Consider the following 71113-nt stretch of genomic DNA (forward strand, 5'->3'; position numbering starts at 1 on the left):
GAAGCGTGACCATCCCACAGCCGTGAACACGCGGTTCATGTCCTGGCAGAGTCCCGTCATCATGAGGCTGTATCGAACCGCTTGGCGTGGCCGTACGACTGCTTCTTCAACAGCTCGAGGGCATCCCGCTCATAATCAGTCTGGACGATGATCTGATTGACCGACGTCAGAACTCTGATTTTGAGACGGGGCCTCGGGATTGCTGGAGAGGCGGGGGGCTTCCTTCTCTTCTTCCTGGGATCGTGACGGTCGGCGGACAGAGTCCACCACCTTGCCTTTGATATTCCCCCATAGTGACACTCCTGCAAAAGATTAGTACAGAGAATATGCAGGGAAAAATAATCGGAGGGGTCAGTGGTTAGTCGTTCTTGTGGGGATCAGTCCACCACAAACGTTCTTCGTTCAGAGCTTGATTATTCTACAAGGACATATTTTTGTGTCTTTCATTTTTAGGAGAAAGTTACTGTTAATGTTATTGCATTAGTATTGAGCTAATCTCAGCACTACTACTATTTTTGCGGGACTAGCACCTAGGTTACTTGGCTTAATTAACTCCTAAGAGCTTCATTAAGCAAGAAAACTCAGTGAGAGGAAGAGAAAAAGTGTGCTCGGGTGAGTGACCTGCGTACTCAGAGCGGTGGTGCGACGAACGACGATGGTGTGGTGGCCTTTTATAGAGGGGCGCAGGGGCCAGGCCGGCCGGCCTGCATGGCGCCGGGCGGCACCTCCCGCGGCCCTCCTTGCTCCACGTCGAAGTCTATCTCGTAGCTTTGTAGGTATGAGTGCTCCGGTTGGCGACAACGGGACACGAGCGGAGGAGAGGCGCCGGGTGGCCATGATGAGGCCGGCTGGCCTACTCCCCCTCTGCATGTTGATCATGGCCACTTTGCTTTGCTCCCTAGGCACTCAAAGTTTCTGGTTCATGCTGTCCCTTGGCGAAATGAGAGAGAGTGGGGCCGGCCGGCCTAGGTGGGGCCGGCCGGCCTACACTTGGCCATTTTTTTATATGCAATGTAATAATTCTTGATGCAAAACAAAAATTTAAACTTTAGTTTAGAATTGTAAACATGCCATGACTTTGAAAAGAAAGACTATGCAAGAAATTTAAACTGTCCTATATGCAAATGCAAGAATGGATACGTACCATGATTCTCATGGCGATAGCTCGGATTTTGAGTCCGGAACGGGACTCTCCATACCTCGGGTTCTGTTGTCGTTGCCAGATGGATTTCCAGACGAAGACACTTTTCTCCGCTATTCCTTCTTGGTGGCGGGTTTTGTTTTGATCGCTTTCGCCTCTGATTCCTCAAATTCTCTACGAAGGATTCATCGTCTTGCATTCCTGTAGTTATGCACTCTGATTTCCCTATCGATTCTCAGCTGTTCCAAGAGCTTGGCAAGGATATCGATTGTGGGTTGATGGCTTCTCCTGCTCTTTCTCGGATTTCTTCTGGTTGAATGTTTTGACCTGGGAACATTGTTCGACCTTCGGTCGGAAGGTGAACCTCTCTGTCTGCCCATTGATATTGAGCTGAATTTCTCCGGCTCCAACATCAATGTGTGCGTTTGCGGTACTCAAGAACAGCCTTCCCAGAATGAGGGGCATCTTGGCGTCGACTTCCATGTCGAGGATGACGAAATCAACGGGAATAAAGAAGTTCTGGATTTTTATCGGAACATTCTCTGCAATTCCCGCGGGATAACGGACCATCTGATCCGCTAGCTGCAAGCTCATAGCAGTAGGGGCAAGCTCATGATAGTTTAGTTTATCATAAACTACCTTAGGCATGACACTGACGCTTGCTCCCAGATCGCATAGAGCATGTGAGAAATGTTGACTCCCGATTGAACATGTGATTGTGGGGCATCCTGGATCTTTCTTCTTCTCCAGGAGAGGATCGAGTATAGCTGCGCTACACTCCTCTGTGAGATGCACGACCTCGGTGGTGGGCAGGCTTCTCTTGTTACCAAGTATATCTTTGATAAACTTGGCGTAGGTTGGAACCTGCATAGTGTTAAGAAGCGGTATATTGACATACAACTTCCGTCTTAACTCGACGAACTTGCCGAATTGCTCATCGGCCACCGGCTTCCTTATCCGTTCCGAAAACAGTAAGGCAGTAGTGTCATGAAACTCCCATGAAGTTCTAGGGGGTTCCACGGTTTCCTCCTGGGCAGCAGTTGTGTTGGACTCTTCTGCCTCCTCCTGGTCTTCGTCTGCAGCAGAGGTATTGCTAGCGGGTACGACTTTCCGCCAAGATCCTGCATCTTTAGGGTATGGTGGTTCTTGTGTGGACTTACATGTCCGCGTAGTCACCGCACTAACACTTTCCTTGGGAGGAACTTCCGATTGCCCAGGAAGTTTTCCCGAGTTATTGTTAGGACAAGATGAGGCTAGCAGAGCAACCTGAGTCTCTATCATTTTATTGAAGCTCAACTAATTTTTAATGACTGAATTTAAGCCCTCTAGTTGTCCGGCCAAAGATTCCAAAATTTTATCATTAGCAAGGAATTTCTTACTAAAGTTGTCATTAATTTATTTCTGGCCATAAACTAGGTCCTTTAAAGTGGGCTGAAAATTGTTATTAAAATTCATACCTTGCTGCTAACTGAAGGGGAGGTTGGGTTTGGAATTCCAACCCTGCTGAGGACGGAAGCCAGAGCTGTTGGAGTTGTTCGCTCCAACGAAGTGAGCTTCCTCCTGAGTGATTGGGCAAGAGTTGCCCATGTGTCCAGTTTCTTCATAGATCTCGCATGTCATGCGAGAATCCATAACTTGGTTAGCCTCCTGGTGCGGAGACTCTAGTCTCTTCATGAGAAGGTCCATCTTGGCGGCAAGCATATCGATGCTGTCGATATGATGAATTCCCTTGCGGGGTTGTTGCTGCCTTTCACCTTTCCAACTTTGGTTGGAAGCAATCTTCTCTACCAGCGCTTTTGCTGCAGCGACGCTGAGCGAAAGGAAGGAACCACCTGATGCTGCATCGATGTGGTTTTGAGTTGGTGTGTTCAGGCCATTGAAGAAACTCTGAATAATCAGCCATTCCTCCATGCCGTGGTGGCGGTATGCTGCGATGTACTCCTGGAATTTCTCCCAAGCTTCTGGAATGGCTTCATCTGGGAGCTGTTGAAATTCAGAGATCTTACCTCGGAGGGCATTGGTTTTGCCCACTGGGAAATATTTCGTCAGGAATGCATTGGAGCAAGCTTTCTGTTGACGCTCCTTAGAGCGCCAATTTACGTATCGCAAGCGCACGGATCGTGTAGCTTTTCCCTTAGAGTATTCCCTCAAGATTTATCAATCCACGTAACAAGTGTATTACTATGCTTAACTAAGCACTAATGATGTTGGTAAAAGATCTATATTGAGTGATTGAGTGTGAAATAGATCTAATCTGACCAATCTAATCCAATCTAGACTAGTGAGCAATGATAGGTTTGTGCACAAGATATGAAGTGCATTTGTCCATAGGGTCTAGGATCACTAGAGATGTAATCGCCAAGCAACGAAGAACGGATCTAATCTACCAAAGGTGTGTTCCAAGATCAAAATCTTTCCCTCCCGCATACTGTCACTACACGAGGATAATCGGTAACGAATCAACAAGAACATGATAGTTGATGTAATCTAAGTAAACCATGCAAGAGCAAAGCAAACCCAAAGCCAAGTCGCGAACTATTAGGCATCAAAGCATCATCAACAAGGATCGTGATAGATCAGTCTCATAAAGGATTCGGCAATTATAACTCAAGATCTCCTTACAACCCCATGAACAAACGAGGACTTTACCCCATGAAGCTAAGCGAAGCGTAGTCGATCATGGTGACGAAATCTCCGGCAAGGGATGGATCCCTTGCTGTCCTCCAACTTGCAGCGGCGCCGAGGGACAATGAGGCCTCCGGTGTCGCCTTTCTCTTGTGTCTAACTCGAATGGATCTCTGAAACTCGTCTCTGGATGCTCTCTTTTTGCTCTCTCTGCGATCCTCTTTTTGATGGCGGCTTCGGGGTATATATAGGCGGTTCTGGTCGGCGGTTTTGGTAAAACACAGATTAGGGTTGACGCATACTTCGCGCTGAAGAAAATTGAGGCCGATTGGGCCCCGAAATGGGCTAGGCCGGCCGGCCTGGGCCCTTTCTGGCCCCCTTTCGGTCCCATCTTTCGCGTGCGGCCTCTTCTTCTTATTCCTCATCTTAGCCCAATTGTGACCATGCGTCAAAACATCTCCGAAAATGTCCAATTTCCTGCCAAAACACAACTTGCTCCAAAATCCAGGACAAAATCGAAAACGGTCAAGTTCGGGTGCCAAGTGGCGGGTTAGTACATGAATCATCCCGAAGAATTTACCAAAACCTCTCCTAATTGTATAATAAAATGGGTACTTAAGGAGCGCCAACACTTTCCATGTGGTGAAGTCTGCTTTGTTGGTGTAAAACCACGTCTTCGCCTTGCCTAGCAAGGAGAACTGGAACAGTCGAAGACGAACATTATCCATGGTGGTACCTCTGGGGTTGATGGTACTGCTCACTTCCAAGAAGTTTTGAAGGTGAGTGTTGGCATCCTCTGATGTCTTGCCACAGAATGGACTCGCTTGAACCATGTTCACCAGTCCCGACTTTCGCTCAAAGCCATCATTGCCTTGGTTATTGTTCAGTCTAGTAGGGGTGTGGCTGCTGGACGGGGCCGAGTACTGCCTGAGAGTCTTGGCCATGTTCACCAGTCCTCATAATTGGGTTGTGGTCAAGGAGGAGGATAATAAACAAGATAATCTCAGGTTCGGGTTTTGGAATCCGGTAGATTTCATGAGTTGTTCCAATGAGGAATTCTCATTACCAAATATTGACGTGGCTAGCAATTCAGAGATGAAAAATACGGACATGATCATTGCTCAAAATTAAAACTCCCAAGAGAAAGAAATCCTAACTCAACTCAATGTACATCCAATGCTTATGGTGGAACGAATATAGCTTGTGGATGATAGGATTTTTACTCTCATCTTGCCAAGAACTTGATCAACCTTATGTTTGTAGGGGTTTTATTATTTTTATGAAATTAAAGTCCTCCAAATCATGCCTTACTCACAAGCGTAATCAAAACCAAGCGCTAGATCAAAGCTCAAGTGTGGGTGTTAACATGGACGAATAATTTACTAAGCTCCACAAATACGAATTAATTTTCATGACAATGCTCGTGAACAATTGCTTTAAAGAAAATAAAGTAAAACTGAATGCATAAATAAAATTGCACGATCCAACAAAAAACAAAGACTCTTTTTATTTTGTTTTCATGACTCAACACTAATTTAAGAGTCACTCTCACACAAGCGAAAAATAAAGCACACAACGCTAAATTATGACTCTCACACATGCGGAATTAAAGACACACACTCGACGAACTTTCGAGTAAACAAAGACTAACAAAATTCAATCTACGAGTCGTCACACCTTCCCCACCATGCTTAGATTATGCAGTGTCCTCATCGCAATGATATAAAAGACGGGTGTGACGCTCGTCGGCGTTCTCAACGGCACCTAGGGCAATTGCATCTAGGGCGCCCTACTCCTTGCTTTTGTAGATCTCCGACCATCCCGAATAACTTCCTTATGTTGCGGACAAGGAAGTTGTAGTCTCTCTCAACCAAGCTCTCGATGTCGTCCATCCTTCGATCCATTGCCACGATTCGATGGTGGCTCGGAGATCCGCGATTTCATTGCGCCACTTGAAACAGCACCCGAAGTGATGCCCGCTGCGGTTGGGGCTGTCGTCCTCGGGCTCGTCGTCGTCCTTCTTCTTCTTCTTCTTGCCGCTGTCACCTTCGGAGGGGTCGTCTTCCTCCCTTCTCTCCTCTTCGGCCCACCCCGGCCAATCATCATCGTAGTCACGACCGGTGGCGCCCATGAACTAGGCGAGAAGCGACAAGACAAAAAGTCACCCGAACCAAGTGTACGACGTATGGTTCATCCCATTTGCTTTGTAATTTTCCTTTGCCAAAAAGTTTGAATCTTGAATTATAGAGTAGGACCTTATCTCCTTCTTTGAATTCCTTGTTTTGTAATCACTTGTCGTACCACCTCTTCATCCTTTCTTTGTAAATTGATGCACTATTGTACGCTTTCAATCTTAACTCCTCCAATTTGCTTATTTGGATTCTCCTTTTAATTCTAGCGGCTTCCGCATCAAAGTTCATCTCCTTCATCGCCCAATACGCCTTATGTTCTAGATCAACCGGCAAGTGACATGTTTTTTCATAAACAAATTGATAAGGAGTCATACCAATCGGTGTTTTGTGTGCCATACGATATGCCCATAGTGCATCATCTAGTCTCTTCGACCAATCTTTTCCTCCTTTTACCACGGTCTTCTTTAAGATATCCTTCAATTGCTTGTTCGAAGTTTCTGCTTTTCCGTTTGTTTGGGGGTGATAAGCCATGGACACTCTATGTTCGATTCCCAATTTCTTCAAGCATTTACCAAAGTCTTTTGCCCGTGAAGTGTGTTCCTCCGTCGCTTATCAAGATTCTCGGGACGCCATATCGAGGGAAGATAACTGATTTAATCATGTGTATGGACTCCTCTGTTGATGCCTTCCGACATGGCATATCTTCAACCCACTTTGAAACATAGTCCACCATCACCAATATATGCTCAAATCCATGTGAGTTCACAAATGGTCCCATGAAATCGATTCCCCAGACATCAAATAGATCTATTTCCAAGTTGTAGTTCAATGGCATGGCATTCCTTTGCGAGATATTCCCCGTCCTTTGGCATTCCGGACAAGTCGAAACAAATCTTTTCGCGTCTTCATGCATCTCGGGTCAATAGAATCCACTAGCCCATACCTTAGCTTGAGTTCTAAAGTGCCCATAATGTCCTCCATATCCCGACGAGTGACACTTTCTTAGAACTTCACGTTCCTCCTTCGGTATGCATCTTCTTAGGACTCCATCTTCTCCATATCTATATAAGTATGGTGGATCCCAATAGTATTTTCTTCTTTCCGCGATCACTCTTTTCTTTGCATTCTTGTCCAAGTGATCTAAGGGCATCCCTTTTATTGCCCTTATTATTTCATTCATCCAGCTATCTTTGTTGAGAATTCTATATAGGTGATCATCTCTCATTTGATCCTCGATAGGTTCTTTTCCATCATCTCCATGGTTCATCCTTGATAGATGGTCGGCCACAACATTTTCTGCCCCTTTCTTGTCCCTTATCTCCACATCGAATTCTTGTAGCAATAGGATCCATCGAATCAAGCATGGCTTAGCATCTTTCTTGGACAAGAGATACTTGATTGCCGCATGGTCGGTATAAACTATCACCTTTGAATTTACTATGTATGATCTGAATTTTTCGAAGGCGAATACCACGGCAAGCAATTCTTTCTCCGTTGTTGCATAATTAACTTGGGCTTCATTGAGAGTCTTGCTTGCGTAGTAGATAGCATTTACCTTCCCCTCTTTCCTTTGTCCAAGAACGGCTCCTACGGCGTAGTCGCTTGTATCACACATGATATCAAAAGGTAGATTCCAATCCGGAGGTTGCATGATAGGAGCACTTATGAGAGATTGCTTGAGTGTTCGAAAGGCGTGAAGACAATCACTATCGAAGGTGTATTCCACATCTTTTTGGAGAAGTTGTGTCAATGGCTTGGTGATTTTTGAAAAATCCTTTATGAACCTTCTATAGAATCCGGCATGACCGAGGAAGCTCCTCAAAGATTTGATATCCGTAGGTGGTGGCAATTTCTCCACGGTTTCTATCTTTGCTTTGTCCACCTCTATCCCTCTCTCGGAGATAACATGACCGAGAACAATTCCTTCTTTCACCATGAAATGACACTTCTCCCAATTGAGCACAAGATCAACCTCTCCACATCTTTTAAGAACTTTCTCCAAATTTGCCAAGCAATTATCAAAGCTAGTACCATGCACCGAGAAATCATCCATGAATACCTCCATAATCTCTTTTATGAAATCTGAAAATATAGCCATCATGCACCTTTGAAAAGAAGCGGGCGCATTGCACAATCCAAAAGGCATCCTCCAATATGCAAAAGTTCCATACGGGCAAGTAAATGTGGTCTTATGTTGATCATCCGGATGAATAGGTATTTGGAAGAATCCCGAGTATCCATCAAGGTAATAAAAGTGTGAATGCTTTGCCAACCTTTCTAGCATCTCGTCAATGAATGGTAGTGGAAAATGATCCTTCCTCGTTGCCTTATTCAATTTTCTATAATCGATGCACATCCTCCATCCCATGATGGTTCTTTGCGGTATCAATTGCTCCTTCTCATTATTCACAACCGTGAGTCCTCCTTTCTTTGGGACACAATGAACGGGGCTTACCCATTCACTATGTGGCACGGGGTATATTATTCCAGCATTCAACAATTTGATAGCATCCTTCTTCACCACATCACGCATAGCCTGGCTCAACCTTCTTTGATGCTCTACGACCGGCTTGTATTGCTTCTCGAGTTGTATACGATGTGTGCAAAAAGCGGGGCTAATACCTTTCAAGTCGTTAATCGAGTAGCTGATCACATTTTTGTGCTTCTTCAATAAATTCAGCAACTTCTCCGTCTCTTCCCGGCTCAATTCATCGCTAATAATCACCGGAAAAGTCTTGTCATCTCCCAAAAATTCATATTTCAATCACTTGGGGAGTGGCTTCATCTCAACATCGGGCGCACCATCCTCTTTTTGATCTAACTCTCCAATGTCTTCAAATTTTTCTTCCTCCAAATTCCCGTGTTGCGGCTTCAACTCTTCCATTGTTTCCACTAGTTCTCCGTCTTGATCATCTTGAGCGTCTCCATTCTCCAAAGCGCGTTGGAGAGGATCCCTGAAAGAATCAATGGAACGAATGCTCTCTACCTCTTCGTTATCAAGAGGTAGAGGTAAAGCACGAGACGGTTTTGAATGAAATTTGAAAGTGTGCTTCTCTCCATCTAGATCAAAAGTGACAATCCCTTTTCCAACATCTAGAATAGCATTTACTAATTTGAGAAAGGGTTTTCCAAGAATTATGCTTTCATGTTCATCATCACTAGCATTAATCACACAAAAGTCGGTAGGAATTTCTTTACCCGCTATGGCAACATTTAGATTTTCTAAGCACTCCTAGAGGTTTGATTAATCTACCATCTCCCATGATCAATTTAATGATTGTAGCTTCTTGGTTCGGTGTTTTGTTAAAAAGCTCAACATAAACCTTGGAACTCATCACACTAACATGGGCGCCAACGTCACATAAAACATTGTAACATTTTATTCCGTCTATCTTGCAATCAATACGAGGTGTGGGTGATGGATTACCTTCGCCTTGATTGCTTCCAATCGCATATACTTGGGCTATGTGTGTGTAGGGTGATGATTCCGATTTTACTCCCATGATCCTTTTGACCTCCAGCACTTCGTCCAAGTCAATCTCTTCCTCTTTTTCTTCAAAAAGTTTCCGAATAATATCACCGGCCGATTCTTTGCCAAATGTATATCCCGTGTGATTATCCGGCGGGAAGTCTTCCGCTATCACCTTCGCCATTCCTCGCTGATTTGGATGCGGTCTTGCTTTGTCGAATAATCTTCCGAAGTCAATTCGTATCCAATCCATTTGCTCGAATTCCCTTAGCGATTTGGCGGTGCCCAAGGTTCTTCCTTTCTTTTCCGGGTCGTCTTTTGTTGCACCCCGGATCGATGCTTCTTCATCGTGGTTTGTCTCTATGACTTTCCCATGCTTCGGTTGTTCTTCCCTCACTTCCGATGCCTCTTTTCTGAAAATTCCAGCAAGTACCCGCACTTGAGATTCTTCCTCGGAGCTTGCCGAACATCGTTGTTTTCTCTTGCTTATTTTTTGTAGGAGTTGGGCGGCTTCCGTGAGTGTTTTCTCCATGAGATCTCCTCCTGCACACATTTGAACAAACTGCATGCACTCAGGGGTTAGGGAAAAATAAAAGGTATGCAAGAGTACTTCACCGGAAAATCCGAGCTTCGGTCCTTGTTCAATCAATCCATTGAATCTATCCCATACTTGATCTATCCCTTCTTTTTCTCCTTGCGCGAACTTGATCACTTGCTTCCGAATATGTTTAACCTTGCTTAACGGAAAGAACCGCTCGCAAAATTTCTTCATCTAGTCATCCCAATTTCCTTTTACCTCGAAGGATGCAAGTGCAAACCATCTTCTCGCTTCTTCCGCAAGTGAGTATGGGAAAAGATTCCATCTAAACCAATCTAGCGGAACTCCGTCTTGTTGTACCGTGTTGCATAGTATTGTGAACCACTTGATATGTCTATATGGGTTGTCCGTCTCATCTCCTCTAAAGGGGTTTGCCGCCGCCATCTTGATGATTTGAGGCTTGATCTCGTACTCGGTGGCTCGCAACACCGAATCTGATTTTTGCATGTCGAAGTCCTCCGATCGCGGGCTTGCATAATCCCTTAATGATTTTTCTCCTTCCTCCACGTGTTGAATGAGATGGGCCATCTAGACAATCAAAACAAAAACAAGAAAACAAAAAATTTCTAGGGAAAAGGTTAGGTGTTAGTAACCAACAAAATTAATACAAAGTTAAACGTAGCAAAATCGCTTGTTCCCCGGCAACGGCGCCAGAAAAGCTTGTTGACGCTCCTTAAAGCGCCAATTTATGTACCGCAAGCGCACGGATCGTGTAGCTTTTCCCTTAGAGTATTCCCCCAAGGTTTATCAATCCACGGAACAAGTGTATTACTATGCTTAACTAAGCACTAATGATGTGGGTAAAAGATCTATATTGAGTGATTGAGTGTGAAATAGATCTAATCTAACCAATCTAATCCAATCTAGACTAGTGAGCAATGATAGGTTTGTCCACAAGATATGAAGAGCATTTGTCCATAGGGTCTAGGATCACTAGAGATGTAATCACCAAGCAACGAAGAACGGATCTAATCTACCAAAGGTGTATTCCAAGATCAAAACATTTCCCTCCCGCATACTGTCACTACAAGAGTATAATCGGTAACGAATCAACAAGAACACGATAGTTGATGTAATCTAAGTAAACCATGCAAGAGCAAAGCAAACCCAAAGCCAAGTCGCGAACTATTAGGCATCAAAGCATCATCAACAAGGATCGTGATAGATCAGTCTCATAAAGCATTTGGCAATTACAACTCAAGATCTCCGTACAACCCCATGAACAAACGAGGACTTTACCCCATGAAGCTAAGCGAAGCGTAGTCGATCATGGTGACGAAATCTCCGGCAAGGGATGGATCCCTTGCTGTCCTCCAACTTGCAGCGGCGCCGAGGGACGATGAGGCCTCCGGTGTCGCCTTTCTCTTGTGTCTAACTCGAATGGATCTCTGAAACTCGTCTCTGGATGCTCTCTTTTTGCTCTCTCTGCGATCCTCTTTTTGACGGCGGCTTCGGGGTATATATAGGCGGTTCTGGTCGGCGGTTTTGGTAAAACACAGATTAGGGTTGACGCATACTTCGCGCTGAAGAAAATTGAGGCCGATTGGGCCCCGAAATGGGCTAGGCCGGCCGGCCTGGGCCCTTTCTGGCCCCCTTTCGGTCCCATCTTTCGCGTGCGGCCTCTTCTTCTTATTCCTCATCTTAGCCCAATTGTGACCATGCATCAAAACATCTCCGAAAATGTCCAATTTCCTGCCAAAACACAACATGCTCCAAAATCCAGGACAAAATCGAAAACGGTCAAGTTCGGGTGCCAAGTGGCGGGTTAGTACATGAATCATCCCGAAGAATTTACCAAAACCTCTCCTAATTGTATAATAAAATGGTAACTTAAGGAGCGCCAACACTTTCCATGTGGTGAAGTCTGCTTTGTTGGTGTAAAACCACGTCTTCGCCTTGCCTAGCAAGGAGAACGGGAACAGTCGAAGACGAACATTATCCATGGTGGTACCTCTGGGGTTGATGGTACTGCTCACTTCCAAGAAGTTTTGAAGGTGAGTGTTGGCATCCTCTGATGTCTTGCCACAGAATGGACTCGCTTGAACCATGTTCACCAGTCCCGACTTTCGCTCAAAGCCATCATTGCCTTGGTCATTGTTCAGTTTAGTAGGGATGTGGCTGCTGGACGGGGCCGAGTACTGCCTGAGAGTCTTGGCCATGGGTGGTTCTGAGACTGACAAACGAGAATTCCAAGTGGGTTTCTTCTAGGGTGGGACGATGCGGCGTCTCACAATTCGCCCAATTCTCTGAGGATTCGGATCGAAGTTGGATGGTAGATCAAAACCGGTCATGCACTGCTCTGCATTGAATAAACGAGAGAGAGAGAGAGAGAGAGCAATGGTAAGCCCGCTAAAACTAGCGGTGATAGAACAATAAGGTTTTCCACTCAATTATACGATAACTTTAGCCAATTACTTCCCCGGCAACGGCGCCAAAAATGCTTGTTGGTGTCTCTTATGCTCAATCTGAATAGGTATTCTACAAGCGCAACGTCATCGACCCTCCGACTTGGTGTGGAGCGGCGACGATATCTTTGTGCGGGGGACGTGGAGACCCCCATCCTTTGTGGAGAAGCTCCTTAGTGGAACCCGGGGGCAAGGTGACCGTGATTGTGTTCACGGAAGAGATTTGGTGGCCGAGTAGCAATACTCTTAGTGAGTGCTACAACAACGTGGATGTAGGTGTGCCTTTGTGGCTAACCGAACCACGGGATAAACACCCGCGTCAAGAGTTTGCTATCTCCTATCCCGCTCATTAAGCTTCCGCATTCCATACTAGCAATTTGTGTGCCTTTACTTTCATAGAATAGTTTCTTGATAGGAAAGGCTATAGGTTGCTAAACTCTTTTGGGATAGGGGTTTCACAATAGAACAACCTAGTTGCACATCTAGATAGCATGTTTTAGTTTAAGTTTTGTGCAAACTAGTTGGAGCCATAGGTCTAAGTTTTTATTAGTGTCTAATTCACCCCCTCCCCCTCTTAGGCTAGAGCACCCGATCACTTTCAATGAGCAGCAACTGAAGAACCCCTTGTGGAATCAGTTGTGCTTTTAGAGAATGCTAGTTATAGAAGTAATGTTATATGGACATGCAAGTATTGCACATCTGAGTATAGGGGAAGTTACTCAAGAGTAAAATCTCACTTGCTGAATATCTATGTGATATTTATATATAATTATTAATTATCCTAGCCGTATCCCCGTATCAGTGTTTTTTGGGAAAGTGCGTATCCGCGTATCCGATACGTATCGTATCCGATACCCATACCAGTATCCGTGTAACATAGCACAGGAGAACTATGAATCAAGGAGTATAAATAGTTGATGATGATGTACCTGTTGGTGTCTTAACCTTGTTGTTCCTTAAAAGTGACTGGCAGGGATAACTTCATGGAGAATGATTGTTGACCTAGGATTGATTTTCAAAGAATTCTGACACAAAAGCTCCAGTTTTGTTCTGTTATCATCCATCAGAAGAGAGATTTGCCAAAGAAGGATTGGTCTTCACGTGTGCTATGCTCTGTTACGCGGATACTCCTAGGAGGTGGCGTATCCGTATCCGATACGTATCGGATATGGATACGCCCCGGATACATCTCGGATACGTTTCTAGCCGTATCCTGAAAAAACGGATACATATTTGCTTGGATACGCGTATCCGATACTTTTGGGCCAGATGGGATACAGCCCAAAGCAGTAATCAGCCCACCCAAATACTGTTTTGGTAGTAAGAGATGATACAAAATGATGAACTTGCTGCAATAGAACTGTAGAACTAGATGAGCAGCAACTGAAGAACCCCTTGTGGAATCAGTTGTGCTTTTAGAGAATGCTAGTTATAGAGGTAATGTTATATGGACATGCAAGTATTGCACATCTGAGTATAGAGGAAGTTACTCAAGAGTAAAATCTCACTTGCTGAATATCTATGTGATATTTATATATAATTATTAATTATCCTAGCCGTATCCCCGTATCAGTATTTTTTGGGAAAGTGCGTATCCGCGTATCCGATACGTATCGTATTCGATACCCGTACCAGTATCCGTGTAACATAGGTGCCATGTTACTTGAAAGTTGAACCATCCAGGAAAAGATTTCTTTGTGGAAAATGTAACTGTGTCAATCCCATTGGGAGGCATACTACCACTGTTTCTGCCACCACATATGACGCATATTTGGTGGCGCCAACATAATTAGAACTCACAATGCTAGATTTGGTTGTGATACTGCAAAGATGTGTTAAGCATTATGCATTGTTGAAGCAAATAAAGCTGGAAATGTTTTTTGACACTGAAGTCTTGGAATTATTTTCCTTTTAGACAAAAAAGCAAGAAATGTGTACTAACCAATAAATTTTATTTTGTATACCTATTTTGTGCTTTTTGGCATCTGCATGTAGTCCATATGGCTGAGTGACAGAGATGGGATACTTAACTATCAGATACTGTTAGTCCTAATAAAATTTTTTACTGTTATGTTAAAGGGCACTTCCAGATCACTTGTTTACCTTTTTTTACATCACTGTTAATCTATTTATGGATTCTCTAGTTTTTTTTTTCTTTTGCACAACCATTTTTATATTGGCTTCTATTGGCCATTTGCCTATTTGGGTTCGAGAACTTTTGCACTTGTTTTATTTTTCTTAAGCAGACTTATGCCCTTGTCAATGAATATAATTTTGCTCTTTCCTTTTTGGATACAAACTCTCTCTTGTTAGTGAATAAGAATTTCTGTATACTCTGACTTCTGTGCATATGCATGCCTTGGTTTATGTTACCGTCAGTCCACTGATTTCCATGTGCAATACAATTTGGGGAACATGGGATGCCTTCATGGCAGCGTGTTACTTTGCATATGCCTTCTGCTTGAGCATGTACCAGCCCTTGCCCAGTGCATGATTGTTCATGCAACGTGCGTCTGTCACTGTCTGTTGTTACTTCTGAATTCTGATCATCGTGCATGAAAAAATGCGGACTGACAAAAACTCTCTTCTGGTCAGTGCACTACAGAGTGGAGTTTGCGTGTCAATGCATGCATGTGGTTGTACCCTGCACTCTGCCTGTATTTCTTGTCCATGTGGCTGGTCTGATTTGTATCTTGTTGCATAGTCATTTTCTAGATGTGCAAAACAGCTAGGCTAGGCATTACTGTAATCACTTGCAAATATTTTGTATTTTAGCTAGAAGATACCTAAATTAGATTGTAGTCTTGCATTCTGGACATTCTACCTTCAGATTCACGACTTGGGTTCAGTCCTTGATCAATGTTGATCAATATTGATTGCTTCTTCTAAAGATGTCAATAGTTGATTTCAGCTATTATTGGAATCTAGAAGCCAAATCAACACGAATTACATAAAAGTTGTTGGAATCTAGAAGCCAATCAATATTGACATCAAGGACTGAAATGTCATAACAACTATTGACATCTTTAGAAGAAGCAATCAATATTTGCCTTTCATTATGTTAAGCCGCTGAGGTGACAAGAGTGCTTTCCTTTCATCAATGTGTTGCCTGACCAATTGAAGGAACTTGTATTGTTAAACATGAGCTCATTCTTACTTTTTTTAGGGAATTGAAAGCCTAATTGAAGAAGTTTATCATCTATACCCTGCGTATTAAGCTAATTTGGTACTTTTTTTAGGGAATTGAAAGCCACTACCATTGAAGCAGTTTATCATCTACCCTGCATATTAAGGTAAAAGTCTTACTCCTCTCTTCTTGCATTAGTATCTCCATTGTATTTGCTTCAGATTTTGCAATCAGTGTCCATCCATATTTTCGGAATCAGTTGGCAGTTGGCATTCGGTAATTCAGTGGGTGCCTGAAGCCAGAGACGTATGGGTAGCTGGCTTCTGTATCAGTTCAAAACCACAGAAGCCAAATGACACTTCTATTATAATTTGAAAATTGATCTTCCAAAAGAATACAGGAGCATCCGATGGCTTTCTACATCAATTTCCTAGTAAACCTATGATACCTATATCCTCTCTATATCATTCCTATTGACAAGGACACATTTTACAAGCACCAATGGCTGTTCTAATATTTTCAAGAAGCCAGCAGCATCAGCATCGCAGAGTTATTCTATCTGAGTCTAAATCCTATCTAAATTTGCAAAATGTCTCGCAAGTTCAGTAATCTTGAACTCGGATATGTAGCCCGTTGGGAGCTGCCACTCTCGGAAACTTCGATATAGTGTTGTTTCCTTCTTCCTCCCATCTGCAGGACAAAATCAGTGCCACGATGTCGTCAGTAAATTGTTCTCGAGGTTTTTTAAGCTTTCAAGGATTTTATGAGAAACATACCTGTATTGCGTGACGAAATAGTGAAGGAAAGTTGCAATTTCAACAGTTCCTACTTCCTTCCCTGGGCACATGCGGGAACCTCCTCCAAACAACATGAAGTGGGGATGTGATTCCAGGCCCTTCTCCTATTGTCAGCAAGCATCATCAGGTTAGAATATGTGACAGATCTTGTTCCTTGTTTGTTATCTGGAACATTTTCTTGCTTTATTCCTTACCAGCCATCTCCATGGGTTGAAAACCATCGGTTCTGGGTACAGGAATGGGTCATAATTTATCTCCCTTGTGTAAACATAAATTCTCCAACCTTTTGGAATAACATACCCTGAAAGAAATACATAATATTGCATCAGAACTAGCTTGCAATTTACATAGAAATGCTACTAGTAGAAGTATGGATCCCTTAGGATTCTCACCATTCATTTCGACATCCTGGGTAGTTTTCCTCAGCAGCCCATTGACAACCGTTGCTAATCTTAGGGTCTCATAGATGACCTGCATATTAGAGGAACCAATTAGTTTATCATGTCCAGAGTACAGTTCTACTCTGGTTACTTTTTGGGTGTGTCATCTCCAACTTACAGCTTTGGTGAAGGTCATTGACTTATAATCATTCCAGTCAAGGGCATCCCCTGGCGATTTTCCCTTCCTGATGTCAAGGTGTTCTTTCTGCAACAGCCAACAGATCACCGACCGGTTAGCTCAAGGATTATAGGACTTATTATTTGGATTTGAACATGGTTGTGAAGTATATATGTACCCTGATTTGTTCAAGAGCTTTTGGATTGTCTGACAGGTACTTGACCGCCATCATGGATGTCGTCGACACAGTCTCATATCCAGAGTATATGAGGGTGATGAGCAGGTCAATGATCTGGTCGTCGCTGAGTTTGGCCCTGGTACCCTCGTTGCCACTCAAAAGCGAATCCAGCATGTCATCTTGAGTGCAACCAGAGGACCTCCGGTCTATGATCATCTGCCTCAGCATTGCTACAAGCTTCTTCCTTGCCTGAAAGACAGCATCGCTGTTGTTAGAGGGCTCAGTTCAGCTCAACTTTCCTCTGATGCTTTCAGGCATGCAAGGAGGAAACCGTACCTGAAGCCCTTTGCTGTAGTTGGTTCCTGGGATGTTGATTGGCAGGGAGAAGGTACCAAGTACAAGGGTGTACAGCTCTGCCTTGAGGGCATCAGAGAGTGGGCCAGCCGAGATGCCAGCAATCTGCCTGAGAGCTGAGAGCAAGGCCATCTGATGGAAAGAAAAAAAAAAGAAGAAGAAGAGGCAGATAAGATTCTGTAATAATTCAGCACCCATGTAATAAGTTTCCATGCCATGCAAGGAGTATGAAATTGAGGCCATGTTTGGTTACATGTCCCATCAAAATTTCACAAAAGACAAATGTCCGCATGGAGTACTAAATGAAGTCTATTTGAAAAACATGTGTGTAACTTTTCGAGACGAATCTAATGAGCCAAGTTTTATCATGATTGGATACAGTGATACCGCGCTCAATCATCCCCTAATCATGCGGTCAAAGGCCTCATTAGCTAGAGCATCTGCTACAGTACCATAGTTGTGGAGGTAATTTTGTAATTAGACTTTATTTAATACCCTTAATTAGTGGTCAAAGCATCAAAAAATTTTCCTGAAAACTTTTTCACAAAGTAACCAAACACGGCCTGAGCACCCAAAAGCAAGAAACAATGCCAAGTGTTCTTTTGCATTGAGACATGTGATGGTGATGATGTGCATGGAGTGTTTGTTGTGCACTTTGGAATATGTAGAGAGAGATGCAGATGGCGTTCCCCCCTGTCTGGCCCCTTTTCTTCAGCTCATAAATTTTTTCGGCTATCCAGCAGTGCAGTACAGGTTCTAGAAAGCCAAAGATTTCCCTTTTGGTAGAGAGAGGAAAGGAGGGGAAAGATCCCTCCTTTTGCTCTCTACTCTTTTCTCAGCAGTCCATGAATTTCAGTTTTCAAAGGGGCACCATCATTCTGCCGTGTCGGCCTGTGGCATTGCCTCACTGGATTGGAGGGCAAGTGAGAGTGAAAATTGGCAAATACAGTGAAAAGGTTAGAAGAAACGTCAACTCTCAGATTTGTTGCCAAGTTGCCAACCAGCGGCAACAACAAAATGGGGCTGGTGTTTTAGGTCTCAAAATGCGGCACTCAAGGTAAACCAAGATTTTCCACCGTGGGGCCCACGGAGTTATTGCTCACTCTCCTCTGCTTTAGCAGTATGTGATTGTTTTTTCTCTGTCAGCAGGCAGGCTCTCAGGCAGCAAGCAACAGGAGCAGAGGCAAGGCAAGCCTGAGGTGTCCCTTACCTCCTTGGTCATCTCCTGGATGTCGACGCGGCGGCCGGCCCAGCCGTGGAGGTGCGCGCGCATGAAGGCGTCGATCTTGGGGAGGAGCGCGGCGCGGATCATGCTGGGGCGGGTGAGCGCGAGCATGGCGCCGCGCATGGCGCGGTGGAGCGGCCCGTGCACGGCGGCGATGTTGTTGGGCCCCAGGATGTCGAGCATGGACTGCGGGTAGCCCGGGACGAAGCCGGCGCCGTCGCTGGCCAGCGTCCGCCGGTTCAGCTCCGGGTCCATGCACACCACCGTGGGGCACCCCAGGATGTGCGTCCGGAACAGGCTCCCGTACCTGCACGTCGGCATCAGCAGCGGCAGCTCCACCGTGAGAAAAACAATGGCGCCATGAAGTTCTCCAAAAGATGGGAGATTAAAAAGAAAAAACTTTGGAGCAGGTGGGGACAGGGCCTCTCAGGAGTTGTTTATTGGGAGTGAGGTGGTGGTGCTTTAGGAGGACTGGAGGAAGATGATGGATGGCATGGTATCTTAGAGCTGGAACAGTGGGGGTGCTGCGAGCTTTTGGGGAACACGGCACTGATGTTCCTCCCCTTCTCCGGATCACTTTTCCCCCCACAGCAAACTCATCCCTCACTTTCCACCAAATGATTGATCCGATGAGGCGGCACGGCACCCAGGACGACATCGACATGGCTGGGGTCCGGCGAGAGCAGAGCAGAGCACGTTGCTCCGCCGTGTTCTGTTCTGGTCTGGTCCGTTCATGGCGTGGGACGAGAGAGCAAGAAGAGTAAGGTTGGCGGCGGAATGCGCCGGCGGCCACCGCCGCGGTGGGAGCCGGAGGAGGAAACGGGGTGGGCGGGTACCTGAGCCTCCTGGCCTTCATGAAGCTGGGCCCCTGCTTGAGGAACTCGGTTGTCTCGCCGAAGAGCGGCCACCCCATTGTGCCCGGCGGCAGGCCCCGGCGGCGGCTGTACCGCACCTCGTTCCACCGCAGCAGCAGGCTGCTCGCCACCACCGCCGCCGCGGCGAGGACCACGAACAGAAGCAGCAGCGCCATCTTTCTCGCTCGCGCTCTCTCCCCCCGGTGTGCCTCGAAGAGGGAGGAGGAGGGCCAATGGTGGTGGTGCCTCGGCACTCGGCAGCAGAGCAAGGAGAGAGGGGGCGCTTGCTTGCTGTTGTACCGGGAGCCAAGCAGGCCTTTATATAGGCCGCGGCCACCACGGCCGGTCACTGGACGGGGAGAGGGCAGGAATTATTGCCACCCGGCCGCTTTCAATTTTTATTCTATTTACCTGCTTCAAAAAGAAAGAAAAAGGAAAAGTTTTTATTTGTGTATTTACCGCTCTCTCTCTCCCTCTCTTAAATTGCAAGCTGCAGGCTGCAGATAGTAGAGGAGGGAGGGTCCACATTCCAAGGCGGGGCGAGGCCTGGCCTTGACCGTGGGGTCGCGACAAGGGTCAGAGCTCTGAACGAGCTCGGGCATCTCCCACGTGTGCCATGCGCGCGCGTGTGAACCCTGCCGGGGCTGGCGGAAATGGTCATGGCCTGCTACGGAGAGAATCGTGAGATCATCCAACGGCAAAGAAAAAATGGAGCCCCAGCCTGCTCCAGTGTCTCCGGCCGCCGTGGCCTGCAGCGGCCGCGCCTGCCCGGCCTCGGGAGCGACGCCGGCGGGGGGCGGTGCGCGGCGCGGCGCCCGTCATCCTCCTTGGCGCCGTGCCGCTCCGGTCAAAGGCAGCCGAACCGAACCCCATGTGTGCGCCTGCGCTGCGCACGCTCGCTTGTTGTTTTCTTCAGGCCGTGCGTGCACACATGCTGGTGGCTGGTGCGGATGCGACGCTCACTGTCACTGCTCCCGGCTCACCTCACTCCTGCCGCTACACGGCACCCAGCACCAGCAGCAGCCTGCCCTCCGAGGCCCTCACGGTCCTGCTGGTGGCAGGTGCCGTATCCATGCCAAACACGGGCAGAGCAAGGCCTGTTTGGCTGTTCCCCGTAATTACTTTGACCGTTAATTACGATGTCAAACAAAGTCAGTTAACAAAATCAACTTCAGAATCCCCGCACTAGAAATCCTGAAGAATCTAATGAGGTCTTTAACTGCGTGATTAGAAGATAGTCACTGTAGTATCACTGTAGCAACCATTGATTAGTTACCGCCATTAAATTCGTCGCGAAAAGTTACACCCATCCCTAAAAAGATTTTGCAAATAAACTTCATTTAGTCTACCATGCATGCAAGATTTTCTTTTCGAAAAGCGTGCGCGCTAGGAGAGAAAAATAACCAAACAGGACCCAAGAGATCTATTATTATTATTGCTCGGAAATAATCACGCGTATTTCGTTTCATATACTCAGTACTAGATTGCAGAGCTATAGCAAGATTTTCATAAAGTTCGTTTTAGAAAAGCATATATTTACAAGCAGTGAACTCGTTTATCTTCGCTACCCATTTATTTAGTAGCACATAACCTCGTTTGGCTGTCCTTGGTGGCCTTCTTACTTAGAAGGACAGCCTGTGCTAAAACCAAATAGAGAGAGTCTGCACTAAAACCAAATACAGGGACGGTCATAGAAGAAACTGCCAAACAAAGGCAAAAGCCTAGTAATACCACGTCATACAAACGTTATTGGTTCCTTGATCTCCGGGATCATAGCGAAGAAAGCCAAGGTTGGAAATAAAATAGAAGAGTACGTACTGCATACTCTTCTCTTTTGTGTACATAGTTGACATATAATTGTTCCTAGAACCCTTTTTTGTTCTGTGAATAGAAATCTACTCAAAGATCTCTACAAAACCAGTCCCTATGTTCATGAATTTAATGTGCATTTGATTTTGACTCGGTCTTTGAGGATGCAAAAATACAGGTATAGACTCGTAGCTACAAAATTGTTATAGAGGGCCTGTTTGTTAGTGCTCTGGATCCTAATATAATAGCTCCGGCTTTGACTACAATGGTGAAGCAGATTTTATTTTCTTGGAGTTGAAATTTAGGGGAAAAAATATCTGGCAAAATGTTTCTTAGTGGTAGCGTGGGTAATTTTTGGAACAATTAATATCCTTCATTTTAGTGTAAGCCGTTTTCGAGCGTCAGAGGGCTTTTTCCATGAAGACAGTTTCATTTTGCCTGTTTGGCGGGGCTCCACCAAAAAATTAAAAAAAAATCTTACTAAGCACACCCTAAATAAAGTGAGAATATTTTAAAATACAAATATACTAATTGTATAGTTTCTATACATTGCACATGCTTGCAATGAGACTGATATTGGTTAAAAATTGTATGATTTTCCTCGCATCCAATTCCCTTTGTATCGATAGATAAACGGCTCGAGATCCCTCCACTCCTTCATTCCCAAGTTCCTCAACTGCCCAACACACAGAACTTTGCAACCTCAACACCGGGACATGATCACTACTACAGAAACGCTAATTTGTCCCGGTTGGGAAACCCTTGTTGTCCCGATTTCCCAACCGGGAACGCCAGGCAGGGACAAAAAGGGGGTCCTTTTGTCCCGAGTCTGGCAACCAGGACAAAAGTTCCCCTTTTTTCTGTTTTTCTTTTCTCAATTCTTTTTCTATTTCAATTATACTTTTGCATTTCAATTAAACTTATGTATTGGAATTCAGTGTGTATGATCTCCACTAATATATATATATACACACACACACGGCGAGGCTAAAATGCACCTTGTTGCATTTGCTACAGCAAATGCACAGACCCCCTACCGGCCTGTGCTAACCCCCCCCCCCCCCCCCCCGCGCCTCCTAGCCTGCGCGCCTCCGCGCGCGCGCCCTGGCCCGACACGGCCCACCCGCCCGCACGTGGGCCAAACCCGAGCCCCCCACCCCGCTCCCCAGTATATGGGTCCGCCTGGCGTGGCCCACCGCGATTGATCGACAAATTGCAACATTTTGTGTTACCAGTTGCACTGATTACAGCTATCCAATTGCAACCTTGAGCGATGACTTCGAAAAAGGGGTGTCCGGACAAAATAAATGAGGGGGGTGAGTTTTTTTGAATAGATCGAGGAACATTCGAATCGCCCAGGTAGGGGGGACCGCCGCGGCCGCCACAGCTGCTGCTGCCGCCACCTCCAACGAGGGCGCCCCCCGATCTGGTTATGCGGGAGAGGGTGAGGATCCACCTGGGGGCATGGCGCCGCCGTCGCTGATCCAGCCTCCATCGCCGGCCCCAGTGCCCCACCGCGATTCCCAGGCACATGTTGCGCTTGGGGATTATACGGCAGCGTTCAGAACTCGATGCTCCTCGGATGGGGGAGCAAATGCGCCGTTGTCAATGGTCCACTGTTGCCGCCCCAACGACAACCCCTGCTGCTGCACAAGCTCCTGCGCAAAACTCTGAAGCTGAATCTGCTGATCCGCTTCATCATGTGACGACGCTGACGCCACCCGCCGCCCTGCCTCCAGGATCGCTGCAGACTTCGGACGCTGCGCAGGTTGTCTACCCAGTAAGCACTCTGTAAATAAAAAAAAGCTATGCTGGCCCGTGCAAAGTTGAGACAAAAAAAAGGTGTGATTCGAGTTGCAAGTTTAGATACTGGGTAATTGCAAATTAGGTTCATATGGATTGCGAACTCAATTTTTGTCTGTAAAAAAATGTGATTCGAGTTGCATAATGTAATTTAGTTTTGTCTGGTAATGTGATACTAGGTAATTGCAACTTAGATTGACATGGATTGCAAACTCAATTTTGTGCCCCCCCGCAGGATCCAAATATAGCCCCTATGTTTGTGCCAATAGTGAGGCAGGTGTTCCCTACAAAAGACGATGCTTACATGTTTTATAGAGACTATGAGAGGCTAGCTGAGTTCAGTCTAAGGACAGCGAGGACTAGCAAAGAGACCAATCATTGGGTGTGTTCCAGGGAGGGGTGGCATGAAGGCAAGAGGGGGGAGGAGCCCCACAAAACTGAAAAGGGATCGAAAAGATGCGGATGCCCTGCATATGTCAAAGTGAAGCATGACAAGAAGCGGGGGCTATGGTAGTTTGATCATGTACAGCAAGCCCACAACCACAAACTGGAACCGTCCCCTAGGATGACCAGATACATGCATGCACACAAGAACATGGAAGAAGGCATGTGTGACATATTCAATATAATGATAAGAAATAGTGTTCCGCATCAAGCAGCATTAAATGTGATGGCGGATCTGTATGATGGTAGGTATATGTGGGGTTTTACAGAGAAGGACATAAAAAACATGTAGGTGCTGCTGGTTTTTTTCCCACCATATCTGAATTGCAAACATTCCCGTGCTGGAATTTTTTTTACATTACTGAGGCTTTTTTTAAAAAAAATGCTTGCAGGAAGGCGGAGAAGGTTAGAGAAGAAAGAGACGATGATCTTAACAAGCTTCTCCAATTTTTTAGGGAGTGTAAGGAGAACAACGAGCACTTCTACTGGGATGTGGATGCAGATCAAAAAACTGGGGTGGTGAGGAACATATTCTGGAGTCATGCAAGCCAAAGGGCTGAGTACAAAGACTTTGGAGATGTCATTACATTTGACACAACTCACAAAACAAACAGCAGGCGCATGCCACTAGCCATGTTTGTTGGGGCCAACAATAACTTGAAGAATGTGACATTCGGACAAGCGCTGATTGGTGATGAGTCAACTGGATCATTCAGGTGGTTGTTTGAGACTTTCAAGAGCTGCATGGGTGGTCGGCAGCCCCATGTAATCCTAACAGGTGTGCCATATTTCTTATCCAACACAATGATTGCAAACTTCATTCTATCTGGTTGTAATATTAATTCCTTCTGGATTGCAAACTGCATGTGTCTGACACTGTCTCCCCCCTGGTTTACTGTGTACTGCCAGATGAAGATCCAGCTATGAGGCAAGCGATAAAAGTGGTGTTTGACAAGACACATCACAGAAACTGTCGCTGGCACATCCTAAGGCCGTGGGAGTTTGAGCTGGACCAGCTCTACACCCAACACAAGGATATGAAACTGAAAGAAAAATTGGAATCTTTGATAAATTATCCACTTGGGCTAACGCAATTCGAAGTCGAATGGAATAGGCTAGTTGATGAATGTGGCATTGCTGAACACCCTGCAATAAAAGCTCTGTGGGAAAAAAGGGAGAGGTGGATTTCAGCTTACTTCAAGGGGATGTACTGTGGCAGAATGACATCAACACAGAGATCGGAAAGCCAGAACAGGGTGCTCAAAGATGGCTATGTTAATGAAAGTACAAGCCTGCACATGTTTGCTAAAAGGATGCTAGACTCACTTCAGCACGCAGACCACATGGACGCCGGGAGACACTACGCCAGGTGAGTGCAAGAAAAAGAAACTAAAGATTAGCTTAAAAATATGATAATTGCAAATATTACTACTTCACAGTTGGTGCTATGTCCATATACTGACTGCAAAACAAAAACATGGGTGGTGCAGGCTGAAGTGGTGCGAGCATGCAAAGCAAAGTCTGATGAGCAGCTGAGCAAGGTGTACACGAGGGCCGTATACCAAGAGTACAAGAAGCAGTACAATAACAGCACAACGTTTGTGATTGAACCCGATCCAGATCCAAGGGTGAAAAATGGATGGTTGGTGAAGCATGAAAATGGTGAGGGCAGCTTCTGCTGGGCCCAACATGCATTCAGGGTGGTTGCGGATAAAGATGCTGGTGAATATAGCTGCGAGTGCAAACAATGGGAACATACAGGTATGGTGGTGCTACTGCTCCTGCTGCTGCTGCTATTGATATTGCTCAATAATACAACTCTGATTGATGGATAAAAGAATGCATAAACTCTGGTAGATCAAATAAAAAAATGCAAAAACTCTGGTAGTCAACAAAATTGCAACCCTAGTAGTCCACCATTGCACCCTCCAGTAGTCCACAATTGCAAACTATGGGTAGTCTACAATTGCAACCCTTAGTAGTCTACAAATGCAATCCTTAGTAGTCCACAATTGCAAGCTATGGTAGTCCACAATTGCAACCCTAGTAGTCCGCAATTACAAACTCTGGTAGACTACAGTTGCAAAAAAACTGATTGACTCCACTGTCAATTGCAGGTCTGTTCTGCATGCACATCATCAGAGCTTTCACACACCTTCAAGTGAGGAGAATCCCTCAGAGATACATATTGAATAGATATACTCGTGATGCAAGAGAAGAAGTTACATGGGATAGACACGACGGTGTGCGAATCGGTGCGCAAGCAAGCAAAGAGCAATGCAGGATGTCGAAGCTGCTGCCTAAGTTGATGAGGCTTGGAAGAGCTGGAAGTAATTCAGACCATGCCTTTGAGGAAGCAAACAGGCAGCTGGACAAGATTACTCCAGGCAATGAATTGTTCCCGAGAAGTGCAGACGATGAATCATCAGGTCCTGCCCCACCAGCTAGTGGATCGGTTGAGCAATCTAGTAGTGCTGGCACTAATTCAACACCATCTTCAACTCCGATGCATGCTGGGATGTTGCTAATTGAGCCGCCAATGTCACGCACAAAGGGCCGGGGGCCTGGGAAACATAAGAAAAATGATGTTCAGGCTCCGCTTAATGGCACCTCGCTGAGCACATACACAAAGGTGAACTATGGTGACAGACAATGCAGCATATGTGGAGTACGAGGTACACATTACAGCACAACATGCCCGATGAACCCTGATCGAAGCAAATCAGCAGAGATGCGTGCAGCTAGGAAAAGTACCAAAAAGAATGATGGGCCCCCAAGGAAAAGAGGCCGGCCAAAGATCGTAGAGGATCTGCATGATGAAAGTGATCTGAGTCAGGATGAACTGAGTGAAGATGAGCTGCCCGTGACGCGGGCTCGCAGCGCTGCAACTGATGGACGTGTGGGACAAGTAGGCGCAGAAAACAGTGGCTGTCGGCGGAGAGCTAAGCATGTAAAATACCAGGAGTAACGTGATTGCGTTGGGCAAAAAACACAAAAGTAGTGATTTATTCAGTCCCTGTGCGTGTTATCTTGGACTGTAAAAAAACATGTTGCAACTATGATCAATAAAAACATTGTTATGTTTCTTAATTACAACTGTCACGCACTGCTAGATAGTTTGTGGTGTGCAGTATTGTTATGTGCAGTATGAGATGAGCAACTGTGATCAAATAAAAAATGGTGCCTTAAAACGTGTTTTAACGAAATTGCAAACAATGTGTACACCAGATTGCAACCATGTATGTATATCGGTTGCGACATTGACGACAAACCAATATAAAAATGGGCACAAACATTATAGCTACTTTGATTACATCTAAAGTGCACTTATAGCTACTCATAGAATTGCGAAGCATGTGTGTACACCGATTGCAAAAAAATGTGTATAAAATGCAGATTGCAACATCAGTTCGGGGTGATTGCAACATCAGTTCGGGGTGATTGCAAAATATGTATGGATGCCGGTTGCAAAAAAATCAGTGATGACGACCAGATCACAGATATTGCGAAGAAAAGATGAATAATATGAGCATAAACTGGAAAATGGATGAATATCATGTTAGATATATTTACATATCACGATTTGCGACACTGCTGCGTTACAGTTGCACAGCGAGAGGTTTTTTGTACAGCTGATACTACGTCATGGCACGCAACACAATTCTAGAGAAAGACAAAAGAAAAGAGAGGAGTCATCAATAGGATCCGCTCTAGTCAATCTTCCTCCCGCCAAGCCTGTAGACATCCAGTTCATCGGGCAGGTTGGCTTGGTTCAGGGGGTGGAAAATGCTATAGTGCATCAGCTCAACCCTGTATATCATCCCCTTGAACTGCAAACACAAAAAAATGCAATAAAGGAAATGAGAAACACACACATGGCTAGAGGCCGAAAAAAAGATAGAAAGAAAGGGCTCACCGGATTGATGTCAATGTTGAGATGCTCGCCATCCCAATATTCCATGTATTTCCAAAGGAAGAACATGCAATCGCAGGGGCCAGCTTGCTTGTGCAGATCAATCATCAGCATGCTCCAGCGCTCAAAACAAGGGAATTTGTTATTGGTGACCCTCTGGAATGCAACACTTATGATTGGTATCTTGTTGTAGACCGGACGGTGGCGAGTTTTAGGAGAGGTGTTGCCCCAAACGTAGTCAATTGAGTCCATAATATCAATACAATTGTGTATGAGATTGATGCAGTACACAAAGTAGTGTTTCTCTGAGCATGCAGGCATGAATACCTGTATGAAAAAAAGAGACTAAGCCCCCAATTGCAAATAACTTACAGAACAGTTGCAAAAGCATAGTGAAAAAGCAACAGCAAAAAAGTGGTGGCTCACAAATCACTTGCAATGTGGGGGGCTGATGTGAATGTGAAAAAATAGTTGACCAATTGCAAAGTAAGCTGGCAGCAGTTGCAAGTGAATAGTTGGCCAATTGCAAGTAAACTAACAGCAGTTGCAAGTAATAGTTAACCAATTGCAAAATAAACTTACAGCAGTTGCAAGTGGATAGTTAAACAAATGCAAAAGTAAACTAACCAGCTTTGCCTTCAATATGTCCTCATAATGCTCAATTTCTAATTCCAGGCACTGCCACAACGTCTTGAAATCGTCGGTCTCGGTTACTCCATCGTCCATGTAGATGCTCTGAACAGACATTGCCTGACACTAGGATATATAATTTGAATCACAATGGGCAGAGAGAGAAAAAAAGACTAGTGAGATAAAAAAAGAGGTTAAAACAGCAGGTGAAAAAAATGTTATATAATCAGGGGGCTGGGTAGGGGACTTACAAAGAACCCGGTTGTCAAAAACACCTTGTATCCCACCGAGTCTTCCTTGTGGACAATGTCATCGTAGCGAAGGCAATGCACAATAAAGTCAAGTACGGAAGAGTCTCCATCTTTGTCATCAACAAAACTGGTCGGTAGATCATTCCCATCAAAAGAGCAAAAAATGCTGAAGTCAATCAAAACTTTCCTGAAAAACACAAAAGCAAAAAAAATGTATTAGCAACTGTATGTGCAGGATTGTACTGCTGCTTGCAGGCAAAAAAAAGAAAAAATGCCAGTTGATTTGTGTTTATGCTTACTCTTTCAACGCTGGATCAGCAGCAATCTTGTTCCGCAATGCAAGTGCCTTAGTCAATGGAACATTCGTGCGACACCCTGGCAGTTTGAAGGGTGATATGTACTTCTTTGGCCTCTTCTTCAACCTCTGGCCAATGTGCTTGTAGATCATCCTCTGGAACTGGTTGAAATCCTGTGAACTTTGTTCCATTTCCTCTTGAGACAGCCGAACAGGTGGGGTCTGGGAGTTAATTTCGTCAATTGGATCCTCTGGGAACTCTAGAGCACCTGCGGCACTGGGGCCTGCCTCTGCATCAACTACACTGCTCTTCAACCTTTGAATTTCTTCATCAGCGTGCTGGCGCAACAAGATCAACTTTTTCTCGTGTTCATCGCGTAAAGCTTGGTTATCTTTTGCTAGCTGGGCCTTCGCCCTCTTGTTCTTTATAGCCTCTTTTGCCCTTTGTTGTTTCAGCTTCCTGGTTTCCTCCATCTTGTTCTTTTCAGCCTCAGCCTCAGCGATCTTTTTTGCTACATCATCACCTTCCTTGTTTTGAGCTTCGCTAGTGGAGCGCACGCTTCTTCTGCTGTATGCTATTGGACCAGTGTGAATGTTTCCTGCAGACTGAATGCCATATATTGAAGAAAAAAAGAAGGATTAGCTGCATCAAAAATTACAAAAATGAAACTTGTAAGTTGCTGACAACAAAAAAAAAGAATAGTGTGTGATGGGGGGGGGCAAAAGTAACTTACGTCTGAAGTGCCGCCACTTGCAGATCTCTGGGCTTTGGATGCGTCCTGGGGGGCGCGTTCATCTGTCGTCTTGTTATGGGATGACTCATCCTCATTCTCATTTGTTTTCTCCTGTAGACACACAGATTGCAACACTGTAAGTCACAAAAATGCAAACACGTCCGCTGCGAATTGCTACAAATGTGAAAAAGGGGCCCATGTTGTGTTACTTCAGATGTGGCCCCAAGTACAGAACTCTGGGGGTTGGGTGCATGCTGTGGGGCACTTGAGTCTGCACCCTTGTTCTGGAGTGCCTCCTCTTCAGTGTCATCTCTTTTCTCCTGTACACGTATAGATAAATTGCAAACACTATAAGTCATGAATTGCAAAAAAAAATCCTGATTTTGCAAAAAATATAAAAAAGCATAATACTTACAGCATGGTCCCTCTTCTCGTCGTTGCCATCTTTGTGGATGCGTGTGTCGCTGAGACCATCTCCATCTGGCACTTGTGTTCCATCACTGGATTCCTGATTTTGATTTTGAAACCACAAATTGCAACTCATTATGTATAGGAATTGCAAAATGTGTGGTAGACAGATTGCAAAAAAAGCTGTCAGAGTATTACATTTGATTTTGGACTATCATCAACGAAGTGAGTCCTCAATTGTGAGGGGTTCTGGGGGGGTTGCGTTGAAGAAACAAAGTCACAAAAAATGGTGCGTGGGAAGAAAAAAAGAAATAACTGTTGCATTAATGCGTACCAGGGCATCCGGGGCGATAAGCAGTGAGCTGTAAAACATGTCACATGTATTATCCACATCATGCATAATGTCTCTGTCTTCGGCTTCATCATTTCCGTGGCTGGGCGCTGGAGAGCTGTGATAAGAATCCTCTGGCGGTGATTCCGGAACTTCATCTTCTGGATCTTCACATTCCAGTGGGATCTCGTCCAGGGGGCAATCACGTCCATCACTGGTTTCTGGATCATCATCGTCTACTGCGCTGTCATCATCTGATTAAGCCCTCCTGCTTCTGGCTCTTCGCTCCTTGGTCTAGCCCACCTCCTAGCCTTATTGAAAGAAGCTTTATCGGCATGGGCATCAACAAGTAGCTTCAGCATGGAGGTGAAGCACTCGTGGTGGGCTTTTGCCATGAGCTCATTTGCCCTTGATATATACTCGACAGCCTTCTGCATGAAATCCTGGGCCTGCCTGGTGCTGTCATCAAATGCATTCAAGATACTAAGCGCATCTGACTTCCTGCTTCTTCCAACTACATCAACAATGCTTTGGCCGAAAGAACTACTGAAACTAGGGTACCAGTACATGGGTGGAGGCTCCGCGTTGGCAGTGGCATGACCGCCAGGGGCATCAGAGGTGCCAGCCCTCCTGCTGGGAGCAACTGGTGCTGGCCGGGAAGAAGCTGCCAATGGCGCAATAGGAGGGACACCATAGCATGTGTCAGGCAAGCTCCTCAGCTGCCAATTTTTTTTTTGTAAAAAATAATATAAAAGTTAACCAACTTGTGAATGGATGGGTAACAAATTGCAATGATGTATGTACACAAATAACAACTTTGCCTTCAATGCAGTTGCAAAAAGGAAAGCTGAAAAAAGAACAAAAAAAAGAAAAGGGATGTGTGCCAAGAGGGTGTGAGTCCTTACCATAAGTTTACCAAACTCAACAGTCTCACTGGAAACATCTCGCCTGCGATCCATGTTTGCTATAGAATCAATGGTACTCGTGTCGAGGAAGCCACATCGAGGCAGCGAGAACGGGTTTGTATTTAATCCATGCTGCAGGTTGTCAACATATAGCATCTGCAAAAAAAATAGAAACAAAAAAGTTAGAAAAAAAGTACTGCCTATCATTGAAGAAAAGCATGAGAAAAAAATGTGTGCCAGTTGCAAACTAAAAAGGTGACAACAGTTGCAACATGATAGCTGCTCTGGTTGCAAACACATGCATTATGGGAGGTTAAAATGAAGCACAAAACATGATAGCTACTATGGTTGCAACATGATAGCTACTCTGTTTGCAACATGATAGCTACTCTAATTGCAAACACAGACATTATAGAAGGCTAAAATGGGCACAAAACATTATAGCTACTCTAGTTGCAACATCATATCTACTGTGGTTGCAACATGATAAATACTCTGATTGCAACATGATAAGTAAATGGACACAGTTACACAAAAAACAGAAAAAAAAGAGAAGAAAAAGTATGGGGGAAACACTAACCATTAGGAAGATTCCACAGCCACTTATTGGTGCCATAATACCTTTCTCCGGGAAATCCTTTCTATACAAACGAGCAGCTTTCCGAAGACGATCAACTACTGCTTTGCACCAGTTCCTATTGCCAATGTTCTCCAAATCTTCGGTGTACTTTACATCCTCCAGCCTGATGTAGGCGTCAGTGTTGGAGAATAGCAGCGACTGGAATGCACACATGAAGAACGCTCTAAGCCCCAAACTTCCTCTGAGCGTCTTTTTGTTCAAACCATCCAAAATGTCTCCAGCACTGAACCCCCACCTTGGGTTATACGCATTACCACAAATTTGCAATCCCAACTCCCTCTGAATAATACGAGCTTCATCGTCCGTCATATGGGGTGGGTCACTTCCAGCATTGGGGATCTGGAACACACACCATACACTGTGCTCGGTGATTGCTATCTCTTTTCCACCACCAATCTCTAATTTCATTGTTTCTGGGTTCAGCTTCCGCATAAGCCAGCTAAGCAAATGCCTATCAAGTTCATGAGGCTTGAACTGTAGCAGGCCCCCGAAATTCTTTGCCACAACTTGACCATTCAGAGTATCGCCGAGAGCTGCGACAATTTCTTTGAATTTCATGGGGGAGCATCGAATGGAAACATGCCTCCTCTTCGGCGCGTCTTGCCCACCAACAACACCGCGAGGGGCTGCAGCGGCGTCAGCGGGGGCGTGATGGCGAGCCTGTTTGCGACGCCTCTTCCTATTACTGCCCTCTGCTGCAATGACAGCCTGGACAGGAGAGGATGGCACATAATCTGAGTCATGTCTATCACTCTCATCACTGCCTCCGTTGGGTGGAGCAGGACTGTTCAGCCTTAATACTTTCCTCCTGTTCTTGAACTTCATTCTATCGTTGCTCTTATCTGTACCACGATCTTCACCATGATTGCCACTACGCTGATGATCTGAATCTGCATCCATTTGTAAACACTGCAACAGAAAAACACAAAAAAAAAGCCATGAGAAACCTTTGGATAGACAAATTGCAACCAGTGCTTAGGTATAAAATACATCACATCGTTAGCTAAAAATGCAGCACATGCTGATTTCTGAATTCTGATGACACAAAAGCCAATCAAAGATATTATTCTTACGCAAAAAAAGATATCCCAAAAATAAATAAACACAGACATGTTTGTTGTTCTCTAGACTAGGTTAACTAGGCCAAAAATACAAGTCAAACTGGAAATACTCTACACTTTTTAATACTCTGCTCACAGTGTTGCAATCATTTAATCTCCTATAGACATATAACCAGACATAGGACAGCACAAACTAACCAAAGACAAAAAGAAAAACACAAACATTCATAGGCCAGACAAAAATTGCAACCAGTACTTAACTTTAATTGCAACAAAAAGTTAGGCTAAAAAAAAGGATGCAAAACTAGCTGATAACACAAAAGCCTTCAGAGAAACTGAATTGCCAACCATTGCTAACTGCAAAAATGCAACACATCATGGACTAAAATTGTAAAAAGGTTTAAAAACACTAGCTGATAATTATTACTGCATGGATGTCATTCCCACCCTCAATGTATTATACTTCATCGTAAAAAAATCTGAAAAAAGTGCATCAAGGGGCAAACCCGTCTGCCTAGTTGCAGAGTTGCAACCCCCCCCCCCCCCCGACTGCGCCCCGTTGACTAAATTGCATCGTTAGCTAACAAATTGCAAAGGTGGGCGAAGAGCAATTGCAAAAAATGTACGACCCCCATCGCATAATCCATCAATAAACCGCAACACAAAAAACTCCCCATGCGCACGGCATCACTGGGGCCCATCCCCCCTCCCCTCCCTCCCCCTATATGCACCAGTGAAACACTAGGATGTAGCGCGAAGATGAAATTACGCGATATTTGTGTGATTTTTTGGTGTGGAATGTGCAACGAAAATGTGGGGGCACAACAAATGCGGAGGAGGAGGGGGAGATATAGAGGGGTAGGATGGTGTTCAAATCACTTACCACGCTGGCGATGGAGGGCGCGGCACGCGGAATCCTGTGTCTCGATGCAGTACGCGTGATTGTGAGCCCAAATGTGGTTGAGGTTCGAGGTGAGGGGGGGCATTGGAGCAGTGGAAAGGCGAATTAATTTTAAGCAGGGGGTGAGGGGGGATGGGAGCGCAAGACTTACCACGCCGGCGAAGCCTCGACGAGCGCGGACCGGCAAACAAAGCAAATGCGGTGAGGAGCAGTGCGCAGAATCCCCCCTCGCGGCCGCGCTTCCTCCACCCCTGCTTGCTCCGCTCCTGCTTGCTCCACACCAGGAATCAGCAGCGTGGGGAAGCACTCGGCGGCGGCCACCCTCGGCAGTGCTTCGACGCCGGCGGACAAGGCGGCACGGCGATGCGGCAGAACGGCGGAATCAGCAAGGGTGGATGCGGCGGTGAGGCGGAGCGGACGAAACAAAAAGCAACACAACTGTGTTTCGAAAAAAAGGAAAGTGGGGGTGCGGTTAATTCGGGGCGATGGCGTGCGGTTAATTGGGGGGAGCGGGGGGCGACGGGGTGCGCTGAATCAGACGGGGTGCGCGGGGGGCGGTTGGTCCGGCTCGGACCAGACGTGCCGGTTGGCCTTGGTGCATTCTCTGTATAGAATGCACCCAGGTGTAATATATATATATATATATATATATATATATATAGTTACTTATATAATATTTGTCCTAGATAGTTTTTATATATAAATTAATTCACTTATATATATATGTATACACATATCTATACATGTGAATTCCTTTACATATGAAAATGAATAGGACCAATATTATATAAATATATATATATATATATACACATATATATTATTGGAGTGCTTATATATATAATACATACATACTCATAAATAGAAATTTAATACATACACACACATATATATTTACATAGGTATATTCATTCTTAATTACATAGTATAAGCATATATTATCATATTTGCTACGATTGTCAATATTAGATAGTCCATCATAGTAGAATTCGCCTTTTGGATCGAGGACTTGCTCAACAATAAATCCGGACAATTGTTCTTGAATCGCCATAATCTTTTCCTCTGGTATGAGTTTATGGCGCATCTCCTCGACTTATGGAAAAATGAGATAATTAATTTCAACTAATTAAAATACGAGTTCAAATATTAACAAGTTTAAGAGAGAACCTTGGAGGACCTACCAGACCATGGATGTTCTCGCATACATAGTATGCGCATAAATTAGTGCCTTGTTTCTGCCTCATACACTTTAAGAGAGAAGAAATTATTCAGGTATTTACATGAATATATAATAAAACTAATGAATCGTGCAACGAATCATCCAAGTGCGTACCGCAAAATCTGTCTTGATCTTCAATTCCTTGTCAAATTTGCCTGAATGATTTTTAGCGAATTGTTTCCAAATCCTGTGCATGATTAGAACAATTATGTTAAGAAGATTTTTAACAAAGTGATTCAAATTATCGGTCATCGACGGAGTAGTGGTAGAATTACTTTTTCATCATATTAAGAAGATTTTCGTATTGTTCTAGGATTTCTCCTCAATGAGTCCATAACCACGAGTAGGCTCTTCTCGGGAATTATGACAATTAGGACCCAGTGTTCACTGCAAGATTATACGGAGGCAGTTCTTGGTAGTTAAGGTTTAAACAATTCGATTACAGAATAGAAAGAGTTAGACGGAAGGAATCACTCCGCAAAGTTGTAAGGAAACAATATCATTTGCTTGTTGTGATGAACGCTTATGTACTTGAATAAGTTTTGGAATAGCTCATCGGAAGTGCCGCGTAGAATCCTCCAATTACAAGTAATTGGGTCGATGAAGCCGAGGTGAGAGTATCCCTTTCTCCTGCAAGTTTGTATCTCCATTCTACATGATACCGAATAAATCAAGGGATCAGTATGTTGAGATCATGCAAAACAATACGTAAGGAGAGTAAAATACTTACAGAACCCACAAGCCCGACCATAGAGATGTCGAGGTCCTCCTGATCGAATAGTTGGTAAATTTCTTCCCTAGTTTATCCATATAATGGCCGCCCCCCGTAAGAAATCGTCATCTTTAATCTTTGCGTCCTGCATGAAGATGCAATCGGCCATCGCACGCATGTAGTACTGGTGCAAGCTTATACATTTGCGTTGGAAGCACAGGACACTACTTCGGGGGGTACAAGAGATTTGCCCAGCTCATACGTCCATTTGACGACCACATCGGCCTTTGAAATATCTTCTCCCCCTGCAATCTGAGCCACCATCAGGTTTGATTCTTTCAAAAATGTAACAAAGTCTTGTTGTTGCGTCGTCTGTCCCACTACGAGAGGCTCTATTGATTGTTTCTTTTGGTCTCCGAGCTGTGGAACGTCGGACGACTGACGACTTTGATTGTCTCTTCTTTTTCTCAGTAGTTTTGATAATTGTGTGTTCGTAGTCTGAAGGGGGATCTCTCGGAATGAATTTTCTCTTATTTGCTTCGCATATTCCCTTAAAAAATTTCAAATCTATCAGATTTATCACTTTCTCGGGCTCCGGCTTCGGCTTCGGCTTGAAGTGCTCTTTAACTCTTTCTTGAGTTATCCGATCGCATTCTTCAAGGCTCATGTCCCAGGGTTTAATACGGAGCCTCCTTGGTTTTCTTCTCCTTTTTCCTTCTTCTTTGGAGGCTCCTTAGCCTGGTGCAGCTACCTTCTTTGCCGGCGGCTATTTCTGCTTCTTTGCCGGCGGCGGAGGGGGTGACCATGGAGGCGACTGTGAAGCTTGAGTGTTCATCAGTGCATGAGATGATGGTGATAGAGAATGTGCCGGTGAACCTTGCCGAGACTAGTGCTGCCCTTGGGGAGTTTTGCGGAGATGCCGGCCTTGGAGAGGCATGCTGAGATGCCGGTCTTGGTGTTTGATCATCCGACTTTAGGACAATGTAGCGCTTATGCCATAGGATGTAGCCATGAATGGCTTCTGCTAGTGTCCTCGCCCCATCGCCTCCAGGAATATCAAGCTCGAGCATCTCCCAACCCTGGCACACCTGCTCCATGCCAACTCGTGTGTGTCCTGGCGGAATTTGCTGCCCGTGGTACACTTCGCCTGGTTGGGTTGGCATGGCGGTACCGTACGCAACAGTGAACATTAAGTTCTTAATGGCAGTCTGCAGGTCACAAGGTGTCCGCTGGGTGATCTCATCCACTGGAAATCGCTGCGGGGCCGTCACTTCAACTATGGCCTAGATCCCCGTTGGCTCGACGACGGCGACGTCTGTGGAAGCGCAGCTGCTTTTCTGCTGAGACAGATGATCGGCTGCGACATTAGGCTCTGGAGGCACCTTTTGCGCTTGCTGTTGCTAGCTCATTGCTATGGCCACTTGGCGTTGAACCTCTTCCTCTAGTCTTTGATCGTGTGACATGAGTCGTTCCTCTAGCCTTCGCAAGTGCTCCCGCTCATCATTCTTTCTTCTTTGCCGGCTTCTATATGATTCAATGTAATCCCTGAACCCATACTTCCACTGAACCACGCCTTTTCCTCTTATGCGGCCCGGATGCTCTGGATTCCCAAGGGCGTCAGTCAGCTCGTCCCTCTCTCTATCCGGCTGGAATGTTCCCTCGGCCGCTGCTTGTATGGCCTCGTGTAGTCTCTGGGCTGCTCGCTGGATGTTTGGCCCATAGATGCAGTCACCAGTCAATGGGTCCAAGCTTCCCCCGTGACCAAAAAACCAGGTCCTTGACCTTTCTGTGGCAGAACCACCTAAATTATCCCGGCTCAAGTGCGCAGGCCATCACCATAAAGGCAACACCAGCTCAAACACACTTCAAACGGAACAATTCTTGGTCTGTCGGGTAACGTCCCGATACAACCACCAGTTCTCGGATCGAACAAGCATACCCCGCACTGAAGGCGAGTCCTAGAGATATTACAACCATAATTTTTACAACACAGGCATAATATTGATTACAAATCAGTTCAAACCATAATTACAAAACCAACTTTAGTAAAATAGTTATACAAGCCATAACTATAAGTTCAGAGTTTAGACAGCGGAAGATGAAACACGACAGCTACAACACGTCGCAAAAGTATACCAGGCTAGCCCAAGCATGGTATCACTCCTCATAGTCATTGCCGGCCGAAGACGTATCCCACTCTACGGACCAGCCAGGAGGCAACGAGCAAGGATAGGTCAAGCTAGCGATCTGATCCTCAAAACTCTTACCTGAAAAAGGGTTTCAACAGCAAGGCTGAGTATTCTAATACTCAGCAAGACTTAACCGTCAACGGGTATAAGTAGCCCACTTTAGCTAGACTATGCAGGGTTTGTGAGGCTCTGGTTTAACTTTTGCTGAAAAGAAATAAAGAGTAGGTCCTTACTTTCAAGTTTTAGCTTTCAAGATTCTAGTTGATTAACCATTCTATGTAAGCAACTACTATCCAATCATGGTAGAAAACTAAGCAAACATCAAGATTGATAAATAATATTGTTGCTCTTATTACTCTGTGTGGCAAAGGGATCAAGCAGTCCCAAACTGTGAGAAGCAGACGATTCGAATCGAATTTCTTAACCTGGCCAGGCAAACCTAACACACACGTCTGGAACACCGTCGGGTCGTTCCCAAACAACCGTTTGCCTTTCTTTCCGGCTTGTGGATAGGAACACTCTCCCCGACTACAGGGCTCCAAGGCCGAACCTTGTCCCTTGAAGTCGTAGTGTTGTGCAACATAAAAATAAAACCTATCCCTAAGAGAGAGTGTCAGGTATATCCACTCCCCGGTCCAATCGGTTACTAGGCTTACCGCGTACCATATTTACGGCATGTGGCTAGTACGTTCAAAAACTTAACCACCGCTACCACACACCGCGACCTTAGCAAGTTCATCAACACAGACGGGGCCTCACATAAGGTCATGATATCGAACACAACCCCGTCTGTCGTCCTTATATTGATAACAGAAAGGTAAACAAACAATTCCTATAAAACTCGCGAGTGACAGGCAATCACTCGACTTTTACTGGTCCTATAAGCTTAGCAAGTAGTCGAACTCAAGTCTAGTATTCAGTACATAGGTTCCTAGGATCATGCATCTAGGGTTTCAATTCAATTCCTAAGAACTGTAAATGCATAAGTAAATAATAACAGTAAATGATAATAATTTGAAATATAGGTTATGTCCGGGGCTTGCCTTCTCGGTAGTCGCTAACTATTTCAGCTCTAGGCTCTTCCGAACTTTGGTCCGGGGCTTCAGTTAGTAAGGCGGTGTTCGCTTGGGCTTCAAGATCACCTCCGTCAGACTCCGGAACCAGCTCGTACGTCCCGTCCGATAAGGCTGTCGTATCTATATGTAATGCAAGAACAACATTATAAACACACATGGGCAATCGTTTATAGAGTAGTTAAATAACAATTTTAACTACACAAGGCATCATGATCAACAGCACAAATGAAGTTTACTAACTTCATAAACAAGTGGGGGTGATTTCCTATAACAAATAAGTCATGGTTTGCTAATAAATAAACAACTCAAAGAAAAAATAGAAATAAATTTAGCAAAAAAATACACTAAACAGAACATGAACAGATTAAGCTATCTTGTAAAAATCATGCCAAAACATGTAGCCATTTATTCACAACAAATCATTCATTCAGACAACACCTAGAACAAACTTGAATTATACAGGTCAAAATAGAGCAAAGCAGAAGCTCAAAATTTAACAGAAGGTTGAAAAAGAAATTAACTAGCTACTGTGAATTTTTCATGATTTTATCTACACAAAATTAATTCTGAGAAAATAAACAAAACAGACATCAGATTAGAAAGATTCATTTTTAGCTCCTTCTATAGTCATTAACTGAGGCTCAAACTTTATTTACAAGCTAAATATTCAAAAAGATCACTCAGAAATATTTTCATGATTTATCATTAGCATAAACTATTTATCATAATTAAAGTCAACTAAACAAGGATTAAATCAAAGAAATAGCTACACATGAGAACTGATCATGAAATTTTTATAGCAATACAAGTGTTATAATAAAAAACTACCATAAAAGTTTCACTGCAAGACATGGCTTCAATCATCAGTTAAGAAAAAGATAAAACATCTAGTATTTATTTACCTAGTGACACAAAACCATTTATACAGAAAAAACTTGCAACAAACACCTACCATATTATGGTTCTAATGCAAAGATATTTACACAAGGATTCCAAAACATCCAAGTTTACATTTTTCTGAATTTCCTACGATTTTCTATGGAATTTCAAAGATCACTGCTAGAAATTACAAAGAAGTCCTTAGAGCACTATTAACTGAGTCTATGGCTATTCAAATAACCCCCAGGGGTTTTGTTTCTTCCACCCCGAGGTCCCTGGGCCGGGTCAGAGAGGGGAGGCGGTGGTTGACCGGCCGTTTCCCTGGCGAGGGGCTCACCGGCGGCGAGGGTGGAGGGGTTGTGGGAGCTTTACTGGTTCAAGACGCACCTCCGGGTGGTCTTGGGGTGCGTGGAGGGGCTCGGAGGCGGCAGCTCGACGGAGCAGGGCGGGTCGGCGGCGGAGGAGAACGGCGGCGGGGTGACTCCAGTGAGGGTTGGGCGAGGGGAAGTGGTCGACCAGCTGCGCGAGGGCGAGGCGGATCTAGTGGCGGGGTCAGCGCTACCGGAGGAGGGGCGGAGCTGCGAGTTCCACTACGGACAGGCGGCGGCGGAGCTCGGGCTACGACGGCGAGGGGGCTCCGGTGGAAATTGGTCGACGGGAAGTAGTCAGGAAGGTGTGCGAGGTTGAGGCGGAGCTGTTGGGGGTGCTGGTGTGAGCGGAGCGGCTCTAGGAAGGCGGGTCGACAGCGAGGTGAGCTCGCCGGTGTTCTGGGTGGAGCGGCGACACGTTCTGTGGCGTGGGAATGCGGAGCAAACGAAAAGGCGAACGTAGTAGCTTTCTGGGGCTTTTGTAGTGCTCGAGCGCTCGCTAGGAGAGTGCGGCGGCCTCTGCAGCGGGCTCGCCACCGCGATGGCGAGGTGGCGGCCGGCGGGCTGCTCTGGGCGGCGTGGCACGGCAGGGGAGCTCCAGCGCAAGCAAAGGAGAGCGGCGAGGAGCATCAGCGCGACGTGTGGAGGCTAGCAGGCAGGAGGTGGCGCGGGGAGCAGCTCTCCACAGCGCCGGCGACGTCTCTGCACAGCGGCGATGGGGAAAAACAGAGGAAGGAGCTGGATGAAGGAGAAAAGGATTGATTTGCAATTTCCAAAAATTCTAGGGACCAAACTGTAAAGCAGAGATAACTTTTAAAATAGGGCTCAAATGAAAAAGTACCCAACATGAAAGTTGTTCAAATTTTCAAGATCTACAACTTTGATGTTGTGCAAAAATTTATTTGAACAAAGATTCAAGAGCCAAATTTGAAAACATAAGAGGGATTTTGAATTCTAGGAATTTTGTCAAATTCAATGCAATTTCACTTCAAACTTTGGCTGATTTGAAAATTTTACTTCCATGTAATGATTACGCCACATTTTGCAAAAACACCCTCCACAAAAGCTATAATCACACATTCAATTCAAATTAAACTATATAAAGACCCTGGCATAAAATCAATATTACACATATAACCTTTTATAATTACAAAAAGGTCCTTTTTCAAGCAAAACAAGCACATGATGTATAAAAGGTATGCAACACTAAAGTGCAGACACCTAGGGTGTCACAGCCTTCCCCCCTAAAAGGAATCTCGCCCCGAGATTACAGGAAGACTAGGAATGGTAAGGTTGGATACCTGAATTTGTTCTAAGAAAGTCGGGAAAGTTTCTTTGGAGAAAATTTTCAGTTTCCCAAGTAGCTTCTTCCTCGGTATGATGATTCCATTGGATCTTGTACATTTTAACCTTCTCCCTTCTAGTACTTCTTTCCTTGGTGTCAAGAATCTTGATTGGATACTCCGTATAAGATAGATCAGATTCAATCACGATATCTTGTGGTTCAAGGATCTCAGTAGGTACCCTGGTGCACTTCCGGAGTTGTGATACATGGAAGACATCATGAATGGCGGCCAGCAGAGAAGGAAGAAGAAGTCGGTAGGCAATGGGTCCACAAGTTTCGATGATTTCAAATGGTCCGATGTATCGGGGTGCTAATTTCCCTTTGATACCGAAGCGTTGAACACCTCTAGTAGGAGACACTCGCAAATATACGAAATCCCCTACCTGGAACTGTAAAGGATCTCTTCTTTTGTCTACATAACTTTTATGTCTTTATTGGGCTGCTTTAAGATTAGTCTGGACAACTTTGACTTTCTCCTCTGCCTCAGAGACTAAATCTGGCCCAAAGATTTTGCATTCTCCAGCTTGTGACCAACTCAATGGAGTTCGACACCTTCGACCGTACAACACTTCAAATGGTACCATTTGCAAGCTGGATTGATAACTGTTATTATATGAGAATTCTGCCAGTGCTAGGCACTTATCCCAATTCTTGCCATATTGAATAGCACATGCTCTCAACATGTCTTCAAGGATTTGATTGATTCGTGCAGTTTGCCCATCTGTTTGTGGATGATAAGCTGAGCTACGAATCAATTTTGTTCCAAGGGATTCTTGCAATTGCTCCCAGAAATGTGCAATAAACTGAGCCCCACGATCAGAAATGATCGTCTTTGGAACTCCATGCAAACGAACAATTTGATCGAGATAAATCTCTGCATACCTCTTGGCAGAATAAGTTGTATGCACTGGAATAAAATGAGCGGTCTTGGTGAGTCTATCAACGATTATCCAAATTGAATCATGCTTCTGAGATGTGTTGGGTAAACCGATAATAAAATCCATACTGATGTCCTCCCATTTCCAGGATGGAATGGGTAAAGGTTGGAGAGTACCAGCTACTTTCAAGTGACTAGCCTTAACTCTTTGATAGACATCACACTCAGAAACATATCTGGCGATCTCTCTTTTCATTCGAGTTCACCAGAAATCTTGTTTAAGATCTTGGTACATCTTGGTGCTACCGGGATGAATCGAAAACTTCGATAGATGTGCCTCATCAAGGATTTGCTTTCTAAGCTGATGATTCTTGGGTACAACAAGTCGAGATTCAAACCATAAAATTCCTCTATGATCCACTCGAAAACATTTGTATTTTGCTTCTCCTTGGGATAACTTTTCCTTAATGATTTTAGTACCCTCATCATGTAATTGTGCCATGATGATGCTATCATGAAGTGTAGGCTCAATAGATATATGGTTCAAACTTCCTTGAGGTACCATTTCTAGGTTTAACTTCATCATTTCCTAGCATAGAGTTTCATTGAATGGCTCCACAGATAGACAATGGCATTGTGACTTTGCGGCTGAGTGCATCCGCAACCACATTAGCCTTTCCTGGATGATAGTGCACTTCAAGATCATAATCCTTTATCAACTCTAGCCAGCGTCTCTGTCTCATGTTGAGATCAGCTTGAGTGAAGATATATTTGAGACTCTTATGGTCAGTGTAAATATTACAATGAGTTCCCATAAGATGATGTCTCCAAAGCTTGAGGGCGTGTATAACAGCTGCTAACTCCAGATCATGCGTTGGATAATTCTTCTCATGATTCCGGAGAGCTCTTGATGCATAAGCAATAACCCGGTTGTCTTGCATAAGCACACAACCAAGTCCCATACTAGAAGCATCACAATAGACATCAAAAGGTTTGGTACTGTCCGGCGTAGCCAACACTGGAGCAGTAGTGAGCCGAGCTTTGAGAGTTTGAAAGGCTTCTTCACATTTGTCATTCCAAACAAACTTCACTCCCTTCTTTAATAACTCCGTCATAGGTTTGGCTATTCTGGAGAAATCAGGGATGAATTGACGATAATATCCAGCTAAACCAAGAAAACTGCGAATTTGATGAACTGAAGTTGGAGATTCCCAATCCATCACTTCTGGTACTTTAGTTGGATAAACGGATATACCATCACTGGAGATAGTATGGCCTAAAAATTTCACACTATCCAGCCAAAATTCACACTTGGAGAATTTGGCATAAAGATGATGATCTCGTAATCGTTTAAGAACGATATGCAAATGTTGCTCGTGCTCTTCTTCATTCTTGGAGTAGATCAAGATATCGTCAATGAATACCACAACGAATTTATCCAGCTCCGGCATGAAGACTGAATTCATCAAGTACATAAAATATGCTGGGGCATTGGTAAGACCAAAAGACATAACCAGATATTCATAGAGTCCATATCTAGTCGAGAAAATAGTCTTTGGAATATCACAAGACTTGATCTTTATTTGTTGGTAGCCAGAACGAAGATCAATCTTAGAGAAAACCTTAGCTCCAGCTAACTGATCAAACAGGATATTAATGCGGGGAAGAGGATACTTATTTTTAATAGTAACTGCATTGAGTGGTCGATAATCAACACATAGCCTCAAACTATTGTCTTTCTTCTTCACAAACAGGGCTGGACATCCCCAGGGTGAAGAACTTGGACGTATAAAGCCCTTGTCAAGAAGGTCTTGGAGTTGGACTTTCAATTCTGCTAACTCATTTGGAGGCATTCGGTACGACCTCTTAGAAATAGGGGCAGTACCGGGTTGAAGCTCAATAACAAACTCGATATCTCTATCAGGGGGCATTCCAGGCAAATCATCTAGAAATACATCTGCATACTCATACACAACAGGGATATCTTCAAGTTTAATTTCTTTTGTGGCATAGGCACAAGAGTTGAAGCACTCTCGTTGTGGTAGATAGAGTATGGTGGCTCCTTGATATGGTGAATCTATCTCGATAGCTCGGGAAGAGATATCTAACAGTACTTTATGTTTAGTCATCCAATCCATGCCCAAAATAACATCCATGCCTTCTAAGTTCAATAAGATCAAATCTGTCTTTATCACTTTGCTACCCAACTTAAGGGGTACATGTGTAGTGATTTGATTGGAAGCTATCTTCCCACCAGGGGTTGTTATCATAAAAGATCCCTTAGTATGACAAAAATCCAGTCCTAATCTTGCTCCAAATTTGGCATTTATAAAACTATGCGTTGCACCAGAATCAAATAATATGACTGCGGGTTTATTGTGGATAGAGAAAGTACCCATCATGACTGGTGCTCCTTCTGGAAGGTCTGCGAGAGTAGTGAAGTTAACTCGCCCTTGCCGGACTTGCACCATTTGCCTCTTGCCTTTGCCCTTGTTGTTGTTCTGGTTGGAGTGCTGCCCTGGATCAGACCTCTTGGGTCGCGGTCAATTCTTGGCAAAGTGATCAGTACTGCCGCAGTTATAGCACCGATTGTTTCCATTCCCACGATTGAACTGTGGGGCATTCGGCCTTGGGCCAAACTGCTGCTGCTGCTGAGGCACTGGAGGTCTGAATCCTCCCTGCTGCTGGGGCGGCCTAAAGACAAGCCTGCCCACTAGGGCATTTCTCTGTGGAGGTCTGGGTGGAGTGTTTTGCACCAGACGATACCTCGGTGGCTGAGCACTCGAGGGTCCTGTTGGTGCCTTCCGCTTCTTCTCAACACGATGGGCAGCAATACAGTCCTCTTGAGTAATGGCCAGGTTGACCAGCTCATTGTAAGTGTTGGGCTGAACAAGGTTCAGGCGTTCTTTGAGCTTAGTAGTGAGGCCACGACTAAAACGATTACATTTCTTGGCATCAGTATCAGCATGATGGCCCGCATACTGGCACAGGTGATTGAATATCTGTGCATATTGTAGAACAGTGCGGGTTCCTTGATTTAGAGCCAAGAACTTATTCAACTTTCTTTCTATCAGTCCCTCAGGAATACGATGTGATCTGAAGGCAGTTCGGAATTCCTCCCAAGAGATGACATGTTCAGCAGGCTGCATCTCACAATAATGATCCCACCATATACGTGCAGGACCATGAAGCTGCTGGGCGGAAAAGTGGGCCTTGTTTGCATCAGCACACAGTACCGCTAACAGAGCAAACTTGGAATTGATAGTACGGATCCAAGCATCAGCATCCAGTGGGTCATCAGCTCGGCTGAAAAGTGAAGGTTGGGTACCAAAGAACTCCTGGTAACCCGCGGGTTGAGCATCCCGTCCTCCATGCTGTTGGCATGGCTGATTTTGTTGCCCTTGGACCAACTAGCGAAGTTGCTCAATCTGCATGGCCATTAATTCGGCCAGATTCGACGGTGGTGGCGGTGGCTGCTGAGATCCACTGCCACTCTCACGGCCAAAGCCTTCAGGCGTTCCACGAGTTTGACCAACCATCTGTAATTATGGAAGACATCCATTAGATACATTTCTCTTGCTCCCAAAATCAATGGTAAATGCAGTGATCAAACATTAGATATCAAAATAAAATCAGCAGAATTCAACTAAATGCGGTGTAGCATAATATGCACAACACATATTTGTGCAACCCATAAAACTCAAAATTGGTCAGCTGTTAGATGGCTTCATGCTCCATCGTATTGGTACTTAACGCTGAGAGCAAAAGGGGTAAAGAAGATAATCTAACAATTCACTCTTCACCGTTCTGTGCTAAGCTGTTAATCAACAAAGATTATAGAAGTGATTGGACTAAAAATATAGTCTCACAGATTTCATAGGCTAAAATTTGATGAGCACACATGCCACAAAACTTGCAACATCTTTAGTATTCATCAAACGGCCTAGAAACGCACAAATGAAGAGATTGGCAAATAGGAAGATCATGATTTTCAAACTGGTAGTCGCTACTTATATTACATCCAAAGTAGCCTTTTTCATACAACCTAGCATCATACATCCTTACCACATATAATACAACAAGTGGTACTCCTCCCTAGGGATATTTGACAACATCATCTTCCCTATGTACATGTGCTACAACAAGAGAAAACACAAACTATCTAGGACAAGTCTAAGGCGCCTAGAAGTCGTCGAGGTTGCCCACAGAAGAGGCACTGCCAGAAGAAGAGTCGTCCGGCTGAGGGTTAGGCTCAGCAAGTGTGTGCTCTAAATCTAAATCAGAAACTCCCTCAACCTCCTCGGGGTCCTCAACTGCTGCTGCAGGCTCGGCTGGAACATCTAGTTGCTCCTGGAGTATACCAATATGGGCTAAAGCATCAACCCTATCTGCTTGAAGCTCATTCACCTGCCCCTGAAGAAAACCGATCACTGTATCACGCTGCACTATCTCAGCACCATGCTCCAAAGCCTGATGCTCAAACTGTGCAATGGCCTGATCCCTCCCAGCAACGGCATCCTGAAGTCCCTGAATCTGAATATCCCTCAAACGAAGACCTCGCTGAAAACTCTGGGCCAAGTCCATCACCTGGTCCATGTGTCGCTGCTGGAGTATCTGGTAGTGAGACTGAGCATTCATATATCTAGTCACAGCATGAATAGTCTCATCCGCTATATCTCCAACTAGGTGCCCGAAGTGTGTGATCCTGAACTGCCACTCTGCATCGCCAGCACTGACTGCTGGAAACAAACCAATAGGATACGCAGCTACCTCCTCGGGATGGTGCTCACAAAAAGTAGTAATTGCTTTGAGAGCCGCTGTCTCAAAAGCATCAACAAGACGGTACCCAATCACCTCAATCTCAATCGGCGGCCACTCCAAGGTTGGGTGCTGAGGAATGGTCATTGTAACTCTGTTCTTCTGAATTCCATCCTCAGAAAACTGGCGTCCCGTGTACTGGGGTGGATCTGGGTAGTGGAAGGTACGAAGTGTATCCCAAAGAATCCTCAGAAAACCCTCCCAGAACAGACAGTCGGTATGAGCATTTCCCTCCTCATCCCAAAAGATCTGGGGACAAGCCGCCATCTGAATCAAAGAAGATTCAAATGTGAGTAATACTATTATCTCAAGACTTCTCAAATAAAGCTTTAAGAAGACTGCGGTAAAGCAATTGTGATTCTAAATCAAAAGAGGATATGGTTCCAAATTCAGAGAATAATAAACCACAATCGGTATTGGTTCATCATTTGAGATTCTAAGGAATGAAAAGATCCTTATAACAACAAGATGGGGCTTAGGATGAAGGCATGACTCAAAACCATCTTTTTCATCCAAGAAAGTCTAAGCATTTAACAAGCATGCTCCTAAAATCAAAATTTAACTCACCTATGGTTTAAGCATACTAAACACTTATCTACGAGGATTCATACTAGAAATTCCTTACAAAGCTTGTGTAACAACTTCAAAGACTATGAACCAAAGTAAACATCAACCAAATATGCATGCACGTCCTGACCGTCCTCACAAGATAAACAATTGCCAACTATCGTTGGACTTACATGGTTAGCACGGTGGCATACATAAATATGGCTCTCCCTATATAGCTAGTCGATACATTCTAACCGTTCTTAACTTATCGAATCGCGGTCAGTGTACCTGCAGAAGATTGACAGAACATATATATATATATATATCCAATGAACCTTTCATGCCAGCACTCATGAAAGCGTCCCCAAACATTACCGCTCACTATAGAAGCGGCAGCCATACAATTTCCGCCGTATGGCCAACGTTAACATACGCTACTTGGTGGCGTATTCACAAGTTCCTTTACTCCCAATATAGTCGACCGAGGTCGGTATATTGGCAGCAGCTCAAGTAGGCCACTACTTGAGCGCAGCGTTCGGTTCGCATCGCCGACGGGAAGGTCAGACTCCCTCAGCTGACTAAGTACACTTTACTTCCAATATAGTCAACTAATAGTTGGTATATTGGGAGCACCTCAAGTAAGCCACTGCTTGAGGGCAGCGTTCGGCTCGCATCACCGACGGGAAGGTCAGACTCCCTCAGCTGACTGAGTATCCTTACCTTCTTACCTCAACGTAGGTGCGTCGTTACAGGAATTAAGAGTTGCTTGTGAGTATGGTTTAATAAAATGTAAAGTGCTGGAAGTCAGATAACATAAACCATACATAAATAACCACCTAGTAATTCCCGTAAATTCCGTAGGACTTTACGTTCTATGCACAACCCTTAACGAATCCAACGTAGTTTTCCGAAATTCTTTGTTGTTCCAATTTTATACGGAAAATGATTTTTAAGGTTCCAACACCTCTGGTGTACGCTTGTAGCTCTGATACCAGCTGTGGCAGAACCACCTGAATTATCCCGGCTCAAGTGCGCAGGCCATCACCATAAAGGCAACACCAGCTCAAACGCACTTCAAACGGAACAATTCTTGGTCTGTCGGGTAACGTCCCGATACAACCACCGGTTCTCGGATCGAACAAGCATACCCCGCACGAAGGCGAGTCCAGAGATATTACAACCACAATTTTTACAACACAGGCATAATATTGATTACAAACCAGTTCAAACCTTTATTACAAAACCAACTTTAGTAAAACAGTTATACAAGCCATAACTATAAGTTCAGAGTTTAGACAGCGGAAGATGAAACACGATAGCTACAACACGTCGCAAAAGTATACCAGGCTAGCCCAAGCATGGTATCACTCGTCATAGTCATTGCCGGCCGAAGACGTATCCCACTCTACGGACGAGCCAGGAGGCAACGAGCAAGGATAGGTCAAGCTAGCGATCTGATCCTCAAAACTCATACCTGAAAAAGGGTTTCAACAGCAAGGCTGAGTATTCTAATACTCAGCAAGACTTAACCGTCAACGGGTATAAGTAGCCCACTTTAGCTAGACTATGCAGGGTTTGTGAGGCTCTGGTTTTCCTTTTGCTGAAAAGCAATAAAGAGTAGGTCCTTACTTTCAAGTTTTAGCTTTCAAGATTCTAGTTGATTAACCATTCTATGTAAGCAACTACTATCCAATCATGGTAGAAAACTAAGCAAACATCAAGATTGATAAATAATATTGTTGCTCTTATTACTCTGTGTGGCAAAGGGATCAAGCAGTCCCAAACTGTGAGAAGCAGACGATTCGAAACGAATTTCTTAACCTGGCCAGGCAAACCTAGCACACACGTCTGGAACACCGTCGGGTCGTTCCCAAACAACCGTTTGCCTTTCTTTCCGGCTTGTGGATAAGAACACTCTCCCCGACTACAGGGCTCCAAGGCCGAACCTTGTCCCTTGAAGTCGTAGTGTTGCGCAACATAAAAATGAAACCTATCCCTAAGAGAGAGTGTCAGGTATATCCACTCCCCGGTCCAATCGGTTACTAGGCTTACCGCGTACCATATTTACGGCATGTGGCTAGTACGTTCAAAAACATAACCACCGCTACCACACACCGCGACCTTAGCAAGTTCATCAACACAGACGAGGCCTCACATAAGGTCATGATATCAAACACAACCCCGTCTGTCGTCCTTATATTGATAACAGAAAGGTAAACAAACAATTCCTATAAAACTCGCGTGTGACAGGCAATCACTCGACTTTTACCGGTCCTATAAGCTTAGCAAGTAGTCGAACTCAAGTCTAGTATTCAGTACATAGGTTCCTAGGATCATGCATCTAGGGTTTCAATTCAATTCCTAAGAACTGTAAATGCATAAGTAAATAATAACAGTAAATGATAATAATTTGAAATATAGGTTATGTCCGGGGCTTGCCTTCTCGGTAGTCGCTAACTATTTCAGCTCTAGGCTCTTCCAAACTTTGGTCCGGGGCTTCAGTTAGTACGGCGGTGTTCGCTTGGGCTTCAAGATCACCTCCGTCAGACTCCGGAACCAGCTCGTACGTCCCGTCCGATAAGGCTGTCGTATCTATATGTAATGCAAGAACAACATTATAAACACACATGGGCAATCGTTTATAGAGTAGTTAAATAACAATTTTAACTACACAAGGCATCATGATCAACAGCACAAATGAAGTTTACTAACTTCATAAACAAGTGGGGATGATTTCCTATAACAAATAAGTCATGGTTTGCTAATAAATAAACAACTCAAAGAAAAAACAGAAATAAATTTATAAAAAAATTACCCTAAACAGAACATGAACAGATTAAGCTACCCTGTAAAAATCATGCCAAAACATGTAGCCATTTATTCACAACAAATCATTCATTCAGACAACACCTAGAACAAGCTTGAATTATACAGGTCAAAATAGAGCAAAGAAGAAGCTCAAAGTTTAACAAAAGGTTGAAAAAGAAATTAACTAGCAACTGTGAATTTTTAATGATTTTATCTTCAAAAAATTAATTCTGAGAAAATAAACAAAACAGACATCAGATTAGCAAGATTCATTTTTAGCTCCTGTTCTAATAATTAACTGAGGCTCAAACTTTATTTACAAGCTAAAATATTAAAAAATATCACTAATAAATATTTTCATGATTTATCATTAGCATAAACTATTTATCATAATTAAAGTCTACTAAACAAGGATTAAATCAAAGAAATAGCTACACATGAGAACTGATCATGAAATTTTTATTGAAATACTAGTGTTATAAGAACAAACTACCATAAAAGTTTCACTGGAAGACATGGCTTCAATCATCAGTTAAGAAAAAGATAAAACATCTAGTATTTATTTACCTAGTGACACAAAACCATTTATACAGCACAAACTTGCAACAAACACCTACCATATTATGGTTCTACTGCAAAGATCTTTACACAAGGATTCCAAAACATCCAAGTTTACATTTTTCTGAATTTCCTACGATTTTCTATGGAATTTCAAAGATCACTGCTAGAAATTACAAAGAAGTCCTTAGAGCACTATTCAACTGAGTCTATGGCTATTCAAATAACCCCCTGGGGTTTTATTTCTTCCACCCCGAGGTCCCTGGGCCGGGTCAGAGAGGGGAGGCGGTGGTTGACCGGCCGTTTCCCGGCGAGGGGCTCACCGGCGGTGAGGGTGGAGGGGTGTGGGAGCTTTACTGGTTCAAGACGCACCTCCGGGTGGTCTTGGGGTGCGGGGAGGGGCTCGGAGGCGGCGGCTCGATGGAGCAGGGCGGGTCGGCGGCGGAGGAGAACGGCGGCGGGGTGACTCCGGTGAGTGTTAGGCGAGGGGAAGTGGTCGACCAGCTGCGCGAGGGCGAGGCGGATCTAGTGGCGGGGTCAGCGCTGCCGGAGGAGGGGCGGAGCTGCGAGTTCCACTGCGGACAGGCGGCGGTGGAGCTCGGTCTAAGACGGCGAGGGGGCTCCAGTTGAAATTGGTCGACGGGAAGTAGTCAGGAAGGTGTGCGAGGGTGAGGCGGAGCTGTTGGGGGTGCTGGTGTGAGCGGAGCGGCTCTGGGAAGGCGGGTCGACAGCGAGGTAGCTCGCCGGCATTCTGGGTGGAGCGGCGGCGCGTTCTGTGGCGTGGGAATGCGGAGCAAACGAAAGGGCGAACGGAATAGCTTTCTGGGGCTTTTGTAGTGCTCGAGCGCTCGCTAGGAGAGGGCAGCAGCCTTTGCAGCGGGCTCGCCACCGCGACGGCGAGGTGGCGGCCGGCGGGCTGCTTTGGGTGGCGTGGCACGGCAGGAGAGCTCCAGCGCGAGCAAAGGAGAGCGGCGAGGAGCATCAGCACGACGTGTGGAGGCTAGCAGGCAGGAGGTGGCGCGGGGAGCAGCTCTCCACGGCGCCGGCGACGGCTCTGCACAGCGGCGACGGTGAAAAACAGAGGAAGGAGCTGGAGGAAGGAGAAAAGGATTGATTTACAATTTCCAAAAATTCAAGGGACTAAACTGTAAAGCAGAGATAACTTTTAAAATAGGGCTCAAATGAAAAAAGTGCCCAACATAAAAGTTGTTCAACTTTTCAAGGTCTACAACTTTGATGTTGTGCAAAAATTTATTTGAACAAAGATTCAAGAGCTAAATTTGAAAACATATGAGGGATTTTGAATTCTAGAAATTTTGTCAAATTCAATGCAATTTCACTTCAAACTTAGGCTGATTTGAAAATTTTCCTGCCATGTAATGATTACACCACATTTTGCAAAAACACCCTCCACAAAATCTATAATCACACATTCAATTCAAATTAAACTATATAAAGACCCTGGCATAAAATCAATATTACACATATAACCTTTTATAATTACAAAAAGGTCCTTTTCCAAGCAAAACAAGCACATGATGTATAAAAGGTATGCAACACTAAAGTGCAGACACCTAGGGTGTCACACTTTCAGGCTAGTTCATGGTCGCAGGTTGGATGCCTCTGTCAAGCAGATCCTGCTCCATCTTCTCCCATTTGGGTATTGCAAGCTTGTAGCCTCCTTGGCCTAGAGTGTGATGGTACACTTCTTCGAGGCGTTGTCTTTGGCCTTCTGCACCTTCTGAAGCTCAAGCTCTGAAGACTTGTATTCCACAAATGCATCCCAGTGACCCCTGAGCTTTTCGAGCTCGCCGGTAAATACGGGTGTGGTCCCGGTCTTGATATATTTCTTCATCAAAATTTTCTTGAATAATTGCAGCTGTTTGGCCATCTTACTTAGGGTCAGTGCTTACATATCTCTTCGGATTCAGTTGGAACCGTGAAGTTTTTCTTAAGCTCCCGCCAGCACCATTCTTTTTCTCTTTCGGGTACCGCATCCCGTTCCTCGTTTGGATTGGAAGCTTTCCAGAGCCTGAAGCTGATCGGGATGTGGTCCCTGACAATACATCCGGATTGTCTTATGAATTTTTTGGCAGCAGCTTCTGGAGCGATCGGTTCGCCATCTGGACCAACTTTCATTATAATGAACCGCCCTTCAAGTTTTTTTGTTGGGCCTCGCTTCGTCTTTTTCTGCTGCGACGATGATCCAGACAGCTATAAAAAAACATTCATAGTATTCATATAGATTCAGATGAAAATATGATTGTCACTACAAATAAGTATAGTTGTGATATGTACATTTGCACTTTGTTCACCAGCAGCGTCATCCTGAATAGATGGTGGCTCAATTCCATCACCGGACATATTCAAATATATGTCGGTATTGCTGCCATCATCAGCTTGTTCAGGGACATCTCCTTGACCTTCGGCAATCATATTCAACAGGAACTGTTTGTCTTCCGCGTCTGTGTGCCGCGGGTCCATCGTAACTAAAATATGAATACAAATAAAACCCTTAAAAAAATCTCTAAGTAATTCAATGAAATATTCACTTATTAATTTACACAGTATTTAACTAAGTAATTCACTAAGTCATTCTCCAAGTAATTTACTAAGTCATTCTCCAAGTAATTCACTAAGTCATTCTCTAAGTATTTCACAAAGTCAAAATACACTTTTCTACAATATTTTGTACTCGCTAAGTAATATACATGAACTATTCATGAAATATTATAAACTTTTGACATATTTGCGCAGTATGAAATTGTATTTAAAGGTGATAGGAATGTTCATGTTATACTTGCCTTCCTCAAACTGCTCCTGCTGCTCGAAGTGTCCCGCGGAAGGTGGCTCCTGGTACTCCTCTGACTGCTCAACGTCTACTCACGATTGCAATGCCAAAACAAGGTCCAGCACATACACATACATGCAAACAAAGATAAATGCTAAGAAACAGTACATCAATACATAAAAACAGCAAACAAAAGTGAGCTAGAACTATTCTACGCGTTACAACGATCACGTGGACATAAAGAACGACTAAAACGAAGCTAGAACGCGAAATCTTGGGCTAAAACAAGGTTCAGGGAATAAACTGCGAGAAAACTGGAACTACAGGGGGTTCTGCGCAAAAACCAGGGACCTAAACATAATTAAAGGTTAGATCTAGGGTTTAACATGCAAAAAGATAGGGGCCGGACTGTGGACCCAAAAACTGGAAAGGTCAGGGGGTTCTGTGAAAGATTCTGGGCTGATCTGGAATTATTTTTGAACTAACGTGGACTGCGGGTTAATTCAAGAAAAAGCCAGGGACTCTTTAGCAAAGTTTCCAGACCAAACCGGTACCAAGGGGTCCGGATCGTCGGATCGCGATCGAACGGTTCGGATCATAATGGTTCAGGATCTAATCGTGAGCGTTGGATGCGGATCGGGCGGCCAGGGCTCATCGGAGCGCGGGTCGGCGGCAAGGCTCGCCGGAGACAGAGCTCCCGCGGCGGGGTGCTGCCGGAGTTGGCCAAACTCAGTCCTCTAGGCTGGGATTCGAGCGGGAAAAGGGCCAGGGAGGCTCAGTGCGGCACACGTAACCCACCTGGGGTCACAGCGGGGCTCGCCGGGGCACGGAGCAGCGGGCACAGCTGCGGTGGCGGATATGCGGCGGCGGGCTCGCCGGCGAGCGCTTTAGCGCATAGTTCTGGGCACGGGAACTGGGCAAAAGGGCGTGTGCGCAGTGCAAGGGTGACGCGAAACCGGGTCGGAGCGGTGCTGTGCAGGGCTGCAGGGGCATGGCCGCGTGTGGAGCAGCGGCAGCGGAGTGCCGGTGTTCGCGTTTTGGCTGCAGGGGTGGCTGTGGCCTACCAGAACTGGCGTAAAAAGGATCAGGGAGGCAACGTGGTGCTCACCGAGGGCCTGAAGTGGAGGATGCTGCAATGCAGGATGGCCGGCGTTGAGATCCAGCGGCGGCGCTCGACAGAGCTCGTGGGCGAGGTCGTTGCAGGATGGCTCCGGGCTTCTGATCCCCACGAGTGGGTTCTGTGTCATGATGCGAAGCCAGGGAGGTGGTCAGTGCGGCTGGGGGGACACCGGCGGCGAGGAAATTCCACGGTGGAGTGGAGGCCGGGGCGGCGAAGACGAGGTGGCATGGGGGAAGGACGGCGGCGCACCGGTGAGCGGCTTGGCGGGGTCGTCGTCCAAGGCGGCCGGGGCGTGGAGGCGGCGAAGCTCGGGCGGCGCTCGGGGATGGGGGGGGGGACGTCGACGGCGCTCAGGGACGGCTACGGAGCAGATCAAGAACTGTGCCCAAGTGTTGGAGGAAGGCGGAGGAAGAAGGGACATATATAGGGGGCCCCCCTTTTGTCCCGGGTCGTGGCTCCACCCGGGACAAAAGGTGTTTTTGGGCGGGCTGGGAAAATTCCCAGCCCGCGGCCCACCTTTAGTCCCGGGTGGATCTACCACCCGGGACAAAAGGGGCCCGTTTTCCCTCATTCCCGCCAAATCTTATGTTTGTTTTTGTTTCTTTTTACTTCTCTTTTAAAATAGGCTTTCATTTGTTAATTCAGTTAATAAAATTGTGATTCCAAAAATTATGGAACAAAATTTCTTATCTCTATATAAACTTGATACACGCAACAAAAATAATTAATTTTCATTCAAGTGATTGGGTCAACGAAATATCTAACTTTTTTGAAATCATATTTGTTATTTTGACGATGCAAAAATATATTAGGTGAACAAATTTTTTTAAACTGTTGCTTTTCGACAGAAAGTGGATTCTATCACGATATTAACGTTTAAAAAGTGAATAAAAATTTTACATAAAATTAAGCAATTTCATGATATTAATGAGTAGAGTGTGAGTTTGAGAGATAGTGTGTGTGTTAGTGAGATTGTGTGTGTTAGTGAGAGAGTATACTGTGTTAATGTGAATGTAATTTCATGAAATAAATAAAATTAGTTGAGTAATCCATTATTGAATGAAAATTATAATTAAGTCAGGTAATTAAGTGAAAAATATAAAAAATGATATATAAACACATAAAGTATAATTGTATAGTACATATATAATAAAAGTATTCGAATTGTGATTACGTTTTTATACAATAATATAAAATGATTCAAGTACATGAAGGATTAGCGGTAACAGACTTTCTCTTCACAAATGTCCCTTGATTATGATCACGACGCAAGTATGGAGCATCATCATTGGCTAGCAGGATGCATGGATCAGCATTTACTTAGAAAGGTGGAATGGCAACAAAATTATTATATTCTTCTGACAAGTCTGTTTGTCCTCCACTCCAACGATGTTTCTCTTTCCTGATAGAACTATGTGTCGCTTAGGCTCATCCTTTTGATTATTTATCCCCTTCTTTGGCTTGCTGGACATGTCCTTAATGTAGAAAACCTGAGCGACATCTTGGGCTAGGACAAATGGCTCGTCTCTATACCCAAGATTGTTGAGATCAACTATTGTCATCCCATACTCATCTTTTGTTACCCCTCCTCCCGATAGCTTAACCCATTGGCAACGAAATAGAGGCACCTTGAAATTGGGACCGTAATCCAGCTCCCATATCTCTTCAATGTAGCCGTAATATGTGTCCTTTTTTCCATTATTGTCCGTGGCATCCATACGAACACCGCTGTTTTGGTTGGTACTCTTTTTATCTTGGGCTATTGTATAAAATGTGTTTCCATTTATCTCGTACCATTGGTATGTTAAGATATTCCAAGATGGTCCCCTAGCCAATAAGAACAGTTGTTCACTTATATCCATGTTATGCATTAGATGCTTCTGCAACCAGCTGCAGAAAGTGTTCATGTGCTCACGTGTAATCCATGCCTCAAACTTTTCCAGGAAATTGGAGAGCAGAATTTTTTTGTGTTCCTCGATATATGGGTCAACCAAGGATGATTGTTGAAGAATCGTATAATGCGCTTTCTTGAATGAGAAATCATCTGTGCAGACATAAGATTTCTTTCCTAATGTACCCTTTCCAGTTAGTCTCCCCTCATATCGCGATTCAGGGACTCCAATCGGTTTAAGGTCATCAATAAAATCAACACAAAAGTCAATGACCTCCTCAGTTCCGTAGGCACTGGTGATGCTTCCTTCTGGACGAGCTCGATTACGAACACATTTCTTGAGTACCCCCATGAACCTTTCGAATGGGAACATGTTGTGTAGAAATACTGGACCGAGGATATCAATATCTTTCACAAGGTGCACTAGAAGATGTGTCATGATGTTGAAGAAAGATGGTGGAAATATTAGCTCAAAGCCAACAAGACATTGCACCACATCATTTTGCAGCTTTATCAAATTCTTCGGGTCAATTATCTTCTGAGAAACTGCGTTGAGGAAGGCACATAGCTTCACGATGGTTAACCAGACGTTATCAGGCAGAATCCCCCGCAGCACAACCAGAAGAAGTTCGGTCATAAGCACATGGCAGTCATGGGACTTGAGATTTGTAAATTTCTTCCCTGCCAAATTTAAGATTCCTTTTATATTGGATGAGTATCCAGATGGTGGCTTTATACTGCTCAAGCAGTCAAACATGGTTTCTTTCTCTTCCTTGCTAAGAGTATAGCTGGCAGGACTTAAGTATTGTCGTCCATTATCTCGCTGTTGTGGATGTAAGGCATCTCGTTCTTCCGTATGTTGCAATTCTTGACGTGCTTCTACTGTATCTTTTGTCTTTCCGTACACTCCCAATAATGCTATCAGGTTGACGCAAAAATTCTTCGTGAGGTGCATCACATCAATTGCATGACGAACATCTAAGACTACCCAATATGGTAGCTCCCAAAATATAGATTTATTCTTCCACATGGGCGCCATTCCGTTTTCATTCGTAACAGATTGGCTACCAGATCCCTTTCCAAAAATAACTTCTAGATTTTTACCATGTTGAAGACGTCTTTACCATTACGGTGCATCGGTTTTGTTCGGTGGTCTGCTTGGCCTTTGAAATGTTTGCCCTTCTTTCGTACCGCATGCCTGATGGGAAGAAACCGACGATGACCCATGTATAGAACCTTCTTACAGTGAGTCAACCATATATTATCGGTATCATCTAAACAGTGTGTGCATGCTTTGTATCCCTTGTTCGAATGTCCTGACAAGTTACTAAGAGCAGGCCAGTCATTGATCGTTACGAACAGCAATGCTCGTAGGTTGAAGTTTTCCTGTTTGTATTCATCCCACATCCGTACACCTTCATCACCCCAAAGCAATAAGAGTTCTTCGACCAATGGTCTTAGGTACACATCAATGTCATTTCTGGGCTGCTTTGGACCCGGGATAAGCACCGGCATCATGATGAACTTTCGTTTCATGCAGAGCCATGGTGGAAGATTGCACATACAAAGAGTCACAGGCCAAGTGCTATGACCACTGCTCATCTCACCAAAAGGATTCATGCCATCCGTGCTCAAACCAAACCTTATGTTTCTCGCATCCAAATCAAATTCAGGGTACGTTCTATCTATTTTTCTCCACTGCGACCCATCAGCGGGGTGTCTCAACAACGAGTCTTTCTTGCGTTCCTCTTTGTGCCATCGCATCAACTTAGCATTATCTTTATTTCTAAACAGACGCTTCAAACGTGGTATTATAGGCGAATACCACATGACCTTCGCAGGAACTCTCTTCCGGGGAGGCTCCCCCTCGACATCTCCAGGATCATCTTTTCTAATCTTGTAACGCAATGTACTGCATACGGGACATGCATCCAAATTCTCGTACTCGCCTCGGTAGAGGATGCAGTCGTTGGGGGCATGCATGTATCTTTTGCACTTCCAATCCTAAAGGGCAAACAAGTTGTTTGGCTTCATACGTTGTGGTAGGCAATTTGTTGTCCTTAGGAAGCATTTTTTTAACAAGTTTGAGTAATTCACCAAATCTCTTGTCGGATACACCATTTGTCGCTTTCCATTGCAGCAACTCCAAGGTGGTGCCAAGTTTCTTCAATCCATTTTGAATATGGGTACAACAACTTACGGTGGTCCTCTAACAACTTCTGGAACTTCAACCACTCCGTTTCACTCTCACAGTCTGCCTGCACATTGTGCAATGCCTGCCCCAGATCGTCACTGGGATCATTTTCTGCTACATCTACTTCGGGCTCTTCCATGGGAATATCGTCATCGAATGCACCGATTCCAGCATTCCCGGGAAAGTGGTCGTCAAAATCTTCTTCTTCATTGTCTTCCATGGTAACCCCCTGTTCTCCGTGCTTCATCCAACAAACATACTTCTCCATGAAACCATTTGCGAAAATGTGGTTGTGTAGGATTCTTGAAGATGAGTAATCCTTGTTATTGTTGTAATGAACACACGGCAGCACATAAAACCATTCTGGTTGTTTGCCTCTGCCACAGACAAAAAATAATGCAGGCCATCAATGAATTCTTTCGAACGTCGGTCAGCATTGTACATCCATTGCCGGTCCATCTGCATTTTAAATAAATCAATTTGAATTCTTTACACGTATCGAATAAATAAAATATATCAAACCTAAATTAAACTAAATGTAACATAACATGAATAATTAAAAGATCTGCAATATCCATCATACATCTTGATTAATTAAAAGGAGTACTTAATCCATTACAGAACTTAACAAAGGAGTATTATACATGAAACTTAAAAATTCGGACAACAACACATAGGTTTTCAACCGTCCTTGCGTTGGAACGCAGAATGCTCTAACGGATTTCTTGCTGGCGCAGAAGAAGATGGCGGAGCTGAAACCTCCGAGTTTGGTGGTGACGAACCGTAACGCCGCAATAAATCCTCAAGATCAAACGGAGGTTCATCGCCCCTTGCCATGCATTCTCTATATTCTTTTTCCAAATAACGGAGCGCTGCCCTATGAAAAACACTAAATTTTTAGGACCGACAACCTACTCGAGTTGTGCCCTTCTCTCCAGAAGGACAACGATCACCCCCACCGGCGCCACTCCCTCCAGCTGCTGAAGCCATATTTTACTGAAAAATACCTTTATTTTCCACAAAATTATAAATTCTTACCATTACGATGCAAATATTATTTACTATTACAATTACAATGATCAGAATAATAACTCTTGCAAATAACAATGAAATCATATAAAAAAGACGAAATATATCATTAATTGAAAGAAATCTCTAATTAATTGAAAGAAATCTCTATAACTTCTAATTACTTTGACACCCTTCAGTTCCAGGAGTATACTCTTTTCAATATCCAGAAACCCTCTAGAAGAAAAAAACCTTTATTTCTGAAAATGTATATGTCAGTAACCTCAACCCTGCGGTGATGACACTGCCTTTCGGAGGGACACGGTGCGGTATAAGGATGTCACCAATCGGCCAGTCGCAGCACCTACATTTACAATTAATAGGCACAACACTTGGCACAGACAGCGTGCTCGTTGATATGCTCTCGGTACAACAACGGCCATGCTGACTGCGTCAAATGCTGTCTTCTTATCAATCGGAAGTGCTGGTGATGCGACCAACCGATTCGCAATGTCCTTATAGCGCGTCGTGTATCCCCGAAAGGTAGTGCCATCACCGTTGGATGGATATTAATGACGTATACTTGTTTCAAAATAAAGATTTTTTTAGCTTCTAGATGGTTTCAATGTGAGCCTGAATAAATACATCAATAGAGTGTCAAAATAATCCATTCATAATACAAAAAATTCTAATATACTCATTTCATTAATTCATTCATGAATACAAAAATCAACTATCCACAATATGGTCATATATACAAGTACATCACATGAAGTGTCTACACTCATTCTAAAAATTTCTACTATTCACATACTCATCTAAATCTAAAAGAAAATCACACCTACATATGCAATCTAAATGTCCAAAAAATGAGCTAGCTACACATTTTCTCTATTTCTAAAGCATGAAATGAGCTATACAAGCCAAGGAAGAAGAGAAAAACAAGCCCCAAACCTTTAGCGCCGATGGATGGACCGGGAATCAAAGATCTTCACAAATGTGGTGAAGAAATGAGCAAGAACTGCTCTCTCCCAAGCCAAGAACAGCAATAACAAGTAGCTGAATGGCTCGGGCGGGGGGAGAGGGAAGGGGATAAAGGGGCCAAGGAGTTTTGTCCCGGTTGGAGGCACCGTCCCGGTTGGTGACTCCAACCGGGACAAAAGGCCCCTGTCCCACGCTGGCTCGGCTAGCCGTTGGACCGGGACAAAAGCCACCTTTTGTCCCGGGCCCAAAAGATGCTGAGACAAATGGCCTGGAACAAAGGCTTGTTCTGTAGTAGTGGATGAATGTTAAGTGATCATTAGCTGCATAGTTTTCATCTCGAAAGGAGATGCTGCCATCGATCCTAAACGGAGATTTGTTTGTGAGTGGGGCTGATCCAATCAATCATGAGATTGGCAACAAAAGAAAAAATGGGAAAGGGAATGCATGCATGGGTGGTCGACGGCCGGCGCCATGTGCAGCATACATGGCCGTGTCCAGCTACTGATTGCTCATGCACAGTGCAGTGCTCAATGAGATTTTTGATTGCATGGATAGATTTGATTCTCAATAACTACTACTACTAGTCTAGTAGTAGTAGAATAATGAATCCATGTCCGGTAGCCTAGTGTAATGTAGTGTAGTATGGTGTAGCATAGGTTCAAAGCATTGTAAAAATTGATCAAAATAAAAAAAATGAAAAGCACAGAGAGAGATGCCGGTTGCAAGCAACTGAGGTGGCACATGGGGTGGTTCCCATTGGACCATTGCGGTGGGAGGGGTTGATTGAGCATAGTACAAAGGTACTCGAGGCAGCAATGAGCAATTACAAGAGCCAGATCAAGCCGGTAGCAGATGAGTACACCAGCAATCACCTCACATGCAGATCAAGTATGTGGTTACAAGGTTTGTTAGATCTGTGATTTAACAAACTACACCTGTGTTTTGGTGAGGATGAGAGATCTTTTCAGGAAGAGGGACGGAGCTCTGGGCTCTGGCTCTAGCTCTAGCTCTGGCTCTGGCTCTGGCTGGCCAAGAGTGGCTCCTCACCTACTGGGTGCATGTGAGTGTTGGTGGCAGCACATAAATAAATCTGTGGCCCTACTACACGGCTGATTCCACTAGATCTCCTGCCGTGCACTGCCCACTCGTGCACACCCCTGCTCCTCTCTGTTCCTACTCTGTTCCCGGCCAGTTTCACTTTTAGCTTTAGGGGCCGTTTAGTTCTCAAAAATTTTCACCCAAAAATTTTTATCTCCCCTTTAAACACATGTATAAAGCACTAGATGTAACTAAATAACAAAACTAATTACACAGTTTGGATGTACACGACGAGACGAATTTTTTAAGCCTAATTAGTGCATGATTAGCCATAAGTGCTACAGTACCCATATTTGCTAATGATGCGGTCAAAGGCCTCAAAAGATTCGTCTCGTGATTTCCAAGTGAGTTCTGAAATTAATTTTTTAATTAATGTTCGAAAAGTCCTCCCGACATCTGGTCAAACTATTGACATGACACTTGGACCAAAAATTTTCACCAACTAAACACCCCCTAGAGCAAGTATGAGGTTTCACTGCAGGTTCCTACTCTATACGGCTCAGAACGGGCTGGGATCCAACATGGAGGAGTGAGAAAGGTGGAGTGGGCACCTGGTAACTCGCTCGCTCCGAGCCGGCGAAATGGGTGTGTTGTCTCACTGCAGCGCAATGATGGTTTGTGGGGTCCGCCACATGCGACGTGCTACCAGCCGGCAGTCGACGACTTCTATTATCCTTGCTCCTACCGGTACCTTCCTCTCGCTCGAGTTACTGACTGCTGGTACCCGGTTATTCAAATGTACTAGTGTCAAAAACTACAGATGTAAGGAACATGTGTAGTTTTTACTGACAACATAACGCTAAATTTGATATTTTGAACAATCAAATACCAGTAGTGAGTAACTAATATGTTTACCGTAGCTAAAAATATGAGGTTTTGCCATATCGAAATTTACATGTTACATATAGAGTCTTAAGTCACAAAATGTCTTCAAAGGCATTGCTGTGACAACATTGCTCTCGCCAAATTTTCACCGACCATTAAAATTTCCATAATTGTAAGCAAGTATGGTTAGGTGCATTTTCAATTGTCGAGACTTATGTTCTGATAGGATCCAAGTGATAATAGGAGAAAGTGTTAAACTTTAGCACTAGCTCCTCCAAACAGAAGTGCTAATGGGTGGGCAAAACTTTAGCCATGACTCAAAAACTTTAGCACCTCCATTGCTCCAAAAAAAAAAACTTTAGCACCTCCAAACAGAAACTTAGAGCAACTCCAGTAGGGTTTCTATTTAGGTGACTAAATCCATATTTTAGTCATTTTGCTCAAAATTTCATCTCCAGCAGGGTCCCTACTTGGGTGACTAAAATGAGGGAGTGACTAAATTTCTCTTCCACCCCCTCAATTTGGTCACCCTCTACTTAGGGTCTTAGGCTACCAAAAGTAGTGCCCACTATTTTTTAGTCTATTTAGAGCAACTCCAGTAAAGTGATTAAATTTGAGTGACTAAAATTCATTTTACTCATCTACTTTCTAAGTTTAGTCACTCAAAATATAGTCTCTACTCCAGCAGCACCGACTAAATAGAATAAAAAATAGTGGGCGCTACTTTTGGTAGCCTAAGTAGAGGGTGACCAGATTAAAAGAGTGGGAGAGGAAATTTAGTCACCCAAGTAGGGACCCTGCTGGAGATGGAAATTTGAGCAAAATGACAAAAATGTGAGTTTAGTCATCCAAATAAGGGTCCTGCTGGAGTTGCTTTTAGTCGGTGCTGCTGGAGTAGAGACTATATTTTGAGTGACTAAACTTGAAAAGTGAGTGACTAAAATATGTTTTAGTCACTTAAATTTAGTCACTCTACTAGAATTGCTCTTAGGCACGTATCCAATGGACAAGTCCCGTGGGTGGGTCTCTATCAAGGTATAGCCTTCGGGATGTTCATCTTTGCAAGTGTGTGTCGCATTATGACTAAATGATTACAACTCACGTATGTAAGAGACGTAGTGTATTGCACTGAACGTGAATAGTAGTATATTCGGTATAGTAACATTTTTTTAATAAATACGTAGTATATTTGTCGGTGTCCTGACCCGGTGGTCCGGATCCAACTAGTGATGATGCTGCGTGTTCCTCGTCCTAGATGGATGATGCAGGAGGCAACACATTCACACACGGATTTATCCTGGTTCCGGCCGCGGGGCCGTACGTCCAGCAAAAGGGTGTGTGAGAGCACTATACTGTCTTGCACCAGTGGTGGCTGTAGTAAGGGGTACAAGCGAGGCGAGAGAGGGAAGGAATCTCCCAGGTCTCTGCTAGAGGAGGAGTTGATTGAGGCGAGTGCCAATATCGGGGCTCAGAAGAGCGTATGTGCTCTGTGAGTGGTGCTGAGTGTTGTGTTCTGCCAGATCTGATGGAGAGGACAGTGACCGCCTCCCCCTTTTATAGACACAAGGAGGGGCGGTGTACATGTACATGGGGGAAGAGAAGTCGTCGTCTTTTCCCCAAATTGCGGGGGTGCAGTGATCGACCACTGTAGAAAGTACACTGTGGGGTATGGCGCCTAGTGTGGCGGTCGTCCTGGGTGTCGTCGTTGGCCTTGCGGAGATCGCGCCGGCGTCTTGGCAGCTCCAGCGGGCGGCGTGGTGGTTCCTGTGGAGAGTACCGTCCTCTAGGCGTGGCGTGGCGACGTTCCGAGGGTCCTGCATGCCAGGGTCTTGTCCTGGTCAAGGTCGGAGCCGCTTCCGAGGGTTGTGTCCGTGCGTTCGAAGGTTCCGCGGAGGGAAAAGTATGGAGGAGGTATGGGGAGTTGGCAGCACAGTAGCTGGAGCAGTGCCGAGCATGTTTCGCACAGCGTCGCAGGTACCCACAGTGTCGCCACAGCGCCGGGGATGACCTGAGTAGTGACCGGAGTTGGCGGATAAGACCCTGGTCACAGCCACTATGCGGAGTGGAGGCCTGACGCCATCTGACCCGGGCGCTGCGGAGGAGTGGTTGGCATTTAATGCCTCCGTACGGCGGGTGGGCGAGCGGAAGGGCCGTTTGTCCCTTCCGTCGAGGGGTGGCTTCGAGCGAGGCGGAGACGATCCGCTCTCCCGAGGGTAGGCTCCCTACCCTCGAGCGAGGCGGAGTCAGTACGCTCGCTCGAGGGTAGGCTCACTATCCTCGAGCGAAGCGGAAACGTGAGGCGCTTGTCGAGAGTCTCGGTGGGAGGCCCTCGAGCGAGGCGGCGATTGTACCGCGGGTTCGAGGGGGCTCGGAGGGGCCGCACTGTGTACATGGGCCATGGATTGGGCTTCTTTGAGACATTTTCTTTCCTCCGGATTTGGAAGGAGGCTGTAGGCCTTCATGGGCCGTGTTTTGCATTTTTAGGGCGGTTTAGTCCCCTGATTAGGGTGCCCCTAATTATGGTACCCGATAGTAGCCCCCAAGCCTTTGTAGGGGTAAGCATCAGCCCTACGGAGGCTTAACCCTTCGAGGGCGTGACTCGGGCGCTGACCGTGGGTATCTTAGTCTGCCTGGTAGAGGCGCGACGGTGCTCCGGAGAGCATTGTCGGAGGAGATTGATCCAAAGTAGAGGTTTCTCGTTGGAGAAGCAATGAGGAGGGCTCTCTGAGTTGTCTATGCAGATCATAGTCGCCTCGAGCACCATGGCTTAGCCGCTGGGGATGTCGCCATTTGTGCTGATGGGGGTGATCGAGCTGGTCTGCAGAGAGCTCTGCTCCTCAAATGTGTGAGATTCCTCTGTGGGGGTGCGTCAGCGCACCCGCGGGTGTAGCCCCCGAGGCCTTGAAGGAGTGCTTGCACTCGTCCAAGGGCTATAAACATCGCCATGCATGGTTGCTTAACTGGGGTGACCGTCCAGCATCTTTTTCAGCCCGCCTCGGCGTTCCTTTCAGCCGGCCTCGGCGTTTTTCGTGCCGGTGCAGCGACTCAGAGTCCTGTTGAACCATCTGGCAGGCGCGCGTTAAGAGTGGGGGTTTTGGCTAAACACGTGGAACTTCACAATCGACAGTTGTCGATCCATTCGAGGGTGCGGCCTAAGCCGTGGTGTGCGAGGAGCCCCCGAGCCCTGGCCTACGTGAAGGCATTCAGGGGACCCTCGACTTTTATTACGACCCTCGTCGCCCTGCCGCAGGGAGGGGTGAAGCGCACCATGCTACCCATGCCCGGGTCGCGAGCTATGGCTGCTTCAGTGAGCTGTTATCGGGTGATTCAAGTGGACGTCCGTGCCCCATTTGCTAAGGGTCGGCTCGTGGTCCATGGACACATCACATAAAGCGCTCGCAAAGGTTCGCTAGGCGGGGCTCGGACCTATTCGATAGGGACCGAGGGCTCGATGCTCTTCCTCGATGGGATTCAACTGCTAGGCACCCTCGACTGGCCTTGAACACTGCGTAGGATGTCTCAAACTCCGCGTTCGAGAGTAGCTTGTACGGCACATCCATGCAGTCCCTGACTCTGGCGATCTGGGGCGCCTGTCGAACCCTCGATGGGCCAGGCTTCGAACCCCTGATCAGTAAGGCCTCGAAATTGATTTCCTTCGACGGTAAGGAATCCCCGGGGGGAATATTCCGTAATGGTTCGCTAAAACGGCATGGAGTCGTCGGTTAAGTGCGCGAGGCTTCCGCTAGTCGTAGGCGACGTGGCCCAGTACGCGCGGGTTGTGCGGGCGTGCCTTTTCCAGCGGCTGCCTTAGGTAGGCGGAGAGGCATGGGCGGCGGCTAACGGATGGAACAGTGCTACAGTCGCGCCGCGCCCGTCGGTTACCGCGCCATAATTTTTGCCAAGTGTGCGCGTGAGGGACTCCGCAGTCGTGGGGCCCAGCTATCGGCGACAGGAAAATCTACCGCATTTAATGCGGTGGATTCAGGCTGCAGCGGCGAATCCGCCCGTCTTGATGGATAAAAGCAGGGAAGGGGGGATCGTTTGGGCTCACCTGGCCATCTTGCCTTCGTCTCCCCTGCCTTCTCCGCCTCCCCTGCATCTTGAGCCCAGAGCCGAGAGCGAGAGGAGGAAGGAGAAGGAGGGAGCGAGAGCGCACCTTAGCCATCGTAGATCTTGCTTCCTCGCGTTCCCTGGCAGTTCGAAGCGATGTCGGATGTTCAGGAGCCGTTGCCGTGGGGGAAGTCCACCGCCACCGCGGCAGTCTTGGAGCAGCTAGTCGCCAACAGGCTGCTGCCGGTGAACATCAACTCGGAGCGGCCGGCGTGGATTCCCCCGCGGCCGGAGGAGACCGAGCCGAATCCCCCGATGGCTACGTCTTGAGCCTCGTGCGGCTCCATAAGCGGGGATTCGGCGTTCCCATCGGCAGATTCATGCGGGCGCTGTGCAACTACTACAGAGTGGAGTTGCACAACATTGGCCCCAACTCCATCTCGCAGGTGGTGGTCTTCGTCGCCCTCTGCGAGGGTTACCTAGGGATCAAGGCGCACTGGGATCTATGGATCCATTTGTTCTGCGGCGAGCTCTACATCGAGAACGTGCGGGGCCAGCCGAAGAGGTTCGCCGGCGCCTGTGGTCTGATGCTCCACTTGCGCCCAACCTGGACGGATTTGTACATCCCCAACAAGATGACGACGAACAACGCCGGGTGGACCCGAGGGTGGTTCTATCTGCGCAACTTTGGCAACCGGCTCCCGGCCTTCACCAACAAGGTGCTCCGGGAGATGCTGGAGAAGTGGAACTCGGGGGGTATCGCCCCCACCGCATCAAGCCAGGCTCGAGGTGCTCACCAACGCGTTGCAGCGTCTGGCGAGGAAGGGGTTGACGGCGGCGGCCATCATTGCAAACTTTCATCGGCAGACGGTGATTCCTCTCACGGAGAGGAACCTGCCAATTTTCGACCTCACCCTTGAGGCCTCGTACGCGGGCTCGAGGACGTCGAACGTGCTACTCCCCCGTGACGTTGCTGCCCGAACGGCTAAGAGTGCGGTGGCGGAGTTCCCGACAACCCGGACGATCTCTGGGAGATCAAGATGCGCCCGGAGATGGGGTACATTTCTATGGTGAGTTTAAGTTTCAGTTCATTGTCGATTTGTGCTACTCCTCTCCCTGCTCCATGATCCTGAGTTGGTTGCGTTTGCAGGGGGTCAGCCACAAGGGCCATGTCTCGAAGCCCCCGGTCCCGGAGGAACGCGAAGCTAACGCCTGCACAGAGAGGTGGTAAAAAAGAAGAAGGATGCGGTGAAGCAGGCCGCCAACAGGAAGAGGGAGAGGAAGGATAAGCATGAGAAGGAGTGCAAGATTGCACTCGTGGAGGGAAGTTCGTGGCCCGCCACGCCCGGGTCCACCGAGAAGGACTCCTCGGACGTCGAGCTCAACTTCTCGGATAACGACGAGGTGGTGACGGGCGCAGAATCCCCGCCGGTCTACTAGAGGGCTGACGGCGAGAGCTAATCGGCGGTGCTGGGTGAGGCGAGGCTCACGCCAGGGTCACTGGTGGGGCCGCCCACCACGAGGATAGAGCAGAGGTCGCCTGCGCCGGTGGCGGGGCGGAGGTTGCCCACGCCGGCAATGGGTAGGAGGACACCCGCACCCGCGGAGTCGACGGGCGGCGGCTGGTGGTCAGATGGCCTCGCAGACGCCCGCGCAGATGGCCTCGAGGCGCGAGGCCGACCCGAGGGTGGCGCCCTCGGGCCAGTCATCGGGAGGCGTCAGCGTGCCGCGGGCCCGGAGGAGTGGCTCGGGCAAGCGCAGCATGAGCGCCCGATCTGGGTAAGTGGTCTTGATTTTATCCTTCACATTCATTTAATCGACCCTCCAGTCCTGTTGACTTCAACGCTTCTTCCCCGATTACCCAGCTCCGGGGCCATCGCCAGGGATGCGGCCCAGCTTGCGCCGACCAAGGCCCTCAAGACCGGGACACGCGCAATGCCGCACACGGTGCCGCAGCCCCTGCCCATAGTGGACATAGTGGCGGAGGCCGCGAAGCTCCAAGAGGCGATAGCTCGAGGGGCCCAGAAAGCCCAACTGGCTCGAGCACCGAAGAGTGGGGGCGACGCCAGCCAGAGCGGCGTTGTAACGGTCGCTCAGACTGGCGCCGGGGAGGGGGCCGGCCGAGGCAGCGCGGATGACGCCGCCCGGCTAGACATCAAAATCAAGGCCGGTCGGGGCGACGCGGATAGTGCCGCCCAGTCGGTCGCAGAAGCAGGAGCTGGTGGGGACGCACCAAAGCGCCGCGCTAGCCGAAGAGAGGAGGAGACCCCCGCCCCCGAGCCCCTGAGGGCTGGGGTCGAGGGTGTCACGGAGGAGGAGTCGGCGCTAAGGGCGCCGACAGTGGAGGAAACCTGCGTCCCGGTGCCCGCAAGGCCCGGGGACGAAGGCGTTGTTGCAGCGGCGACAACGCAAATGGCACCAGAGAACGTGGTGGCATTTGCAGAGCTGCCACAGAGCAGCGAAGAGTATGAGGGCTCGGGAGAGGTCAACCCCATTGCGGCGGCCAGCACCGCCGACAAGATCGTCCGAGGAGGTACTCGGTGCCGGGACGTCCGAGGGGCCCGTCTTTTGGCGAATCATCCAGTTCGGGGTCCCCATGGAATTTCTCCGCAGCGAGTAGGAGGAGGAAACGGTCTGGAAAGCGCAGTTCGAGGCCGGCTCTCAGATTCATGACCACCTCGACCGCGCCCTTGGGCTTCACCGGACGACGGACCTCCAGATCAGTCAGGTAGGTGCCTCTCTCCCGGGAATCGTTCGTATTTGGTCTTGATTTTGTGCGTTTCACTCACGCTCTTCTATTTGCAGCGGCTGAGGGATATTTCATGCAAAAAGAGCGCCGAGATGACCCGGCTATACTCTCAGATGCGCTGGCTCGGGCAGCACAACGTCGACTTGGTGCTCCGGAACATCGACGCCAACACCAAGATGACAGACCTGGGGTCGCGCCAGCGGGCGCTAGAGGAGGAGTTGGCGCGGACCGCAGGCGAGCACGACATCCAGAGCGCCGTGGTGGAGCAGAAGGCTCAGGAGGCCGAGGCGCAGACTGCCGAGCTGCAGCGTGTTAGGACGGCGCTCGAGCAGAAGGAGGCCGAGCTCCAGCGCAAGGAGGCCGAGCTCCTGTGCGAGAAGGCAACCATCACTACACTGACCGGGACCCTCGAGGAGAAGGGCAGAGCCCTCGAGGAAAAGGAGGTGGCCGTCCGGAACGCGGAGGCCGCACTCAAGGAGAAGGAGGACTCCTTGTCCTCGCTCGAGGAGGCCGCCCGGGTCCAGCAGGAAGAGGCGCAGAAAAATATCGCGGGTGAGCGTTCAAAATTTCATTGTCGTTTGGTCTGAGTTTATTGCAACTTATCTTGGTTCCTCTAATCAGAGCTAAGGCAGAAAGTGACGGACGAGACTACGGCGAAGGAGGCTGTCAACACCGCGCTCGTGGTGGCGCAAGTTGAATACGCTGATCTGGAGCGGACCGCCGTGAGCGTGTGCCTGGTGTGGCGGAACCACCCAAAACTACTGGGCCCGGGTGCACTGATCTTCGTTGCTAAGCAACTCTGACCCAAATTGGCACACACCGGTAGTTCCTCGAGTGAAGCCACGATAAAAGCCACGCTATTCCAGGATCAGCAGACAACACCCACACGAAGGTGAGCCTAGAGATTACAACACAGAACATTTCATACATCTCAGAGTGATTGCAGCGGAAAGGAAATTTATTACAAACCATGTTCAGATTAGTAAATACAACAGAGTTCCATCTACTCAAATTATTCAAGTCTCATCGTTTAGCGGAAGCAGTAAAAGATAACTAGCGAGATAACATGACGCATCGATAAAGCCCGTACGACGCGTCACTTAGCGGGAGGGCGATTAGCACCAGCTGAAGGGCCATCCCACTCAACAGACCAACCCGGAGGCAGAGTACACGGCCAAGTAAGACTTGCAAACAGATCCTCGAAGTTAGTACCTGAAAAACAGTGCCACAAGCAAGGCTGAGTATACTAATACTCAGCAAGACTGACCCGTCTCCGGATATATCATAGTCCGATAACTAGACATGCAAGGCTTTTTGGTTTGTGGGGTTTGTTTGCCAAAAATGCCACTAAGAGTTGATCCTTATTTTCAGATTTTAATTAGCCATCTTCTAGTTAGATTAACCATTCTAATTTGCA

General features: G+C 46.0%; 4 protein-coding genes and 1 non-coding gene across 5 annotated transcripts; 1 reads left to right on the plus strand and 4 right to left on the minus strand.

Annotated features, from left to right (window-relative positions):
* The first annotated feature begins 3050 nt into the window (after positions 1-3050).
* On the plus strand, positions 3051-3157 carry LOC120693590. The gene has a single exon (XR_005683051.1). It is a non-coding gene; the product is annotated as a small nucleolar RNA R71 (small nucleolar RNA).
* Positions 3158-15806: 12649 nt separating this feature from the next.
* On the minus strand, positions 15807-19765 carry LOC120692586 (cytochrome P450 85A1). Its single transcript, XM_039975941.1, has 9 exons — positions 19446-19765; positions 18595-18916; positions 17367-17516; positions 17031-17279; positions 16853-16939; positions 16687-16765; positions 16489-16595; positions 16274-16398; positions 15807-16187 (listed from the first exon to the last, which is right to left on the minus strand). The coding sequence occupies exons 1-9, from the start codon at positions 19637-19639 to the stop codon at positions 16100-16102; spliced, it is 1401 nt and encodes a 466-aa protein (XP_039831875.1). The 5' UTR covers positions 19640-19765; the 3' UTR covers positions 15807-16099.
* Positions 19766-27229: 7464 nt separating this feature from the next.
* On the minus strand, positions 27230-29082 carry LOC120688788. Its single transcript, XM_039971160.1, has 5 exons — positions 28613-29082; positions 28314-28500; positions 28060-28182; positions 27436-27759; positions 27230-27349 (listed from the first exon to the last, which is right to left on the minus strand). The coding sequence occupies exons 1-5, from the start codon at positions 29080-29082 to the stop codon at positions 27230-27232; spliced, it is 1224 nt and encodes a 407-aa protein (XP_039827094.1).
* Positions 29083-29118: 36 nt separating this feature from the next.
* LOC120692852 lies at positions 29119-30349 on the minus strand. The gene is made up of 4 exons (XM_039976247.1): positions 30085-30349; positions 29758-29850; positions 29343-29662; positions 29119-29214 (listed from the first exon to the last, which is right to left on the minus strand). Exons 1-4 carry the CDS (start codon positions 30148-30150, stop codon positions 29184-29186), a joined length of 510 nt encoding a protein of 169 aa, XP_039832181.1. The 5' UTR covers positions 30151-30349; the 3' UTR covers positions 29119-29183.
* A 433-nt stretch (positions 30350-30782) lies between these two features.
* LOC120692431 lies at positions 30783-32233 on the minus strand. Its single transcript, XM_039975728.1, has 2 exons — positions 31567-32233; positions 30783-31142 (listed from the first exon to the last, which is right to left on the minus strand). Exons 1-2 carry the CDS (start codon positions 32182-32184, stop codon positions 30837-30839), a joined length of 924 nt encoding a protein of 307 aa, XP_039831662.1. The 5' UTR covers positions 32185-32233; the 3' UTR covers positions 30783-30836.
* Between the last annotated feature and the right edge of the window lie 38880 nt (positions 32234-71113).

This window comes from Panicum virgatum, chromosome 9N (genome assembly GCF_016808335.1).
Source record: "Panicum virgatum strain AP13 chromosome 9N, P.virgatum_v5, whole genome shotgun sequence".
Taxonomy (NCBI): Eukaryota; Viridiplantae; Streptophyta; class Magnoliopsida; order Poales; family Poaceae; genus Panicum; species Panicum virgatum.

Bases quoted from the DNA above. Each gene is read 5' to 3' on its own strand.
- LOC120692586 (XM_039975941.1), bottom strand. From the start codon at position 19,639: ATGGCGCTGCTGCTTCTGTTCGTGGTCCTCGCCGCGGCGGCGGTGGTG. The intron at 17,517-18,594 runs GTAAGGGACACC...TCTTTCCATCAG, and splicing joins TCCAGGAGATGACCAAGGAG to ATGGCCTTGCTCTCAGCTCT. The intron at 16,399-16,488 runs GTAAGGAATAAA...TGCTGACAATAG, and splicing joins TCAACCCATGGAGATGGCTG to GAGAAGGGCCTGGAATCACA.
- LOC120688788 (XM_039971160.1), bottom strand. From the start codon at position 29,082: ATGGAGGAAACCAGGAAGCTGAAACAACAAAGGGCAAAAGAGGCTATA. The intron at 27,760-28,059 runs GTTAGTTTACTT...TTTTTCATACAG, and splicing joins ACATATTGAAGGCAAAGCTG to GTATTCATGCCTGCATGCTC. The intron at 27,350-27,435 runs GTGAGCCCTTTC...TTGTGTTTGCAG, and splicing joins TCAACATTGACATCAATCCG to TTCAAGGGGATGATATACAG.
- LOC120692852 (XM_039976247.1), bottom strand. From the start codon at position 30,150: ATGCATGATGTGGATAATACATGTGACATGTTTTACAGCTCACTGCTT. The intron at 29,663-29,757 runs GTAAGTATTATG...ATACGTGTACAG, and splicing joins ACGAGAAGAGGGACCATGCT to GAGAAAAGAGATGACACTGA. The intron at 29,215-29,342 runs GTAAGTTACTTT...TATGGCATTCAG, and splicing joins CAAGTGGCGGCACTTCAGAC to TCTGCAGGAAACATTCACAC.
- LOC120692431 (XM_039975728.1), bottom strand. From the start codon at position 32,184: ATGAAATTCAAAGAAATTGTCGCAGCTCTCGGCGATACTCTGAATGGT. The intron at 31,143-31,566 runs GTTAGTGTTTCC...TTTTTTTTGCAG, and splicing joins GCTGTGGAATCTTCCTAATG to ATGCTATATGTTGACAACCT.